At 39.5% G+C, this 72,089-nt stretch overlaps 1 protein-coding gene across 1 annotated transcript; it reads right to left on the reverse strand.

Moving 5' to 3' along the window:
- Positions 1–28,195: 28,195 nt before the first annotated feature.
- Positions 28,196–51,745, reverse strand: CNR1 (cannabinoid receptor 1). The gene is made up of 2 exons (XM_045867219.3): positions 51,016–51,745; positions 28,196–33,687 (listed from the first exon to the last, which is right to left on the reverse strand). Exon 2 carries the CDS (start codon positions 33,622–33,624, stop codon positions 32,206–32,208), a length of 1,419 nt encoding a protein of 472 aa, XP_045723175.1. The 5' UTR covers positions 33,625–33,687; positions 51,016–51,745; the 3' UTR covers positions 28,196–32,205.
- Between the last annotated feature and the right edge of the window lie 20,344 nt (positions 51,746–72,089).

A 72,089-nucleotide genomic window follows, 5' to 3' on the forward strand; every position in this document is an offset into this window, starting at 1 on the left:
TCACCCCACCTGATGGTTTCTGCTCATTCTTTCTGGACTTGCTGCAGCTTCAGTACCTTGACAAGGCTCTTGCCCTTGCTTTGAGAATCTCTTCCTCCTTACCTTCCAACACTCCCCTTCCCCACCTCAGATCCATCTGTGTCCCTCTTCCATTCCCTAAAACTTGGACTTTACATGAATCTCTCTCCAAGAGACTGATTCCTTCTCAAGAACTCAAAGTAGGATTGCTATGCAGATGGCTTTGAAATTTACATGCCTAGTTCTATCCTTTCTCTTGACTCCAGCCCTATACGTATAACTATTAAATATTTACACCTAGATGTCACATGATCACCCTAAACCAAATGTCAGTGCAAAGACATTTTCTCCAGAGTTAGTCCTTCCTGATGTCCTTGTATTTGGTAATAGCACAATATCTTGTATGTTTAAGACCCAGACCTCTGGTGTTTTTCCTTATTCTCCAGATGAGGTAGATTTTCCTCCCTGTGACATCTTTTCTATGAATACTTTTCTTTCTAGTCTCACTCATGTCTCCTAGTTCTTTCTTGATCTGTCAATAATCTATTTTTCTTTTAGTGCTAAATTCTCTGTACTCTAGGTACAATTTCTGCCCACTTTCTTTGCATGTTGTTACCAAACTAATTTTCGTGAAAGGCTTCCACTCAACTCTTCAAAACCCTTTTCTGTTGCCTCATTGCCAACAAAGTAGATCCCATACCCCTTAGTCTTACATTCAGAGTATCTTCACCAATGTAAGATTGCCTCACCCACATTTCCAGCCTTTTCTACTACTTCTTTCCGACATAAGCTCTATGCACCTGAAGTTTCTCTGCCCTTCACTTTTCAGAACTACCTTGCAGGGGCGGCTGTGTGACTCAGATGGTTAGGCGTCTGCCTTCGGCTCAGGTCATGATCCCAGGGTCCTGGGATCGAGCCCCGCATCGGGCTCCCCACTCTGCGGGAAGCCTGCTTCTCCCTCTCCCACTCTCCCTGCTTGTGTTCCCTCTCTTGCTGTGTCTCTCTCTGTCAAATAAATAAAATCTTAAAAAAAAAAAAAGAACTACCTTGCATACTCCTCACTGGTCCTTCCTTCTGAGAATGCCTCCCCTACATCCTTCTTTCCTTACCACCCCCTTGGTCCTACTTCTTCCAGGAATCCTTCCATAATTCCCCTAAGTGGAGTAGCCTCAGCCCCCATGGGTATCTTGGGGTATTGTTGTCTCTATTTCTTATGTTTTATTACACAGATGTCTCAATTTTTCCCTATACAGTCCCATTCATTATTTGTAGAAGTGTTTTCTTTCTTCCCAACTATACTATATGTTTATATTCCCTATGACACTTAAGATAGAATCTTTCACCTTTTTTTATCAAATAAGAACAGTCTCCTCTGTGTGTGTGTGTGTGTAAAGTAAGGGGAGAAGTTGCACAAGAGAATTCATTGAGATATGGGAAGAAAATACTGAAATTTTAATTTCTATTAATGCTTTCCACATTTATTTTAAATTTATATTTTGTGAATGTTTTATGAATACAATACTCATACATTCAACATTTAAATGCAGTACTCATTATAAAAATATACCTGACAGTTGTCTTACATTCACTAGAGTGTCTGATTCACTAGAAACAGACTCTGAAGTAGAGTTACATTTAGTAGGTCGACTGGGGAACTCTTGGAAGATACACTTGCCAGGAATGGAGGAGGTAGGACAGGGCACAGGGAGAATGTGACCTGCTACATGTTTGCAGCTGAGGTCTCAGCAGATCCTACTGTGAGCTCTAGAGCTGGGAAGGTTCTTCAGAGTTTTCTTGAATTAAGGTGAGGGGTCTGGGCATTCCTCCCTCCTCACTGGCCAGTTTTTAGGCATGGCCCACCCCCTGGGAGGAGAGTGACTTCAGCTGAGGGCAATGCCCAGTGAAGGATGCCGCTGTGACAATCAGCAATGCATATTTGCAGCAGCAGGGGATTATAAGCATTAGCCCTGAAAAGGGGATCTGAGGAGAGCACCACAGTATACCACAACGGCTCAGTCTGAGATTTCTCTCTCTTTCTCTCTCTTTAACTGATGGGAGTGCTATCAAAAACCTTTGGAGACACTTGGATCAAAGAAGGACTGAGGGAAAGCAGAGTAAGAACACTAACACTGCTTAAGGCCTCTCTGCTTTAGGCACTTTGCCAAGTATTTAACATACTCTTCTGCTGCATTTCAAAGCATAAAGAACAGAGAATAATAAGTGATTAACATCCTTCATGCATGTTTCATGCATGTTCCATGCTGCCAGGAAAGTGGACTATGCATTGAATTTGGTTTTTTAAAGATGGAGCTATATGAGTCACATGACAATAACTCAAGAATGAATAGTATTTAAAGAAGGACGGTACCCATTTCCATCAATGGCCACCTCCCAAGTTGTGAGGAGAGAATTCTACCCAATTATATTCCCTTTAATGCTCAGTAAAGGTATCATTCAACAAAGCTGGTATTTCCACTCTGTGGGGGGACAGATACTGAGCTGGAAAATGTTTTCCCTGAGAGTTTGTTTTGAACAATTATGGGATCCTTTCTTGCTAATGAATAATGTCTTTATCTCATATCTGCAATCTCTTCTAAAACTCTCAGAGACTGAGAACATTCACCTCCTCATCCTTTTCTCTCAGGTCCTTTTAACTTAGGTGGCTCTTCAATTCCTTTTCCAGCCCATATTTGAAGGAGACAGTGTAGCATTGTGGTGGGAGTTAAGACTCCAGAGTTGGGCAGATTCAGGTTTTTTTTTGTCCAGCTATATGCCTCCTGGGGCCAGGGACTGTCTTCCCGTTAGCACCAGTTTCCTACTTGTAAAAAGGAGAGAAGATTAATACCCATCTCACGAGTACTTTATTATTGGAGATCCGCTCTCATGGGGTTGTGGTAAAAATTCAAGAATAAAAACTATGTAAAGTTCTTAACCTAGTACCTGGATAATAGAATGTGCAAATTAAATATTGGCTATTTTTAAAATTTCTGATTTTTCTTTGTTTTTCTCACACTCTTTTCTATGTCTCTCCCTATGCCCCAGGAGACTGTGGCATTATGAAATCTCAGAGTAGAAGGGACCTAAAGGGTAACCAAGTTGTATTGCCCATCTCCATCATTAACTGCCTTTCCAGCACCTTTATCCTTTGCTCTCTGCTTCCCCCTCTCAGCGCCATTTTCCATAGCCTCCTCCTTTACCTACTCAGTTTGAGCATCAAATTACACCATGGATAGATTTCTGTTTCTTGCTACAAAGGCCAGCCCACTGTGAAGTACCAAGCCCTGGGAATGGCCACCTGTGAGAGGCCAGCCTGTTGCTTGTTGTCTAGTGCAGAGTGAAGCCCCAGCAGTGTCTGAATGCTGTGCTTAGAGCCGAGTCAGTGTTAATCCCAGTGAAATAATTCTTGATCACTGTGACTGCGTTTCCTAATACAGATACAACATGGGCTGGGTGGGGCCAGCTGAAAGGGAGCCATTTTACCCAATGCAAAGAGAAAGGGCTGGGGGGAACCACGTGAGCCAATAACTTTAAGGTGCCTTGCCACCCTGAAGCTATTGGTATAAAATTATTCAGGCTTTTTGAAGTCCTAATTATTGATTCCTTGTCTTGGTTGCTGACAACTGCTGAATTCCTTGCTCTACAAATACCAAGTTGCCTCTTTTTCACACTCAACTTCATGCTTTCATTTCTTTGTTCCCATTTTTTTTTCATTAAACAAATAGGCCAAATCTCCTCTCATGTTGCCCTTAGGCCAAGTGTCAAAGGAGGGCAAGTTCCTGCCTAAATCCCACAGCTCACATAATACACACACACACACACACACACACACACAGAGGGGGAGAAAGAGAGAAAGAGAGAGACAGAAAACAATCCTCAAATCATTAGGCCAAAAGCCTTATTATCCACTTGATCCTGGGGCCCTTCCCATCTGCCTGCATCTCTTTTCTATACCCCACTTGTCTTGCTTGTCTTACTGTTTTATATTTGGAGATCTATTCTTAGAGCCCATTCCAGGAAGACTCAGGGTCTATCCAAGTGCCAGATTCTTCCCAAGGTCTGTCAAAGCCCAGTTTCCAAGAGTCTGTGGGAGTTGCCCTTTTGATCCTCCCCAAGTGACAACAGCCCAGTGACACAGTGACAAGATTCTCCATCCTCTTGGTGCATTTATCAGAATCCCTGTCAGTTTCATTCAGGTGCTGGGCAAGAGGTAGAAAAATTCCATTGTGAAAAATAGCTGTTAACCAGTTCTCCCTGACCTCTTCTGGCCCCAACTCACCCCAGAACACAGTCCATACAGGTGCAGCATGCAGAACTGGTATATGCATCTGTCATTCTCCCAGAGGAGGTTTTCAGACCCTTTGAACCAGAAAACAATCATCTGTATCATTTTTTTTCTTTATATGGTAGCTTTCTCAAACATGCACTTCCGTGTAGCATGTATACCTTTTCATTTGTGGTCATTTTACCAGTATTCAGAACTATCATAATACACAGTTTTATAGCACCCTCCATCCAGGAATCTCATTGCACTTTATAAACAGTAGCTAATTGGAGAGAGACTGCTGAGTATTTATTTAATAATACAGTTGTATCTTCTGTTTTAACAAAATGTTCAGTTCTTTACTGTTTATTGTCAATGTAATTTCCTTCACATAATACAAATTAATGAGGAGAGAAAAAAGCAAATTTGTTTTTCATTAGTTACTAATTTAAGGATTTCCAAGCCGATTAATCAGAGTTCTTCCAGCCCATCCCCTCGGTTCCCATGCACTCAGCTGATCAACCATTTTTCTTCCTAAGAATCTCATTTGTAGTCAGTATTTGTTTTGAGTCCTTAACCTATACAATTTCCCATTTGCTTATCCATCTGCATCTTTCACAGGTGTCTTTCCCTCGCCCTCCCTCACAACCCACGTGCACATGACACAAGCATGTACACACTCTTCCTTTCTCATTTCTCGAAAAATTCCCTCTTCTGTATCATCTAGTCTCTCCAAGTTTTGCCTTTCTTTTTTCTTTTTTCCCTTTCCTTTTTTTTACTACCTTTGAATCTAACTCGGTGGCCTCAAGGGCTATATCTTTCAATTTGGAGTTATTTCCAAATACCCACACAGACAGAGATGATAGCTTTCTGCTGCTGGGGAGATTATTAGCTGCTCATACGACTTTATCACAGAATTTTTGTGTGTCTGACAGTTGCTTATAAAATTTATATTTTTCCTCAAGTTTTCGAACAGCGTGCCTATCATTGTCAGGTGTCTTCTCCTTTATTGGGCCCACAGGCAAAACCCAATTACTAATTGTGAAACAAACAGGTCTCCAGCGGAGAGAGACCCTCTCTCCTTTTATAGGAGCTTCCTGGCAGGGCTGTCTTTATGGTGTGTGACCTGTGGAGTTGTACAGAGTCCCATGCTTAAAAAGGCCCTGTGCCTGGTTTAATGCTTTGTTGTCACAAGCTTGAAGTTCCAAGGGGACCTGCATTTTCATTTTGCGCCAGGCATCACAGTTACGTAGTCAGTCCTATTTCCATGGTATTTGCTTCTTCCTTCAATTTGCAGGTCCTGGAACCCCATGTAAAGCCAGAGGGGTTGGGCTGGCCCTTTGGTGTTTATTATTATCAAGGAAGAGGCCGCAACAGGCTTCTCTCACCAGTAAGAACTTACCCCATCCCATTTACCTCCACTGAGAGAATCTCCTCTGAGTCTCCTAGATCATGTGGTGACTTTTACTCCAACACCTTCTTCTCCTCTTAGAACTCAGTTTTCCTCCTCCCAGGATTCCTTGTCTGAACTTTTTCTCATCCTCTTTCACCTTCATCATGAGGTGATTCATCCTAATCGGGTGACTGGGCGGGGGGGCGGATGACCCAACTCCATAATTCAATGGCAGAGATACTAAATCTGGTATCCAAGATCCTCTGGACCTGACGTCTGAGCTCAAATATTCAGCCTGGCCTGAAAAAGTCTTTCCTGATAGTAAAATACTATCTAAAAGGAACAACCACCAAGTGGTGGGCTGAGAGGAAAAGAAAGAAATGAGCACTTGGAAAGAAAGGGATGGGAGGACCATAAGAGAAGCAACAGGAATCAAAAAACAACTGGTCTAGGGAAGAGGTGCAGGTTCATCACTTATGAAGATATATGCAAACAAGATGCAAAATAAAGTGAAAGGGGACAGGGAAGGTCCCCCATGAGTATAAAACTGATTGAAATGTCAACTGTCATCTGTACGTAGGGGCCTATTGTGAAGGAAAAGCTGAGACTCTGCTGGAAAACAAATCTGACAAGAACTAGACCACGTCTTTCTCTTTTAGACATACACACACACACACACACCACCACGACAATGGCAATCATGACAATATTATTCTATTTTACCTGACTTGTTCCTTTAGGCAGCTGCTCTTAAAGATCAGGGGCTTTATCTTTTTTGCTTAGGCACTGCCGTTTGTCATAGTGTCTAGTACTTGGTGTGTATTTTCAAAATTCTAGCTCAATTTATGACCCTCCTGTTCAGTACTTAATGTGTTTTGCATTGACAATGACATTCAATGTAGATTCAATAGGATTTGAAGAGTAACAAGCATAGAACACACTCCTTAGACTCAAATTCCCATTTGGCTATTGCCAGCTCTGTAGTCTTGGACATAGGGCTAAACTTCTCTGTGCCTCAGTTGGTTCATGTATAGATGGGTTCTTGAGAGGATTAGATGAGTTAATATATTTAAAGCCCTTAGCATGCCTGGTACTAAGTACTCAATAAATGTCAGCTATTATGATTGTGGTTGACTTTCCTCTCTGCCTTGTGAGAAAGCAGAGCTGGACTGTGCAAAGTGTGTGGTGAGGCCCTGCTCTCTGGAGCTCCGGAGCCACATTTCCTGCTCTAGCCAAGGGCTAGAATCCTCCCAGAGTTCCAGAGCATTCTCACCTCTCATGGCAGGAAGAAGTCTTGATCTGAATGTACAGCTCAGGGTCTTCTTCCCTTTCCTTCACCTTCCAGGCAAAGGTGATATATCCCATGTTTATTTCCTGAAGAAATTTGCCAGAAAGACCACTCACATCCAGAGCAGACCACAGAAATATAGCTGTGCTGTATGGATAATGTTCTTTCCAGATATTGATAAAGCTCCTGCAATGGTGAATGAGACAGCTAGATGAGGATGATATATCGAATGTATAAGTAAGAACAAAACATATTACATTTGAGGAAAATCTCTCTGGGAAATCAGTGGGACCAAATAGTGGAAATACTAACATAATGGATAGGACTATAGCACCTGAAGAAAGGCAGTCACCTTTCTCTCCACATCTCTACAGCGCCTACAAAGCAACAACATCAAACCAATTACACAATAAAATATTTAGAACATATTTAGTTTAACCTGCAAACACAATGATAGACCTTGGCATTTTCCATTGCTTATAGTTTCTTTGTGGAAAGAATTCACCCCACTAGGTGACAGCTGTCCTTGATACTAAAATAACATTCAATCTTTCTTCTTTTTTTTCCAGATGCAAACGAGGGACATTTGTGACTTGCTTTCACAGTGTCTAAAGCACTTGGGTTTTTAATTGATTATTTTTTAGAACAGCCAAGCTTGCCATTGGAGAATTCTTTGAATTTTCAAACAAAGCCCAATGCCACAGAAACCCTGCAGAGTCCCCGAATAAAGCAATATTATACCCTGAAGAAAGCATTTGATTTCAGGAGCAGCCGTGCTAACATTCATCAACAACATCCTTCACTGCCCCCAGTAGATGCACGTAAGTGGACTCTTGGTGGACAAGATTGTCATGTTCTGCAACCTTCTACTTCTCTCTACACAAGTATCAAGTTCTCAGATTGCACGTACTGACCCGAGTCAGAGAGCCAAATTATCAGAAGGCAATAGCTCTGTACAGGAGCCAAAGGAGTAGAAAAATAGCCTTTATGTGCCAAGCTGGTTTCTTTAACACCTTCCATGTGAAAGATCTATGTAACAACATTGGGCAGATATGATGGCAAGAAAGAATCATCTAAGTCACCTTTGCTCCCTGAACACTGCATTGTCTACAGTTGAATTGCCAATTGCTTAATCTAAGCTTTTTGAGTGATTTTCACTGGTAAAAATAATAATGATGATAATGGGTTAAAAGAATAGCTTCCTATCCTAATATGTCTTCAGATCACAGCTGGGTGACCCTTTCATTTTGGTGCAGGAGCCCATAAGCATGAAGGGACAATTGAGATATAACATGCTAGAAGAATGTCTTTAATCCAACGTGCTGTGACACTAATGGAATACATCTCAGACATTGTAATATTAAACTATTTGCATTAACTCTCCCTGGTTGCTGGCAATCACACTGTGACAAGTGTCACCTTCAACAAGAAGATAACCTTAAACATTCCATTTTGGCACAAACATCTTTTACTAACAATAAGTAATCCCAGAAAAACAAGTGCTTCTACACAGATTTCCCTTGCATACACTGACCTAAGGTAAGGAGACGACAAAGGCTAACTAATTAACAAGATGTTTTGAAGCTAATACTCAAGAGTGCTTACCCTTCTGATTTCCATTTGTAAATATTTTCTTTTTGTTTGTAGTGGAGTTTGGAGCTAGTGAGACTTTTGATTGGCTTTAGTAGGATTTTTGGGGGGAGGGAGGGGGACAGAATTTCCCTCAATCTAGTGTGAGGATCTGACATTTGCTCTTAATTTATTCAAAATGTGAAATAAAATGTTTGGTGTAGGACTTATGTATACATTTGCACTATCAATTCTATCAGTATTTCATTGGTATTCAAAGACTAAAAGGGTTTGAGCTCTCTTCCTGTATGAAAGATGGGAATGGGGCCCTTTGAAATCCAGCTAACAGAGTATTTCTTATTGTCACTTGAGATCTGTGACAAAAAATTTCCAGAACATGCTTCCAAAGGGATTGTAATCAGGACCAACATAAACAGTCGGAGGCAACTCACTAAATGCAAACAAGTCTAAACAAAACAAAATAAAAAGCTAAGATGCAAAGCCAAACATTTCAGGAACCAAGAAGTTTCGGTGAGAGAAAAGATTTGAAGTAGAAGAAGATAGGTGACCCAAATGAATTCTCTTATTTAGGATTCTGATCCTTACTCTTGCTTTTTTTGGAGTACGTATGGCCCCTGGGCTGGGTGTATTGGAAGGGGTCAATTCCAAATGACCATGATTGTCTTCCATATGTAGGCTTTGTTATTTTTACATGGGACCCAAACATCTCAGAGCACACTGCATTTGGAGATAGTTTTCACCCCATGGAGAGCCTAGAGTACAATAATATGGGTCAACAAAGACAGACAAGGTACATATTTTTATAATAAGCATATAATTCTTCAGTAGATCCACAGGTCTTTAAATCATTCTCTTGTAGTTTAAATTTTACATATCTTCCTAATTTCCTCCATTCACTGGTAGAAGAATGATGTGTGAGCATAAAAGGATGGAGTTGAAACAGAAAGATGTATGGTGAAGATGAACATCTTCACTGTGATTAGGGAAGGGAGAATGATTCCTATGGACAAAGAATGTTTTGGGTAAATTTACAAGATTTGAGAGACAGCTTAGAAGACACCTGGGTTGGAAAGATTGTTTAGTGTATTTGAGAATGGTAGATATCTATAAAAATATTCAGGAGAATTAATGGATGTGGGAGAGAGGAGAGGAGCAAGGTTAAGATCCAAGAGAATAAACCCAGGGCTAGAGCCCACAAAAAGAGCAAGTTGGTGGTATTCTTAGGAATACCTGCTAAAAGGCTACCCTTGCCTTCACTAGGTATTGACTGAATCCTTGGACCTTACTATTAGGCTAAAACTAGAAGACCTGAGTTTATCAAACTGGTGAGACAACTTATTATCTATGAACACCTAGGTAAGTCTCTTTTTTATTTATTTATTTTTCATTTAAATTCAATTAGCCAATATATAGTACATCATTAGTTTCTGATGTAGTGTTCAATAATTTATTAGTTACGTATAACACCCAGTGCTCATTATATTATGTGCCCTTTTTAATGCCCATCACCCAGTTACCTCATCTCTCCACCCACCTCCCCTTCCACAACTCTCAGTTTGTTTCCCAGAGTCAAGAGTTTCTCATGGTTTTTCTCCCTCTCTGATTTTTTCCCTTTCAGTTTTCTCTCCCTTCCCCTATGATTCTCTGCACTATTTCTTATGTTCCACATATGAGTGAAACCATATGATAATTGTCTTTCTTCGATTGACTTATTTCACTTAGCATAACCTCCTCCAGTTCTATGATGTCGATGTAAATGTAGGTATTCATCCTTTCTGATGGCTGAGTAATATTCCATTGTATATATGAACCACATCTTATTTATCCATTCATCTGTTAAAGGACATTTCGGCTCCTTCCAGTTTGGCTATTGTGGACATTGCTGCTATGAACATTGGGGTGCATGTGCCCTTTCTTTTCAATACATCTGTATCTTTGGCATAAATACCCAATAGCACAATTGCTGGGTCATAGGGTAGCTCTATTTTTAACTTCTTGAGGAACCTCCATACTACTTTCCAGAGTGGCTGTACCAGTTTGCATTCCCACCAACAGTGTAAGAATGTTTGCCTTTCTCCACATCCTCCCCCACATTTGTTGTTTCCTGTCTTGTTATTTTTGGCCATTCTAACTGGTGTAAGGTGGTATCTCATTGTGGTTTTGATTTGTATTTCCCTGATGACAAGTGACGTGGAGGATTTTTTCATGTGTCTGTTAGCTATTTGGATGGTTTGTTTGGAGAAATGTCTGTTCATGTCTTCTGCCCATTTCTTGACTAGATTATTTGTTTTTTGGGTATTGAGTTTGAGAAGTTCTTTATAGGTCTTGGATACCAGCCCTTTGTCTGATATGTCATTTGCAAAAATCTTCTCCCATTCTGTGGGTTGTCTCTTTGTTTTGTTGACTGTTTCCTTTGCTGTGCAGAAGATTTTTATCTTGATCAAGTCCCAAAACTTCATTTTTGCTTTTATTTCCCTTGCCTTAAGAGACATGTCTTGCTGTGCCCAAGGTTGAAAAGGTTACTGCCTATGTTCTTCTCTAGGATTTTGATGGATTCCTGTCTCACATTGAGGTCTTTCATCCATTTTGAGCCTATTTTTGTGTATGGTGTAAGGAAATGGTCTAATTTCATTCTTCTGCATGTGGCTGTCCAGTTTTCCCCACACCATTTATTGAAGAGACTGTCTTTTTTCCATTGGATATTCTTTCCTGCTTTGTTGAAGATTAGTTGACCATAGAGGTGAGGGTCCATTTCTAGGGTCTCTATTCTGTTCCATTGATCTATGTGTCTGTTTTGTGCCAGTACCATGCTGTCTTGATGATTATAGCTTTGTAATATAGCTTGAAGTCAGGCACTGTGATGCCCCAAGTTTTGGTTTTCTTTTTCAACATTCCCCTGGTGAGTTGGGGTCTTTTCTGGTTCCCTACAAATTTTAGGATTCTTTGTTCCAGCTCTGTAAAAAAAGTTGATGGTATTTTGATAGGGATTGCTTTGAACGTATAGATTGCTCTAGGTAGTGGAGACATTTTAACAATATTTGTTCTTCCATTCCATGAGCATGGAATGTTTTTCCTTCTCTTCGTGTCTTCCTCCATTTCTTTCATAAGTGTTCTGTAGTTTTTAGAGTACAGATCCTTTGCCTTTTTGTTTAGGTTTATTCCTATCTTATGGTTTCTGGTGCAATTGTAAATGGGATCGATTCCTTAATTTCTCTTTCTTCAGTCACATTGTTAGTGTATAGAAATGCAACTGATTTCTGTGCATTGATTTTGTATCCTGCCACATTGCTGAATTCCTGTATGAGTTCTAGCAGTTGGGGGATGGAGTCTTCTAGGTTTTCCATATAAAGTATCATGTCATCTGTGAAGAGTGAGAGTTTGACTTCTTCTTTGCCAATTTGAATGCTTTTTATTTCTTTTTGTTGTCTGATTGCTGAGGCTAGGACTTCTAGTACTATGTTGAACAGTAGTGGTGAGAGTGGGCATCCCCAACTATTTCAATCTACAGAGTTACCTAGTGTGAGAGGGCCTACAACCTGGTTCATCTTTCCTGGGAGTTTTTAGATGGATCACATGAAAAAGGATATGAAAGCATTCTGAAAATCTGAAGTGGGACTTTTAACAACATGGAAGACTGAGAAGACAAGGATGCAAATTCAAGTACTGGAAAAAATATTTCTCTACCAGTTATTTAGTACATAGCTCAAAGAATGAAAAGCAAATCCAAAGTGACAGAAGTTAAGAGAGACCAGAGATTGGGGCCCAGAAACATACCTTTGAATCTGTGTGAGGCCGGACGGTGAAAAACAACTCTGTGCATAGAGCTTGAAGTCTTAAAAAGCTGCCCTATTTGTCAAGAGATCTAGAAAAATTTTTCCTACCAGCTCAGAAAGACAGAAATAAAGCTTACTATTTATCCAAGGCCTCAGGGGAAGGGGAAAGAGTTGCTTATGAGAAATTTAAAGCCACATGTGGGTTGTACCAAATGTAGATGTAGTCTGAATTTATTCTACTAGAGTGGTACAGAAAATTTAAACCATGAGATTAACATTAGAAACTGATCAAATGACTTGAAATCCCCAGTGAAAACACATCTGAAAGGACTCAAAAGTGTTTTATTTTTTTCTCCCACATTCAGAGCAATCAGGATCTCCAGGGAAAAATAGGCTCTGCGAAGATGAGTTCACAAATTAAAAAATTACAAACCACACGAGGAAATGAGTCACCATGAAGGAGAATCAAGACATAAAAACAAATGAAAACTATCTACCCGAGTCTTGAACATAATAAATTTTAGATGATGTAGATTTTGAAAGAATTAAATAGAACTTCTGGAAATGAAAATAGAGATTAAAATTTTTAATGCTAAAAAAGGATAAGTATTAGTATGAGGAGAGGTGAGATATCAAAAATAGATGTTTTTATTTTATACTGTAATGATAAATATTACAAGAATAAGGGAACTTTATGTAGTGTTTATTAATGTCTACTATGAAGATCTATATTAAGTTCTGAAGATACCAAAACCAGTTAAGATGCAGTCCTTGACCTTGCAGAGGTCTGACTCTGCCAAGAATACATTCTGTGGATCATGCCCACTGTCCAGCCATTTACCTGCTACTTAAATTAAAAAATTTAAAAAAAGCTTTCTTTTTTAATCAAAAGGGAGATTATTTGGCATTAGAAAAGAGTTAAAATTAGCATTACAGAAATTGAAAGGGAAATTAAAAGGGACCAAATTTCTCATTATTTGATTTAATTTTAAATAATACTGTTTCTATGTACCATCTAAAACCATGTCAGGGTCACCAGTGCTATATTTACCTTGCATTCTGAGAAACACTTGTTTAAATCTTTTTGTTTTTTATTATGTTATGTTAATCACCATACATCACATCATTAGTTTTTGATGTAGTGTTCCATGATTCATTGTTTGCGTGTAACATCCAGTGCTCCATTCAGTACGTGCCCTCTTTAATACCCATCACCAGGCTAACCCATCCCCCCACCCCCTCTAGAACCCTCAGTTTGTTTCTCAGAGTCCATAGTCTCTCATGGTTCGTCGCCTCCTCCGATTCCCCCCCTTCATTTTAGAGAAATATAACTCCCATTCTTATTAAGATAGGGTTTTGAAAAAGAGATGGAAGCAAAAAATAAAGTAATAAATATCTTGTCATTTATTCAGTCTACAAATAATTTGAGACACTGTGGAAGAATCTAGGGTTATTGTATGAACAAGAAGACTTCACTCCTTCCCTCAAGATAATTACATTCTAAATGGGAAGACAAATATTATAAAGAGGCAGAGAAATATTAAAATATTAAAAGGAGGCAGAAAAAAATGATTGTTGCAATTCCCAGCATCACCTGGGAACTTGTTATAAATATCATTTTTCAGATTCTATTCCAGACCTACTGAATTGAGAACTTTGTGAGTAGGTCCCAGCGATCTCTGTTTTAACAAATACTCCAGGTGATTCTGATGCAAGCTGAAGTTTGAGAATCCTTGCACAGGCTTTTATTACAAGTTTAATGGAGGGAGTTCTTTACAGCAGTTAAAAACACCCCAACAGCTCCTGGAATGGAGCCATTGAAAATTACTTGGCTCCAGGTACTCTTATGGTGCCTTCAGCTTTTCATGTTTTTTTCTGTGGACTAATTTAGGTTTAAAAGACCTTGTTTTTTAAATTGAATCTTGGTAAAATCTTAAGGAAGAAATCAATAGCTAATTATAGTCTGTTTGATTTCCCCTCTTCACTACCCTCAGGGGGATAGACTATGGGCCTTTGGCCTCCAGCAGGGGGCTCCATGATCATCCAAAGAGGCAAAGAGAGGTCCCTACCCAAAGACCAAGAGTGAGGGCCAGCCGTACACAAGGGCTGACTCTGCCAAGAATACATTCTGTGGATCATGCCCACCGTCCAGCCATTTACCTGCTACTTAAAATGCTTAAGTAGGGCGCCTGGGTGGCTCAGTTGGTTAAGCGACTGCCTTCAGCTCAGGTCATGATCCTGGAGTCTCTGGATGGAGTCCCGCATCGGGCTCCCTGCTCGGCAGGGAGTCTGCTTCTCCCTCTGGCCCTCCCCCCTCTCATGTGCTCTCTCTCATTCTCTCTCAAATAAATAAATAAAATCTTTAAAAAAAAAAAAAACTTTATAAAAAAAAATGCTTAAGTATTCAAAGTACTTAAAGTAAAATGCATAAAATACCTTCTAAGGAAAGTAGATTCAGTTAATTGCAGAGCCTTTAATTTTGTGATTGGGTGGGCATACAAATTGATACAATACGACCTGTGGCCTTCTTTTTGTCCCTCCTTCTGAGTAACACTCAACTTTTATCTTGAATATATGTTGAAGAAATATTTAATGAAGATTCATTAGAAGGGATGCCAAGGGGCACCTGGGTGGCTCAGTCTGTTAAGCATTGGACTCTTGGTTTCAGCTCAGGGTCCTGGGATCAAGCCCTGCATCTGCTTGAGGATTCGCTCCCTCTCCCTCTGCCCCTCCCCCACTCTCTAAATCAATCAATCAATCAATCAATCTTAAAAAAAAAAAAAAAAAAAAAAAAAGGATGCCAAATGGTTAGCCTGCCCAGGGCTACCACAGGTCCAGGTCAGGCAGATCAAATGGACAATTCTATGTCACAACTTGCTGATGGACAGACTGGTGATGTGTTCTTGGTCCATCTCTGGGACTGCCCACCGCAAAGGAAAGTCAAGCTGCTAACCTCACTGAAAGTTTAAGCAATAGTTTCCCATAAACACAGCATCTTTGAGGCTGAACCTAATCTAGAGGTAATTATCATCCCTAAAAGTTGTTTGTAAGGTTTTGTTTAACACTTGGACATCTTGTTATCTATGGTCATTGAGTAACAAGGTCAATCCATGCTGTTCCTGCAGAATAGCATTAACAGTGCTGATTTTAACTAGACATAATCACTATCTATAAAGGACAATGCAGGAATATCTTTGCCCCTTTGAATACACCCCTCTCTCTAATAATAGGGCCACTGAAAGCAATATTTGGTGACTTAGCATTGGGCCTGGGGAAGGGTAGAGAATGAGAAAGGAAGACGTATTCCTTCAATAAGAGTGTAGTACTTTTTTTACACTTCTACATTTCTATAGTGGAAGAAAATGCTTTATATCAAATATAAGAAGGGATCTCTTAGTGTTCTACACTGGGGACTGCAGTCATTTTGATGGGTGGGCAGAGGTGAAGGATTAGATTAAGCTCTAGGTCATTTTAAAATCAAGGGGTAGGGGTGGGGCTGCTTGTTGGGCAGCATTTGAATGTGGTCCTAAAGTAAATTCCCAAATGGAGACATTGACCTTTTCTTTAGATGAAGGACAAGGAAGTGACTGACAGCTGGAAAATCTTTTGTATGTATAGCCAGAATGTTGGAAACCAATATGGGATCCCTAACATTCTAATGTAAAGTCAGTAGCATGCCTGGAGTTTATTCTAGAACCAATCCATGATAAAAGTGCTCCCGATAACACTTTCCCATGAGGAGTGGAGGATTTCATAGGTCTGAGGTCCCCCTTGGTATTTGACCAAGATTAGACCATGTTGGGGGCAACAAGGGTAGGGGTTGTTTGCCGGAGAGCCAAGAAACACCCCATGATACAGTGGCACTCACTGAGGTAGAAGGCATCTATCTCAACAGATTTTTCAGTATGGGTAACTGGTTATTTAGGGGAACAGATATTGAAGATAATAAGGAAAGATGAGAATGATTAATTTTCAAGCTTCAAATGGTCAACTCATTGCCCTTTATGTATGGTTTCTTATGAGCTCTCAAAATGGTACAAATGGAGAAAACGAGGTAGAGAGATGTTAAATGACTTGCCCCAGGTACCACAAAGTGGTAGAGCTAGGTTGTGAACCCAGGCACTCTGATTCCAGAACCTCTACTCTTAAACAGCTAAATTGCCATAAACTTAGCTGTCTCTGAGTCTCTGGATTTATGGACAAGAGGACATACCAGCTTTTTGCAGTCAAACCTCCCACAGCTGGAAGATCCTCTGTATTCTAAACTTTGCACTTAACCTCAGTTATTCGGCAAGTTCAGATATGCCTGCGGTGAGTTTGAGGGAATTTTCGATGCGTTGGTTTAATTTGGAATAATTTCATTGGACTATATTTCTCCTCACTAGTCTATGCTTATTTTCTCCACCGTACCATCACTGCATGATTTAAAGAGGATATTACAGTGACTAGAACACTTTAATTCCCCAACCTTCTATGTATTTGTACATGACCTTAAAGCAAAGGAATTCTCAGGTGATTCTAGTATCTACATTGATAAATGGCAGTATCTACATCTGCAAATGGCAGGTAATGGCTATTGCCTGATGGGTTTTTAAAAAGCAATTTGTTTGTAAGTGACTTCTGACTTCTTGGGTCAAATAATTATATAAATTAGAACAGAAATGAAAGATTTGCCATAACACCAGTTATTACTGGGAAAAAGAAGAACGTGCCTTCAATAAGAACCATGGAGATCAAAGGGCAAATGCATTCAATTGAGTGAAACTAATAAATTATTGGAAAACACTTTCTAAGTAGAAGAAAATGTCACATACATGAACAACAGCATTATTACTAACTTTAAAAGAATACAGAACTTCTCACATTGTAGCCTATCAAAATCATCTTTCAACCATTTTTATTCAGAAACAATGACTTACTACAATGTTTATATAGGAACTAAAATTCCCAGGGCAGAATAAGCACTTATTTCATTGATGGAACTCTGGAAGCTTAAAAGGCATTAGACTGAGGTGGTGCAAGCAGCCTCTTGGCCTTCTCACAAATGAGATCAAGCCATTCCCAGGAGAATTACCAGAACAGATGTCTGATCTGAAGGGGAAGTTGACAATAGATCAGAATCTACATGGTAAGCATATATTATTTAAAGTTTAGGCTTTATATAGTATCATAGATTATAGGCTCTTCTCCCTAAGACCCAGAACCATATGGCTTTTAAATCTGACTAGTGACATCCTAACAATGATAAAGAAAAACCCTGTCGTTTCATATTCAGACAGATGCAGAATCGAAGACTTCTTGTTACCCTTTGGTTGTGCAAAGCCTTTCAACTCCCTCCAAATACTTCATGCTCCTAAAGTCCCTATCCTATAAAATTACCAAGTTAAATCTCAGCTTCTTTAAGTCAGACATTTCCAGCCAATGTGCCAGAAACAGGTTACAGGTGTGTTGAATGATTGTTGCTTTCCTCAGTCCGTAGGGGGCTGGGTAGGGTCTGAGAGCAGTGGTTTCCACGCATGAGCCGCTGTAGCAATTGACTCCAGTGTAATTAACACACAAATATTATTTTCCATGCATGAGGTGACATTTTTTTTAAGTTGTTGAAGAACTGTCCTGAGTGTGGCAGAAAGATGCTCTTATTCTGAGGCTATCTAAAACTGATTTAGAAACCTTCCGTAATAGTGCCCCAGTACCTAGTAAGTGAAGTAAAAGTGCTTATTTATTTTGTGCTATGGTGAGCACTGTGAATTGTGTAAGACTGTTGAATCACAGACCTGTACCTCTGAAACAAATAATACATTATATGTTAAAAAAAAAAAAAAGAAGAAGATAGTAGGAAGGGAGAAATGAAGGGGGGAAATTGGAGGGGGAGACGAACCTTGAGAGACTATGGACGCTGAGAAACAAACTGAGGGTTCTAGAGGGGAGGGGAGTGGGGGGATGGGTGAGCCTGGTGATGGTATAAAGAGGGCGCATACTGCATGGAGCACTGGGTATTATACGCAAACAATGAATCATGGAACACTACCTCAAAAACTAATGATGTAATGTATGGTGATTAACATAACATAATAAAATAAAATAAAAAATAAAATAATGGAAAAAAGTGCTTATTTAAAAAATACATACAATCGAAGCTATGATTTAAAAACACTTACACCAAGGTATGAATGACTGATAAGTTCAGTACAATATGAGGACATTTGCAATCTAATAAAGGATCTTGTTAATCCGAGCTCATTTCTAATCGAGAAACCACAGCTTCTCTTCCCCCTAGCAACCTCTCGTTGCCCCCAGCTATGGGGTCATCATCCTCCACCATTCCCTGCCTTGCAAACTAGTCCTGTACAGTGTGAAATGCACAGAATCAATATTGTTTCTTAGCAGGAAGTCTTGTGTCACTTATACTTCTCTATCCTAACACCTTTCCAAGTGACTTCATATCTCGCGGGGCTTGGTTAAAAAATAGTCATTTTTGGAGGGAGAAGTGAATGTTGATGAAAACTTAATAGATATTCTAAATCAAGGAATCATAGATCCATGACTGCAGAGGATTGCTTATGTACTATCAGTTATCACAGAGACACATAACCTCCTAAGGGCTTTGAGCTATTTTCCCAGCATAGGCAATAGATTTGCACACGTGTTTGTTGAATGAATAACATATAAATCAACAAATAATCAAATTCTGGTTGGTTCATGACAACTATCGTTAAGGAACAGAGTAAAACAATTTGGTCTTTGCATAGTGCTTTAGTCTGGCTAAAAAGTTAAAAAGAATGTAGCAATCAGCAATTATACCAAAACATCATAATGTGATATTTGAGAGCTGGGAATCATGGTACAATCCTGTTTTGGAAAGTCAAATGTACAAGTTTTTTGATCTATGTTCCCAAAATGAATTCCCAAGATTAGATCTAAAATTGGTACTGAATCAAATACTAGTATCAGTTACAGGGAGAAGTTTCAAGTGTGCCTCTAAATCTATGGAGAATCATCTGCTTTTTTTTTTTTTTTTTTTTTCCCTCAGTGCCTTCAGTTTTTTGCATATATGTGATCTCTGGAAAAAAACAACAACAACAATATGTATAGCAAAGAGTTTGACTTTATATATGAATTCTGTGCACAGATTAACCGCTCCTGAGTCACCCAGGAGGCTCTGGGGAGAGCTAGGTGGCACTGAATTTGATCAGAAAAGACAGAATCATATTTTTAAAAGAATTCTCCCAGCAGTGCAGCTACATAGCAGAGGTTTGCCACTTTTCTTTTCAGTGTTGGCTGCAAACACCACACTCCCAGCTGTCAGCACGCTTGGAGTGAGGTAAGGGAGGTGAAACAGAACAAAGGGATTGGGCCCTATTGGGTGCTGGTGGAAAGACCCAGGCCCATCTGACATTATTTGCACTGCCAACTCATTTCCTAAACTCTCCCCCAAATAAAACCTTCCGTGAAGACAGCACTTCCCAGGCTCAAGGTGTAGCTACAGCAGCGATGCCACTTAATCACGGTTCTAGCCCGTGGGCCCTAAAAAGAGGCAGGAGAGGACTGCTGGGGCCTCATACGTGGGCGGGGGGAAGAAGTACAGGGCGAATTCGCTGTTAAGTCAGGCCTCAAACCCCGCCTCGCATCCCTTCCACTGCAGAACGGAGCCTCGCTGAGTCACTGCAGCTTTAGGGAACCGCTCTGGGAGGAGGCAGCCCGATGCCCAGGGCCATTCTGGAGAACCGCAGGAGAGGGTCCAGGGTACCACGCTAGGCCGAGGTGCTCAGTCTTCTTGGCATCCAGTGGACACGGACAAATTCATTGCTAAATGGAAGCAAAATCCCCTCTGGCTTGCTTCTGCCTTGTTTATGGTCTTTCCCTTGTTATTTAGGAGCTAATTAGGCAGTCTGCCCAGTGTCTCTGCTCCCAAGCCGGGTGCTGCCTGCTCTCTGACCATTTGCCTGCCTGCTCTTTCTATCAGCAGACAGAGGTCAACGAGAGAAGGCATCAGACTTTAATAGGCCTCCTCTCCCACTTGTTAGCATCAATGGAAACATCTTTACAGAATGTTTCATATTTGGCTATGAGGATTTGGACATCCGGGGATTATTTATGGATTTCATTACTCACTTTATTCCAGTCACTATTACTGTGAAGAGCTGGGGCTTGCCTATATCCCGAACACAATTACAAATTTGTGGAGGGGTCTTCTGCCCTGAAGAACCAAGCATGTTCAGCTCATCAATCTATCCATGGCAAACAATGGTGGGTTACCGAATACAGAAGGATGCAAGAAGTGCGTGTGTGGAATTAGAAGGTACGAGGGTGGAAAAGTGTCAAACTGTAGGAACATCTCCCTCTGAACAATAGAGCTATATCTGAAAAGTTCTTATGAATAGATTTCTAAACAGTAGTTACATTTTAAATCCGCCAGAGGAGTTGACAACTCAAGGCACGCCCTGTTATGGGCTCTTTTCCAGGTGCAAAGTATTTTTGTGAGGAAATAATTCCCTCCCCATTCATCTTTTTTATGAATATGAATTTGAATATATCGAGTTGTCTTCAAACACCTGTGTAGCTAAGTCTGCCAGGATGGTTTTCATTGACTACCTGGTAGATGAACAGACTCATTCTCAAGCAGAGAAGTGCTTATTGTAAATTGGACATAGGTTTTTAATCGGCCACACCTGATTAGGTTCCTATACTTCTTGAACACTCTCCTCTGTATATAGGAGAAAAGCAAATGGGCCAATTCCATACAGCCAGGTTTAGAAGCTTCTGCTTTATGTAATGTTAAATCTATTGGTTATTGTGTTTATGTATATTTGGGTGTATTTGTTTTTATTTTAAGTCTCTAAATCTATTATCTTTGCAAGCACTTTAATCAGTAGCCTACCGAGTTTTCATTTAGATCCAACAAGTTGGAGTAAGCTCATTTTCATTTGTAAATTTCATACTCTTTTCTGCGGTTTATACCTCCTCTCCGCTCTTCTATCCCTAGACAAAAAGCTAGTGTTTTTAGTTCCCATTTTCCAGATGATTGCTCTGTCTCTGTCTTTGCTGTCATTTGTGCAGATGGCTTCAGAGTTCCAGAACAAACATATAGTGCCATGAAAAATAAGCCAAAAAAAATTGCAAGTGTTTGAGTATAGTAAAGCTGATTTTGCCTACAGTTTTCGTTTCTCTTGGCCCACTGCCTGACATCATTAGGTATACTCTGAATATTCTAGCCCTGGACACAAAGGCAGGAATTGCTTTTTTAGACTGGTTGCAGTATTTACTGTCTGAGATGATACCAGCAAGAAGAGACACATTAAGCCTTGCCAAGGTCCTTGGTTCATGACTGTTCCCTGGCTTTGAAATTCATTCTTACCCTTCCATCTAAGATGAGAAATCATATCTTGGTTACCCGCCTAATCCCCTTTAGAAGCAGACTTGGTTCTTCTTCACCCTTAAGAAGGCTAGCTGTGGGCACGCCTGGGTGGCTCAGTCGGTTAAGCGTCTGCCTTCTGCTCAGGTCATGATCCCAGGGTCCTATGATCGAGTCCCGCATCGGGCTCCCTGCTCCGCAGGGAGCCTGCTTCTCCCTCTGCCTCTGTCTCTTTCTCTGTCTCTCATGAATAAATAAATACAATCTTTAAAAAAAAAAAAAAAAAGAAGAAGAAGGCTAGCTGTGTGCCTTTTAGAAGAGGAGAGCCATAGAAGCTGATTCCATTGGTAGGCACTGCATTTTAACCATAACATTGTTTGTTTCTAGCTTCAAACTACCAAGGATAGTCTTTTAGCATGCTCACCAAACCTCAAGAATTTTCTGTTCTACTGCAAGCATCTCCTGAGGCCACCTTGTTAAAGAATTTAATTTCATAATCAGTTTCCCAGAATCAATATTTCTTTCCCTATTTCCCTTTGCTTGGACATAATGTGATTAGAACAAAGAGCTCTCATGCTTTGGGACTTATCAGAATTGTTGCTAAAGAAAACACTGTCCAACAGTCCTCTTCCCACATGTGAATTCTGCTATTCTCCTTCCAGTTGGGCATCACAATGGCCATGAGAGCTAGGGACCTCAACCAAGCAGGCTTGGAACTGGGGCTCTTGGGAAGCAAATGTGCCCCCATCTTCTTGAGGGGCCACTAGAAGGGGCAACTTGTACCGAGATCTACGTTGATCCATATCTGGTGTTGCAGGCATGTGTCCCATCTTGCTCAACTCTTCCTGGAGGCTCTTTGGGAGACAGTGGCATTTTGCAGTAGGTGTGACATATTCTGGGTCATTCAAAGAGATATTTGGATTTATCTAATTTCAGTGAATAGTGCTAAAATTCATAGGGGTTTTCCTTCTGTTAGGAAACAAAGGGCATTCTGTAAGGCTTTTCTCTGATTCCTCAGTCAGTGGGAAGAGATTAATATTTGAAAATATTTGCATCAGATGACCAAGTAAGACAAATTGCTCATAGCCACCCAGGCTAGAAAGATTGGGATTTAACAAGAGAAGCAATCAGAGGCTGAATTGAATGGCTAAAGGGTCTCTGTTCCTTCTAGAATAATCAGAGATTTGAATGAGGAACAAACCAGAAAAATTGTTGTAAAGAAAAAACTATGGCAAGCACCCCCCCACCTTAAAAAAACACACAATTTCTTCGTATAGATCTTGTGAATATATGTATGTTAGGATCTTTACAAAAACTGTGAAATAAGCAATTAATTTGGGAAAGCATTAATGCCAGAATATTTTAAAGCTTTACTCCCCTCCCCACAGCATAACTCAAAAACTGTTTTTAGTTTTTTTCCTTCCCTTTCTAAACTCAAATTCTTAATTGAAAAGCAGTCCATGTTATTCAATATGAATGAGATAATTACACTTGGGTCAGGTGTAGGGTTGGGTTGCTTTGGATGGTTTTAAAAGATTCTCCCCCTTAGTCCTTATCTATTTGTTCTGAAGGGTTTCTGTATCTCTTTGGGCAAACCAGGCAGAAGCAACAGCAATAATCTTATTTACAAAGGGGGCAGGAGGGCAGAGGGTTGGAGGCCTCAAGGGCTGATGTTCAATACCATCTCTGTCATCCTGAGATCAGAGGGTTTGCCCCAGCCCAGGTGAATAATGACCAGGAACTCTTTGTGACTGATGACTGCTCTGTTTCAGGAGCTAATTGATGTCCCTCAGTTGCTAGTGAATAATGCTCTTTCTAGCAGTGACTGTAATGTCATCAGGAAGGAAAATATGTGGCCAGCTAATGAGGAAACAGGATATGGAGCCCCCACCCCCACCGCGGTGCTCTACTGGGCCAAGCAGGAAGTGATACTCCTACATATGTATACAATGCTTTGTAAAAATCTCTTTGAGTAAGCAGAATTAGGGAAAAGGTTTCCTAAACGTTGACCTTTTTTGCCTAATATTATAAATCTGCTCAGGCCCCTGTAAATCATAGTGAAATGCATCAAGAAAAATAAATCTTTTGGTATTTATGGCCCTTGGTGATCTGGCCCCTGGTCCACATCCTCATTTCTCTCCTATGGGTACCAAGTCCTGGCCACATGAGATTATGTGTCATTCTCTGGACATATCATGCTCTCTTAAATCTCTCACCTGCCTCCCCCACCCTGCCATTATTTCTCTCCCTATAACATTCTTTATCTCCATCTTCTCTATAACATTTTTTGTCTTCCCTTTCCTCTTTTCCTGGATAGTTCCTACTTGGTCTTCAATAGTCAGCTTCAATATTCCATATTCCTAAGTCAGTTCCTTGTGCCCTTTCTGGTTTCCCACAGTGTCCTCTATTTTAGCATTGATTGCATTGCATTGAGATTACCTGTTTAAGTGTTCACCTTTTTTCATTAGATGTTAAGTAATTTGATGACTTACCATGAAGACACGGCATTTTAACCATAGCATTTTTGCTTGAATTGAACAGAATAAATGCACAGTACAATTTGCTAAATGGAAATTGCCTTGTAACTATCAATTCAGTAATGTAGTAACTAAGAGCAAATCTGAACTCTACCATTTAATGGTTGGGTGAACTTGTGCTGGTTACTATCTGTCAAATGGGAATCACAATACTTCACAGGCTGGTTAAGAGGTTTAATTGAGATGATGCATCTCATAATAAATGGGATAAATGCTAACGATGACTGTCGGTGCCAAGTAAAATATAGGTTCTCAGTAAATACTTTCTAACTTGTATTTTAAAATTTTAACAAGCCACATTTCATTGACTGGTAGAGCATTATTTCCTAGATGCCTTGTTCTATGTACAAGTTAAAAATAAAACAAAGGTTTTTTTTTTTAATTATTAAAATGAAAACTTTGTCCTAGGAAGTGAACAAAGGGCTGGGGAAATCACTGTTGTCAGTGGGATAAGGGATATATTTGTAGCACCCAGATCTGGGGATAATATAAATAAAATTTTCCTCAGCCACTGTTTCAGCTACCCAAAGTGAGTGCTGAATCTTTTTTTCTTTTTTCTTTTTTTTTTTATTCTTATGTTAATCCCCATACATTACATCATTAGTTTTAGATGAAGTGTTCCATGATTCATTGTTTGTGCATAACACCCAGTGCTCCATGCAGAATGTGCCCTCCTCAATACCCACCACCAGGCTAACCCATCCTCCCACCCCCCTCCCCTCCAGATCCCTGTTTGTTTTTCAGAGTCCATCATCTCTCATGGTTCATCTACCCCTCCGATTTCCCCTGCTTCATTCTTCCCCTCCCGCTACCTTCTTCTTCTTTTTTTTTTTTCTTAACATATATTGCATTATTTGTTTCAGAGGTACAGATCTGAGATTCAACAGTCTTGCACAATTCACAGCACTTACCAGAGCACATACCCTCCCCAGTGTCTATTACCCAGTTACCCCATCCCTCCCACCCCACCCCCCACTCCAGCAACCCTCAGTTTGTTTCCTACAATTAAGAATTCCTCATATCAGTGAGATCATATGATACATGTCTTTCTCTGTTTGACTTATTTCGTGAGCGCTGAATCTTACTAGGCAAGTAAAGAGCACAAATTTAATTTATTTTGACATCCAGAATAGATTTGATCAAGTTCTTGAATTGCTACCATCTGGAGAATGAAGGAAGGAAAATGCAAGTACTGGTTAGAGCCACACACCGCATCACATCCCATGCTCCCTTGCAATGTGGTGAGATGGAAAGATCCAGAATTTAGAACCAAAGGACCTGGGTTTGAGCTCCAGAGATTCAACTTACTACTAACTGCTGATGTGAGCTTGAGCAAGATACCTGACTTCCAGGTCCTACATGTGTGAAAATGTCCTGCAAAACAATAGAACTTTGGGCATTATTTTTACCATTCTGGTACATAATGGTGATGTTCTTCAACTTTGCATTTCCTAGAACATGGGAAGTTTGCAATAAATACTTGTGGACTATACGGCTTTAAATGAATAATGAATGAATGACTGGAGTCACTGTAGTTTAAGAAAAATACTATGGGCTTTGGAATCAAGAAGACCTGGGTTCTAACCCTGGCTATGTGGTATTTACTTCACGCAGCTTTTGTCTCACCTATATTATAAGGCTAATAGTATACATATCATAAAGTTGCTTGAGGACTAAATAATATATATATGATGTAATATATATAATAATATACGTGTATATATAAATAATATATATGTGTGTGTATATTTGTATTATATGTGTATACATATATAAAGTGGCAATGTAAAGCACTAGCACAATGTAGCTTCTTTATTCCTAATTATTAGCTAAAGGGCTAGTGTAGACATTAATTGAATAACTAAGATAAAATGAATGATCTGAACATGGACCAGTGCTAATACCTTACATTAGTATAGCCCTTCACGATTTTCAAAGCCCTTTTTCAAGACATCTGATATCATCTGATGATACTGATATTTTCAGAGCAGGCATTTTTACTGATGAGAAAACCAGATCATAGGTGGTAGCTTGTCCAAGGCCAAACAACTAGATAGCGACTGATCCAGAACTACATTGTGGGTCTAATAATTTCTTCTTCTCCAGTGTTCTTTCTAGCACAATAGCTGCCTCGTCAGTCAAAACTGGGTATCTTTGAGATTTGCTGAGATTCTGATGTTGATCAAAATGTTGTATACCAGATAAAGAACATTTGAACATTTTCAAATGGATCAGGTTTACCTAAGGATATTAAGAATTCTAATATTATTATTATGGTGGGATTTTTTTTTTTTGAGAGAGAGAGAGAGTGGGGGGAAGGGGCAGTGGGGTAGAGAGAGAGAGAGAGAACCCCAAGCAGGCTCTATGCGCAGTGCAGAGCCTGTCATGGGGCTCCATCCCACAACCCTGAGATCATGACCTGAGCAGAAACCAAGAGTCGAACACTTAACTGACGGCGCCACCCAGGCACCGCTCTAATATTATTATTCTTAACAACTGAAGGGCTACATAAGTCATCTGTTTCTTAGTGGTAAGAGAAAAGTTATTCATTTGCTCTACAAATGTTTGAACACCCATGTTCAAAGCAATGAACAAGCTGCTGCAGTCAACACTGGGGAGTCCCAGAATCTCATTTTTCTGTTAATCCAAGTCTACAGCTGTATTATTTTAATTGATCCTTCACCCCATTTCATTCCTTTCTGTCATTCTCTTTTCCTTTGGATATGTCACAGGGAAACATGTCTCTTATAATCCTATGTATTCATTCCTTAATATTACTGGAAACTTCTGAAGAACAGTAGCCCAATGACCTGTACTTCTAGATGTTCAGAGACTTATCCATTCTTCTTACTTCATCACCTCCTAAACTAATCAGATATGGACACTCCAAATTTCCCTCACCAGTATTCAGGGATAGGGAGTTGAAGAACAAAGATTATGTGTATTGTTCACTTTCTATGTTCCAGTATGGGGCCAAAAACTTCACATGTATCACCTTCAATCCAGGAGAAACTTTATAGAATATTCTAGAGGTAAGGGTGGAATTTTTCCAGCTGGAACCATCCAAGGGGGCACTGTGGAGCCTCTTGCATACCTCACATAGTTTTCTGTTTCTATATCGTTCTAAATGTATATTTCACTATCGATGGCACACATACTATTGATGGGGGATCAGTTTTGAGTTTTGCTACATGAAGATACTGAAATAAGTATCTTATTCCCATCAAGTTCCAATGTAATATTTAAAAACCAAGAACACATGTCATTTGCTTTTTTGTTAGAAGCATTCAGCTTATGCAGTTAACCACAGTGTTTATAAAATAGACAGAATGATAAATTTTTATTTTGTCATTAAAATAATAATCTATTTTCAAATATTTGCCAATTTATCATTTGAAAAATTTAAAACTTTCAAAATTAACTGCCAACATACCTTCAGATAATAATAATGTGTAAACTTCCACTATAATGCTTTTTTTTTACTTCATCGTAAGATTTCCAAACTATTTTTCTTCTTGTTTAATTAAAAATTATGTGTTTTATGAGTTATATTGAAAAGTAATTATCTCTCTCACATGGTTCAGAAAATGTGTTTATAAATTCCTCAGATTTATATATTTTGCTAAATCTGCTAAGTTCCAGTTTCATTACACATTGTGAATAGTACATTTGTTTTAATTTACTGCAAAATCACTAAACTATGATGCTTTAAAAAGGCATGGCAGGCTTTTGTTCTTTATTATATAAATGATGGCTTTATGCATGTTTTTCCTATGTTAAAAATGACTACATCAATTCAATCTGTCCTCATTTCTCAAAGTCTTAAGTGATTTTTGGGAACAAATCCGTTGTTCAACAATCTTTTAGAACTTTAATTCTGAGTGTTTTAATGTTAGACTGTGAAATAAGGCAGAATTCAAAGGCACTTTATGTTCTTCATGAGAATCTAGAATTTTTATTTGATTCCAGGTAATTTTGGACAATAGACATGATGGGATGTTTTCTCTTTGAGTAAATAACAATTTAATTGTATCACTGAAATAAAATATAGTGTGGGCTTAATACATTGTAAATATTAAGAAAGTACTACTTTGCTCTAGTAATTTAATGGTTGAAGCTACATTGAATAACAATCTTACTAGTAGCTGTGCACAAAGTATTCTACAGATTACTAACGAACATATTGCTGCGGTTGCAAGGGTGTTACCAGCTCAACGAACATCTAACGATACGATATTCTTCTAAGAGGAAAAGGAATAATGTTAGATTTACAGACAATAAAGAGTTATGTTTCCCAGTTGAAACATTGGAAATAAGAATCCAGATAATCTGGTATCTTGATTCATACTATCACAAGAACACGTTTCCTTTCTTGGGGACTCTGATCCCCAGCAAGCCTAGTACACTAAGTTTATGTGAAGATAGGTTTTAGGATGCCACAGCAATGTAAAGAAACTCTTCTATCTGAAAATTACTGATTTGTAGGCCACTGCTTAAACATCTGACTTTTTTAAAAACCTATTTACATACATTCAGCCCAAATCAGTAGATAAAATGTTTTGTCTATATTACAATAGGCATTGTTAACATTTCATCAGAAGGCCAATGCAAGACAATTGTTAATAGCCATTGCCTAGCATTTAGGAGATTTTAAAATATCATACAAATATACAGTTAGATTGTGAGAAATCTAATTTTGTGCATGATATTGGGGTGGTCTCTTTTACAGATGTGGAATGGCAGAAATGAACCAACAGGACAGTAACTAGAGTGCTACTCATCCAGGGCCTAATTCTCCTCTGGTGGTTGGGCCTAGTTCCTGCAACGTGGGTTTAGGCAGCCAAAATTCCTTGACACGTAATGCCAGATAGACTTGACTCGACGTGGTGGGGAGGCTTGGGAATCATCTGAAGTGTAGGCATATGTCTGCAGCTTCTCCCAGATCCGTGTTTCTTTTCCATAAATCTCACATATAATGGAAAATTCGAGGTTCTTGGAAACAGCCCTCCTTGTCTAAATAAAACTATTGGTGTAGCGCTGACAGATTCGTCACTACTCTGAAGAAATTGAACAGGTTAGGAATTTGGCCCTTTCTGAAGACATACATCATAGTGAAATGCACGGTCAGGACAAATATGTTACCTTCAGAGGAATGTAGGTAAGTCTGAAGTCAGACCTTGTAAAACTTATTGAAATTTAAAGTATATTTAAGTTAATGGGCCTAATTAAGGGACGAGGTAATGAATGATACTAATGAATGGTAATTCTAATAAGTATACTCATTAGGGAGAACATTTGAGTCTCTTGGGTTAGGAAATGATATTAAAAGCATCAAAGTGAATCAAGCTAATTGAAGTGTTTTAAAATGAAGGTAGTGTAACACACATGTGATGGTATTTCACAGATATTTCTTAGAATATCAATAAGCACCAAGTTTAGTGCTGTCAGCCCCATTGTCCCTTAATTTATTATATATGATTTAGATCTTGAAAGCACAACACACTATAAAATCTACATTGCATACACACAGATACAGTTTCAAAAATGAATCCTGGACTTTTTCTACAAATAACACGAAGTTCATCTTCACCAGGTCTTCAGAACTGTGAGAAGAGAGCTGGTAGTGCCTGGTGAGCTCTGAGACATGTGGATTAACATTCGGGATGATGTGGGACAAAAGAGTGGCCATTCTTTAGTGGAACCAGACCTTGGTGAGTTTTTGTAAATGATCTTTTCTTTTTCTCCTAAAGAGATCATATTCAGCCTCCAGCACCCTGAGCCCTCCCCTGCATATCACAGAGAGATAAAGTGAGGCAACCAGCAGGCAGATTTCAGCTGTATGTACAGACAGATAAATCCATCCCAGGTTGGCCCACGGGCCACATTCAGCTGCAGACCATACATTGCACAGAAGGACACTGGCCCAGTAGGCTGCTCATCTATCTAGAGAGCTAGAAATCACCAGATAAATGCTAGCTCTCCACTTTAACTCATGCTATGCAGGTCTCTGGGTCCTGTAGGAGCCATGCTTTATCTGTATAAGAAGACTATTTGTAGGTAAAATTTGTCAGGGTCAAGTGGCTTCTGAAGCAATATTAATGCTTACTGGGAAAAGGGCCTAATTCTGAGCACCCATGGCACCATGACGGAGTATGAGGCTGGGGCATAAGAAGAAAGTGAGCCATGCTCATCTTTATACCTCAGCAGATCTCGCTAACCAGGAGCAGAGGAGAGGCCTATTCCTTAGCCCAAACTTACCCAATCAAAGCCCAGTCCTGGGGTTGTCACCGAGGGCATCTGGGTGAAGCACAGAAGCAGCCGTATGTCATCAAAGCCTCAATCACAAGTGTGTCGGGTCCTCACTGCCTTTTTCTGTCTCACCCACTGTCTGCCTGGCCTCCTTAGCCATATGCACCAGACCGGGTAAGTCCTCCTTCAGCAAGCGGGGTCCAGTGCTGCTTAAACAGGGTCACACCACTCCACGCTCCACCGACAAATGTTACCACGGGGCCTTTCAGAACCACTTCCCTTTTGATGATTTACCTCCCCATGGACTTGGTCGACCTTAGGTGCTCAGAAACCAAGACACTCATTTCCCAACACTGACATGGTAAATGCAGACCTTCACCTGCATGTTTGTCGTTGATCATTCCTTGCTAGACACGGGTCTTATGAAATATCTAAAGATCAGTTTCATAGTACTTGACCCAATCCCTCAAGGGGGGAGGGGAGGAATTTTCTGAATGTTTATGGTCAGTATTTTTATCAATGAGCTTTCTGGAAGAACTTAATTTTAGAAACTGAATTCATGTGCAAGTGTGCAGCGAGTGGTACAATTTACACTTGGTCACAGTTTTCTCACTTTGTGACACGACTGTAACAGTTACAGGATAGAAACACACACACACATTTATATTCACACTCACACACGGTATAATTTTACTTCTTTTCAATTAAGAAAAAATGAAGACTCATTTGGCCACCCAGGCATGAAATCTACTGAAACCTGGAATATAAGAATGCAGTACTCTTCAAGTAAACAGTAATTGCACAGTGATAACAATATACATTAAGATTGACACATGCTGTCTTAAGAGGTCTAGTAATAGCTAAAGACTAAAGAAAAGTCAGAGATGTCAGCCATAAAAGTCAATATGCCTTCTCTCTTCCATTCTGATTGTAATCCATCACCCAACAGAACAGCCATAGTCCAGAAGATAATAAATGTCCATGTATGAAAATGCAGGGCTAACAAATTTTTAAGTGTCAATGAATTCTGCTCAATACTCTGGAGAGTCTTCAAATTCTTCTTGTTGTGTTAACAGAAAAATAAACCTTTATGGTTATCTGAGTGTCAAATTTAAATTGATTGGAAAAAATATTAAGGTTTCTAAAGTCACGGGCAATAATTTTTTAAAAAGTGGTCTCACTGGTGTATATCTGCTGCTTGTGTCCCATTGTTCTCATGAAAGTCTACCTTTCAGTTTTGCTGAACTAGACAAATATAAATAACACACAGTAAACACTGATACACATCTCACATGACATGATACATTTTACAAAAGAGCTCTACTTTAGTACTGTAACTTGTAAAAATGGACATCTCTGATACTTATGGACAAATACATTTCACATTATAATGAGAGTTGTGGTTACAAAGGCATTACTCATTTGATGGTGTTTTCCTACGGGTCCTTAGAATTCCGACCATGTAGCCGCAGGTGTCTCTCCTATTTCGCTGAGACTTTGAAGAAGCTTCGGTCACATCAGCAGCAGGCTTTCTTCACTGTAAACCCCCGAAGAACTGAGTTTCAGTACACTATCGAAACGCTAGAGAACTGATAACCGATCCTGGTAACAATCACCTTTCACTGAGCATGGTCAACTTAAAAAAATATAACCGATGAGACGACAGACTCTTCTAGATTTTAAGCTTTAAAAAAAAAAAAAAGAAATGAATTTCTTTTCCTGTGCCGCCAGGAAGGCGTCCGGCTCACAGAGCCTCGGCAGACGTGTCTGTGGACACAGACATGGTCACCTTGGCAATCTTGACCGTGCTCTTGATGCAGCTCTCTGCGGCCCTGTGAACGCTGGCCGCGTTGTTGGCGTGTTTGTGCAGGCAGTCTGAGTCCCCCATGCTGTTATCTAGAGGCTGTGCGGTGCCTTCACACGAGGGAAACATACTCCGGAAAGCATGTCTCAGGTCCTTGCTCCTCAGAGCGTAGATGATGGGGTTCACGGTGGAATTCAGCAGGCAGAGCATACTGCAGAACGCAAATACCGTCTTAATCAGCTTGTTCATCTTCCCAAAGACGTCATACACCATAATCGCAAGCAGAGGGCCCCAGCAGATGATTAAAACCACAAGGATCAGAACCAGGGTCTTGGCCAGCCGAATGTCCATGCGGGCTTGGTCGGGCCGCGTCACCTGCACCTTGCCGTCCTCTGACGTGTGGATGATGATGCTCTTCTGGGTGCCACGCTGAATCATGCGGACCGCGTGGCTGTGAGCCTTCCAGAGAATATACATGTATGCATACACGATAAACAGCAGCAGAACGCTGGTGACCCCGATCCAGAACATCAGGTAGGTTTCGTCAATGAGTGGGAAGATGTCTGAGCAAACGGACTGCAGTTTCTTGCAGTTCCAGCCCAGGAGAGGCAGCACGGCAATCACGATCGCTATGGTCCACATCAGGCAAAATGCCACCACGGCCTTGGGCCTGGTGACGATCCTCTTATAAGCCAGGGGCCTGTGAATAGATATGTACCTGTCAATGGCAGTGAGGAACAGGCTGCCTACGGAGGCTGTGAAGGAGGCAGTGACCCCACCCAGTTTGAAGAGAAACACATTGGGGCTATCTTTGCGGTGGAACACGTGGAAGTCAACAAAGCTGTAGACAAAAATGACGCTCCCCAGGAGGTCGGCCACTGCCAGGCTGCCGATGAAGTGGTAAGAGGGCCGGCAGCGGAGGCTGCGGGAGTGGAGGATGACACACAGCACCAGCAGGTTCTCCAGGACCGTGAAGGTGCCCAGCGTGAGGGACAAGACGGCGATGGCCAGCTGCTGGCTGGGGTTCAGAATCATGAAGCACTCCATGTCCATGAAATTCTCCCCACACTGGATGTTCTCCTCATTCTCCTTGTAGGATGAAAGGGACTTGTTGTAAAACTCGGTAATGTTCACCTGGTCTGCCGGGACTAACTGGGCATTGTCTCCTGCAGTCATCTTTTCTTGGAAGGGACTTCCCCGAAAGGAAGTTAAAGGAAATTTCTGTGGGAAGTACCCTAATTTGGATGCCATGTCACCTTTGATGTCTTCGTACTGAATGTCATTGGAGCCCACGTAGAGGAGGTCTGTTGTGATGGTGCGGAAGGTGGTATCGGCAAGGCCATCTAGGATGGACTTCATAACCTCCGTCTTGGATTAGGCCAAACTCAAAAGGACTGAGAAAGAGACCCGCAGCAGGGAATCCTAACAGGAGGGAAAACAAAAAAGCTCAATGGTGAGAAGACGGGGAGAATAATAATAATTTTTTAAAAAACTGACTGTAAACATCCTAAATGTGTACCATCATGTTATTCCATTCCTGTCTCTGGGCCTAGATAAAATCCTTGTCACATTCCGTCAACAAAATGAGTCAGTCATTCCGAGAAAACCACCCAAAGTTGGCAATGTGGAGGCGCCCACTAGAAACACACTTCTTTCATTATTTAAGCTGTCTGGATTTAAGGCACCGTGTGATCCTGCGCAGACCTCCAGGGTCTGACAGTCAAGCGGAAGGAAGTGTGTCTTGGGCGCACCTCACAGTTGCCTTAGGAAGTGTCTACCACCTGGCTTCTACGTCACAGACACACAGCGTCCTAATGCTGGTGGGGACCGGGGGGAGCAACATGTCCCACAACTTCTGCTCTTGAAGACTTTATCACCTTGTCACACAGGTAAGACTGAATGTACAGCACAACCAAAGAACGAGGTGGTGTGTAATCAGGGACTGTGTCGTGCGGCCTGTGTGCTGAGTGTGAAGGGGGAGGAAGAGACTTCTGAAAACCAGAGGAACAGATGACCACAGGGGAAGAGCTGGATGCTGGCCTGTCTCCATCAGGCAAGTTTCTCCCCCCAGAGGAGACATTTGGACCAATACACTGCTGAGGTGAACTTTGAAAATGTCTACACCAAACAAGAAAAATGTCACGAAGGGCAAACTTGCACTGAGGCTCTTGGGAAGACCAAGATCCTGAGCACTGGGAAGCAGTGATGATGGAGAGCGTTTCCTGACAGTGTCCCCCATGAGTGGTGCGGTGACCCAAGCACACTGGGAGACAGGAAGCAGGTCTCGATGGTGTATCACCTAGGCTTCCATGTAGATGGCACCGGAAATAAGGATGACTGAGAAAAGGGGGCCAAATTTTAAGGGCTCTTCAATTCTAAGATAAGCAATTTGGTGTTTGTTTCAAAATAAACAGCCAGGGAATTGATTTTACTATTTATAAATGTCTGTTTAAAACGCAGCTGTTAGGCACTTTAGCTTATAAAGATATTAGAATTACTGAGTGGTACCTATAATAATTTTAAAATAATCATAAAAACCAACATTTTATTTCCTAATTGTATTTTTCTTTTTTTAATATATCACACTGTGAGGGGGGGGTAGTTATTAATCTTGGAACAAATGAAAATGTTCTGAGTTCTCCTGCTAAAATACAAAGATCCTACCTATCTGAAGTCATGATTCATTTATTCATCCATTCAACAAACTACAGAGCGCCCAGTATGTGCCAGGCACCATGGTAGGTAGGCACAAGGGGTTACACACCAACGGTATCAGGCAAGAGTCCCTAGCACATGAAGTACACAGTGTGGCAGAGGACAGCTGACCCCGTAATTAGGATGAAGTGTGGTGACAGCTATGACTGGAGATATACCAGATGATGTTGGGAGCAGCCAAACTAGGGGGGTTGAAGGAGGCTTCCCCAAGGAAAGGATGTTGATGCCGAGCGTATGTAGGATTAGTGAGTGGAGACAAAACGTGGAGGCAAAGAAAAAAAATGTAAATTAATACCTTAAGTATCACAAAGTGTTTTTTTTTTTTCTTTCTTGTTTATTTAGTAACCTGGAATAGGGACAAGGTGCTAAATGTGGCCCACCTTCCGACATCCTGCCATCCCTGGGTCCAGGCTGTCTCCTGAGTCAACTCCACTCTCTGCACACTTACATTTGCTAAACAACTCCATCTACATATGAAAATTTTCGCCCATCATTTGAGGGACACAGAAAATAGCCACAATTTGTGAGAGAGCTGTTAATGGTCCTGGCATATCCTCATATCTCACTTTGACCTCTCAATTCCCACCCGTACTCAAACACAGCTCTCACTGGCCCTGGAAGACATGCTGCTCTTTGGATCACACCTGCACACCTTCCTCCTTCCCTCTGAGCCTTCCCCTGTCTGAAATACGCATTTCCAAGATCACTGTTCCATTGATCTTTCAGGGCCTGGTGCCAGTTTTTCCCTCTATTACAGGCTTCATAGTATCATTTAATCATGAGCTTACATATTTACTTTCATAACTAGAAAGTGGTTTCCAAGCACAGGAATGGTGTCTTTTTCTCTTCTGTGTTTCACCAGCCTGAAAACATGACAGCAGACAAGAAAGAGAGGGCTGGTCTCCCTTAGAAATGGTCACATAAACCTAATAGGTGGCAGCTGAATTTTATTAACTGGTGCATAAAAGCAGTGATTTAATAATATTTATTTGCCTTTTCTAAAAATTAGAGGAGAGAAAGGTAATTAATTCAATGGATATATGGCCTGAAAACCAAAACTTGAGCCCAACATTTCCTACTGGGAGCCAGGCCAGGACCTAAGTCCTCTTATTTCAAGTAACTAACTTGCCCTTCACATCTCCCAATTAAAAACTAACTTATTTGAAATTTTGATCATTTATATGCATATATTACATTCAAATGATTCCAAATTCAAAAGGAACAGAAGGATGTACAGCAAAGTCAGTCTCCCATCCCCATGTCCCAACCATCCAGTTTTCCTCGCCAGTGGCAAGAAGGTCCTTTCTAGAGATATTCCATGTATACTCGAGCAAATATATAAATTCATTCTTTACTTTCTTTTTAACAAATACTAATATACCATAGGTACTGTTCTGCACCTTGCTTTTCCATTTAAAAGTATACATGAAGACAGTTCCACGTTGGTCCACAAAACCTCCCTCCATTTAGCAGGTGCCTTAAGTGTCTGTTAGATGAATGCGACCAGGCTCCTTCTGATGCAGGTTTAGGTTGTTTATCATCTCTTGCTGTTACAAAGAGTGCTGTAGTAAATTAGCTCCAGTCCTGTCTTTTTTCACATTTCTTATGGAATTATGAATAATCGTATTCGTTGTCCAATCTCATACTTTGAACTTACCCTGGACGCCTCTTCTTTCTTGGCTTCTATAATCAAGCAGACCACAAAGTCTTGCTGATTTTCCCTTTTTATGCACTTACGGAGAGCTTATTATCCCGAACCTCTCATGTCTATCGAATTGTTTATTTTTCCCAATGGCCCTATGAGGTGGGTGCCACTATTATCCCCATTTCATAGATGAAAGGCACAGAGAGGGTAAGGAATTCGCCATTCACATAGCTAGTAGGTGGTCAAGCCAGAACAAGCCCAGATGTTCTGGTGCTAGAGCCATGCCGTCTAATAAAAATGTAATAGGAGCCACACCTGCAGTTTTAAAGTTTCCACTACCTAGGTAAAAAGAAAAAGGTAAAAGGTGAAATGACTCTTAATAATATATTTTATTTAACCCAATGTACCCCAAATATTATTACTTCAACATGTGGTACTAGCCACATTTGAAGTTCTTAATAGCCACATGCTGCTGGTGGCTACCATACTGGACGGTACAGGTCCAGAGCTGCTTTTAACCTGAATGAACCATCATCCCTTTAACCTGAGCCAGGGATGCTACTATCTCCCTCCTTTTCCCCACTGATTCTAACCAGTCAAAACACTAGTAATGAAGAAAACATTGAATTAGGAGTCAGCAGACCAAATTACTGTGAGACTTGTACTTGGGCAAGGAGTTGTCTCTAAGCCTCAGCATTTCATCTGCAAAATGGGGATGAGGGATGATGATGTTGCCTAAGTCATACAATTGTTCTAAAAATTAAATGAAAAAAAAAAAAGCAGACAACACACTTAACATAGTGTCTGGCACAAAATTTAAGTCTTTAGTAAATATTAATTATCAATCAGCACTTAGTACTGTGACTCTTGCCATATATTATTTCAAGAGAGTGCATTGCCTTATTAGATCATAGGCTGCTTATTCAATTTTTATTTCTCTCAGCACTTAAAGCATGAAAGAAATAGAAGATGCACAAACTCCATGAGGTGCTTATTTATAATCCCCATTTCACAGATAAGGAAATGGAGGTCATTAGATGTTAATGTAAATTGTCCAGAAGATGAAGAGTTTGTAGCTGAACCCGTGTCTCTCAGACTCCCGAATTTTTGCTCTTGGACTTTATGCACTGTTTTAGGAATTAACGGTAACTAGAATAAAGCCATTTTGCTTTCTGTATTATATTCAAGTCTTCTAGCTTCTTACAGACTCAAGTTAAGGCATTTTGTCAATAGTAATTAAGACCAGCTCCTACTAAATCACTATTTCCTATCCCAGCCCATCTAGGTAAATCTGCCTACTGGCATGGCCTCAAGAATTAAAATTTTAGTATCTGGAAGAGCTATCAAGCTTCTTCAGTGAAGACAAAGTATCACAGACCTTTTTTCAGTAATGCAAACCATGTGCCTGTGATTTACTCTATATTAAGATCACCACATATGTGATCACAATTTCCCACTTTAATGCAACCAAGCACTTTCATTAAAACAAACTAACTTGTTAAATCTGAGCCAGAGCATGGTATGGTTATGAAATATAGACTAATTTCTGTCCAATATCAGCCAACTTTAATTAAGGCATACAGTTTTAAGGTATACATGGATTTTGTGCAGTTCAAGGATTTTAGTAATGTCAAAGTACCACTGTGCACAGGCTATTTTAACAGTTAATGGGATCATGGCGGGAAAGCGGTCCTCTGCATTTTAGTAATTCTTTCCTTTATTTCTACATTTGGATTATTACAGTAATTTTCACCTGATTATTTTTTGCATTGAGAGTTTTCTTTGAGAGTTCATTAGTAATACAGTTTAGGCTTTGGGGGATGCAGCTGCCATTAATTTTGTTTTTGTTTGCTACTGGGAAAATCATAATTGGAAATTTCTAGCAACATGCGTAGATGCACCTATTAAAAAAGCATTTGGTTTTTATTACTGTTATAGTAAAACAATGATTGAATGACATTTAAGGGGATTTTCCTAGAATTTCCTAGAATTCTGTTTTTGTTTGTTTTTTGTTTTTTTTTTAAGATTTATTTATTTATTTATTTGAGACAGAGAGAATGAGAGAGACAGAGAGCACATGAGAGGGGGGAGGGTCAGAGGGAGAAGCAGGCTCCCTGCCGAGCAGGGAGCCCGATGCGGGACTCGATCCCGGGACTCCAGGATCATGACCTGAGCCGAAGGCAGTCGCTTAACCAACTGAGTCACCCAGGCGCCCTAGAATTCTGTTTTTAAAAATATAGCCAACTTATGCTATTTTATAATCAATTATAAAATTGATTTTATAAAAATAAAAATATTTTAATGTGTTGAATCTATTATTTAAAAAAAAGTTCAAGTTTTTAGAATGACATTACCTATTCTGTTTGTCCATCTCACTAAATGCACACTTGTTTCTCCATTTACTACCCCTAAACTTATATATACTGGCAGACTATGGTATCACATCAAAGAAATGGTCTGGGTACATCAGCAGCATGAAACATTCTAAAGTCTACCGAGAGTCTACATCTTTGTTTCTGTAATCATTGAGGGTATAAAATATCCATGCTCTGATTAGGGTGAGCATTGAGTAATAAAACAAGACTTCAAATAAAGTTTTTTCTATATCAATATAATTAATAGCTGGTTATTTTAGTCTTTACTACCCTACTGAAGACCTTCTTTGTTTTAGAGAGACATTTCAATAATTAAGATATTTATCACTGCTGTACTGGAGTCAAAAATCCTTGCAGTTCTGGACTGTGCAACATCTCGGGGTATCCCTGCAGGAGGTCATGTCTAGTTGGGCATAAAACCCTTTAGAAGCATCAGAAGGACCAGCACTCCTGAATAGTTACAGACTGTCTCAGCCCCCCAGGCTCCTTCTCTAATATCGTAAGTGTAGAAATGTTTTAAGGACACAATGCCAAGCTCATAGTTTCTATGTTGATAGGAGTCCAGGATATCAAATGCAGGAGTCCCAGGCCCTTGCTTAAATGAACCTTGTTGTTTTCCCTTATTTCTTTGTTGGCTTTGTGTTGTTCTGCTCAGTTAGCTTCATAAAAGAGCCTTGTGAAGGGTTCAAGGGAATGAAGGTGCCAGTGGATGTATTTATTATTTTCCATTCACTTCTGGGAACAAGTCTGGTTTCTACTAATTTGATCAAGAAAAAGTAACTTGATAATGTATTTCTCTAAAGTTAGTAGGAAAATTTTAGTTGACCCTTATAATTGCATTATGTCTAAGACATGTCCTCAATATACATGGCAGATCTCATGGGCCAACACCATAATTCAATGAATGATGCTTCTGCTATGGTTGAATGGGCAACTGAGTCTTTTCTAACTCTTACATAATCATCAGAGTTTTGGAATTATTAAAGTAGTTTGGTCACTTTTTGCATTATCTTCTATACCAAAGACAAGTAAAGGATTGACTTAATTATCCTGATAATTCAGGCAAAAATACATAATCCTTCTTCCTTGTATTAATGTCAGTTCCTTTTCCCATATATAAAAGAAAATTCCATTATGTAGGTAATGCTCGGTTGTTTCTCAAAGCTTTAGCTTTTCATATATTTTGTAATGTGGAATAGAAGTTATTAAATGCACCATTTTCCTCTGGTCTTTGTTAGTAAGAAAATACATTTCATGAAAATATATCAATTAATATGAACTAAATCGACATTGAGGGACTTATAAGGCTATATTTCTGTTCAAATTTAGTATGCCCAATTATTTAACATTTAAAAGCTTACTAAAATTTAAAGAATTTTAGGGCTTAAAAATGATGGCTTTAAAACTACATCAGATTAAACATTCACCATTAGGTGATGATGCCATAAGAAGAACCTATCAAAAAGGCAATGATACAAATGAAATGATTTGTTGACTTTTATAACCAATTCCAGTTATTCATTTACCATTTAATTTTGTTGTATTGTTTTGATGTTTCTTCTTACTGAGCACCCTTCTCTCTCTTTTGTTTTAGAGAGCTAACTTTTCCACATACCTGTGAAGAGAGGAATCAAGCATAATTGATGCGGCCTTCCCTTAAAAAAGACCATGCAAAATTTTCAGCTCAGTAGAAGCCACGGTCCATACACAAAATACTCTCTAAGCCTGTCTTTATCATGTATGTGAAGTTTGGTCATTGAAAGCCAGCCCATAAAATATGTAGAACCCAGTAGATAGGTTACCTGACCGTTCATTGCCAAGGACAGCAGTAGTTTAAAGTGTGCCACATGTTGTCCGGCGATGCAGATACCTTTCCATTTCTTCCTTCACCTTTCAGTGAAGGAGTACATTCTCTTTGAAGCCAAAAACATACAAATGAAGCCCAGTGAAAAATCAAGGCTTGTTTCTCTAGGTTCAAGTCTCAGAGTGATTGGGTGATTTGGGTGATTAAATAAATGCACAACAGAAAGAATTCCAATTCCCCAATATTTTAACAAGAAACATCAGGATACTTACGTGCTAAGAATATAGATTATTTTTTAAAAATACTTACATGCATTAGGTGCTATCACAATCCCCATTCTACATATGGGCAAACTGAGGCTTAGAGATGTGTAACTATTGGAGCAGAGCTAGAACTCAACCCAGGGCTGCATAACTCGAAGTCCCTGCTCTTAATCTTGAGGTCCAGGAACGATATAATAAGACACTCTTCTTTGTTGCTAAGGGCGAAGAATTGATTTTGGGGAAAGGAAGTAATAAGCAGTACCTGATCATTCTACATAGCAAACAACTAAAATCTGAAGGAAGGATCTGTGGACAGCAAAAATATTGCCCATAGTGCTTGCAAATCATCCTTGCCCCATGGTCTTCAGGGACAAAGTATGATAATTAACTATAAGCTATACATCCTAACCCTGGATTAGCACCTTATTTTCAGTGACTGTTGGCAAATAAAACAAAATCTACCTTGTCTTTGCCGTTATTTTTTTAATTAGATTTTTTCCCCTTCATTTAGTCAATTGTAAGGACTGTGGACGGTAATGACAGTTTATACCAGCGGGGAATGGAGAGGACACCTTCTTTAGGCCTGAAAGGGGCACAGTGTTGTTAGTAAACAAGCTTGAAGCTTTCACTCCCGTATGAAGAAATTCAAACTCACTTGAAATCACTCAATTTGTCACCATGAGCAGTGTGGTTTTGTTAGGCCCAGACGGAAGATGATTCTCCACGGCCAGTTCCTAAGATGCTGGCTGGAATCAAGGCAGAAGAACTTCTGTAAACCTTTGTAAGGCTCCAACAAGGGAGTGCTTGTGACAGAGTCCTGATGCCCAAAGAGCACAAAGCTGTGTTACTACAACAACGTGGCTGATGGATACAAAGTTATAGGCCTTCACGTGCTTCATGTACTGCATTTTTATTGGGCACATACTCTGTGCCTAGCACTGTAGACCTTAAACACATAACCATGTATTATACCTGCGTAATGGATATGGGTCAGGGAAGCAAGAGAAATGACCGTCCATCTCACCCCACTCTGTTTAATAAAGGCCACCCATCTGTCCTTCTCCTCCCACAGATGACAGAATCGAATAGGATATGAAAACATGTCATAGGCATATGATACTGCATCACCCAACAGCCATTGGGTTGTGTAGCCCAGTAATTGGGTTGTGTAATCCCCTTCCTATATATGCTTTGAGTCTTCCTCCCAGGAGAGAGGGTGGGCACTGCTGAGTCATCCTGTGGTAGTCTTTCTTGCATCTAAACCCTTCAAATCGTGAACACCTTGAGAGGAGGGACCTGTCTTACATGCCTCGCGTGTCCTCTGCCTGGCACAGTGCCTGGCACGGGGTAGGAGCTCAATACCTGTTTATTAAATGAACGCTGGTGTGCATCGGCAATATGGCAGATCTATCTTAGCAGAATGGCGTTTAACTATGGATGGTTTTCCTTGGCATAAAGTCCATTGGTTTTTAGGGAATTAAAACTGAGTTTTAGTCTCAAACAAACATTCACCTGCAAAAAAAAGCAACTGCCCAAATGTAAAGGTTACAGAAAACCATCAACAATTATTCATCCCAGGATCTTTTATCTCATTGTTAAACGGAAGTTATATTGATGGCAAGTGGAAGCTTGAGGCAAAGACCAAGGATGTATTTTTTATTCTGATCCTTGTTGAGCCTGGGTGTGTGTTATGAACCTCCCTCTGTAGCCACACAGCAATGATAAACAAAGGGATTTTTGTGACACGCACAACCTTGAATGAATCCTGATTACATGCTGCTGATAGACCTTTAAAGACAATATATAAAGTTATGATTATAATGAAGTTTTTCCTTCCCTCGAATGCCTGTTACTATGCATTAATCTTTCCCAAAGGGCTTTCTCCACGTGCAAGTGTGTTTGCAAAACCACTTGTCAAGAGAAGTTATGTGAAAATTCAACCACTAGATGGAGTGGCTTCTATAAGCCCTCAGGAATCAATTTGTTATTCTATTCAGTGGACATAGTTCTTGCTTTGGTTGAACAACTTCTCCTCCTGCTACGACATTTTATGTATTTTACAACCAAATTAATTAAAACATAAATAAGAAAATATGTTATGCAGGGTTAAAATGGGTTATTATTACTGTCTACAAAAACTAAATTTTTAATTGCTTTTCTGGGGCAAAGGGGCATTGAGAAAATTTAATATATTGATAAAATTAATTGTGAATATTTTGGGAAGTCTGCCTCAAGAAAGTAATTAAGGATGAGTAAAGGAAAGTAGCTCTACTGGAAACAAATAATATGTTTATGCCAAGAGATGCTAAAAGTAAGATGGGAATATCTCAGGAGCCCAAAATCAATTCTAATAACAAACTCAACTCATTTCTATTTTATGAAACATTTGGCTTTCCGAGTTTCAAATACGAAATCACCAACACAGGCCATAATTCTCGGATGAAAAAGAACGGAAAATTATTTATCATTACAGGGGCTACAATGGAATATTTCACAAGAGAAGTGAATATTTGTTCAAATACTCATACAAATCAAGGATATGGTAGCTTTCTAAATAATTCCATTTCCTTCCTATCACTTTCTTACTGGAATAATTTTAAATAAATTTTTATTGTATAAATCCAGGATTCCTTCAAACACGATTTTATAAATTAGGTACTTATGTGCCATCTCCTTTAGTTGAAATGTTAAAAAAAAAATTTCAGTGTGTACTAACATGCAAGATACAAACATAAAAATATGCTTTCAAGATGCAAATAATTATATATAAACAGAACTGGAAGAACTAGGTTTCAGTAAAAGTGAAAAATGTGCTTTGGAAATGTAGTTTCAATTAAGATGTAAGTGTGTAAATTGGCTGCAAGTATAGGATTTTGATGTCACTGAAACCATGAGGTGGTTCTGTATGTACTTGTTCAAGGTCAGCTAGGATTTGTGTGGTGCAATTTTGTGATTATGAACAGAGCTGAGGAACTACGAGTATTCAGGAAAAAGTGACGTGAAGATAAAGAATTAGGAAATAAGAAGGGTGAGAACAGGCTGGACGTCCAGTGTACATACATCTCAAAGAATTGTCTGAGACGTCACACAGCGGTCTGCGAGTGCATGCGGAGTGATCTTCTAGGCCAGTGGTTCCCAAGGGGTGATCTCCCAACCAGTCGTATCTGCGTGACCTGGGAACTTATGAAAACTGCAAATTCTCAGGTTCACGTCAGACCTACGGAGTCAGAAACTTTGGGGTTTGGAGCCCAGGTGTGTTGTCACGAGGCCCTCCAGGAGATTCTAACACACTCTAAAGTTTATGGAGGCCTATGAGAAAGACTAAATGGGTGGGTGGGGGGATAAAAATTAACCTTTAGGAATTGAGGATAGGAAGAAAGAATATTCTGTGAGTGCAGATTTTTAGATCATTGAAATGGATTGCTAAGGGAGCCTGCTGATGATAAAGTAGTCTCCCAAAGAAGATGTTTAAAACCAAGGTATTTCTATGTGACCGAAATAGAATGTGGTCTAGCCTGAAAATAAACATAACATAACGAGTGGGGAACCTCTTAAGGTTTTTTCAGTCTACAATCCCGGGCTTCTCTGCACTTTTTCAGCAAATTCACAGTTATATTTTTGACCAAGAGACAAAACTGGCTTCGAGATATAATGTGTACTTATCCTGCATGCAGACATAAATTAAGAACTCCACACACCATTTTCTCCTAATTCTATTTACAAAGTCTATGCAAAGCTTTCCAGGCCAGCTAGCCATTCCTTTCAATGCTACTGCGAAGGGACCCATGATGACTGAGAATAAAAGAATGGGAAACCAGTAATAGTAGTTAACATTCAGCTTATTTTTTTAAGCTGGAAGTGTTTCTGTTTCTGTTCGTCTCTTCCTCAAGCTGTAAAACAATGTGTCACAGGATATGCACCCAGAAAACAACAAACTAAAATGGAAATTTTGCAGTAGGCCCAAGTAATGCAGATCCGCTGCAAATTAACTGACAGAATTAAGTTATGCAATTCATACTGCTTATAGCTGGCATATATCTTGCAAAAATACCTAAAAGTTATAGATATATGGAAATGTATCCCAAAGTACTTAAATGTCTGACTTTGGGCAGAATGTTTCCTCTCTAATTATTTCATCAATAAAAATGGATCAGAGATTACGTATACTTAGTTTCCTAGATGAGGACTACAATCATCCAAAGGTTTTACCTTTTCTGGTTGTTGTTTGTAAGAAGTTTGATGTAATTTCCAAAACTACTTGTCTATCTTCCAGAGTCAAATTCCCATATAGGCAAAGACACAGAATTCTCCGGACAATCTTTTACTTACTTTGCTTATGCATCAAATTGTTCAGCTTTCCTTCTTCCCCACATACATACTGCTTGCTCACCACAACTTGTACAAATGCTAGAGAAAACATTTACAAATTCTGGTAGCAGTGCATTGAAATGAGTTGGAAATCTGGTCCATTTAACAAGCCACACTGGAATAAACCAAAATACACAGATCATAGTGGCATTAAATTAAGTCTCTTTTCTAAAGAATAAATCGGGCTGATTACTTTTAAATATAGCTGAGTTAAAAGCAAACAAGACGGACAAAGGCATACTGCGTATGGTATTGGTTCACTTGCTATATTAAAAACATCTGTTTAGCCTCTTGGCCAACAGAAATCAATGTTATAAAATTTCCTAGACGAATATCCAGGAGAAATTTGTTTTTAAAAAATCACACTGGAATTTATTACCAATTTAAATGTAAAACTCCTTGTAACTTAACTCAATTTATAGAACTCATATTCCAATTTTCTTCTGTAAATAGATGGTCTAAAAGAACAGATGAAGAAATAATGAGGAAAGAAGGGAACCCTCCCATTTAAACATAAACTTTGAAAAACATTATTTCCTAATTATATTTTATTTTAATTATATTTAAATATACTACTGACATACACAGTTTGTGAAAGCATTTGCCAGTATATTCAACTACCACAACAGATTGCCTGGCACATCTTTGAAAAATGCCTCTGCTTTTCTTTAAAAAGCAATAGCATGGAATTTGCTAGTAGGAATAAAAAAAAATACATATTACATTGTCAAATTTAGGAAACTATACTGCACTTTATCTCCTGAAGTCAAAAACAAATTTTAAATGCTTTTCAGAGTTGATAATGATGGTAAGGAGTCAAGCCAAAGATATCAAATTTCTACTCAATGAATCCAAACTCTACACAATTAAGAATCCAAACTCGAGGGGAAAAATACGAATTAGATAATAAAATATTGTGCTCTTAGGGAAAAATGATTTACCGTCTGTGTTAGGAGAAAAGGGAACTTAAATCCTTTGTTGCGTTCAAAAGATGAAAAATCTACCTTAAGAAGCTCATTCAAAACTACAGAATATAATGCAATAATAGCACAATAGGTTAAAAAAAAAGAGTTGGCTAAGCATTATCAAGTCCCATCTAACTAGTCTCAACTCACATATTCCAAAACAAAAGAAAGCAAAACAAACAAAGCAACATTTTGAAAGCTTTCCTAAAGTGCAGGTGTGAACATTTCTCCAGCTGGGGCTACAGCAGAATTTCTAGTATTTCAGAACAACAGCTAGGACTCTGCCAGGCCCATTTGCTCAGGTTTGGTGAGTAAACAATTCTTCCTTCGGAAACCCATACAAGCACAGCAATGAACCTCGTGCTCACTACATTATGAAATTAAGGTTCATTTAAATGAACCTTTAAATGAGAGGGTATCCAGAAGTTATCTGTTAATAATCCATACGGGAAATACTTCAAATATATGGGAAATATCAATGAAAACTAGCTCAAGAATATATTTGTAATGGCAACTGTGCTAGAAAAACTATTATAATGAAGGGTACTTTACTTTCCACGAGGCACCCTTTCAGTGAAGAAATAGGACCCAGGAAAGATTTTAGTAAATATTTTCTGTTAAGAACTAGAGGTAATCACAGATTACTTTATGTAATGGCTTTGACCTATTATCACTGATAGGTCATAAACATACCCCTCACCCACGCAGGCCTGTTCGAGAGCGGGGTTCCTCCAACATCAAACTTGTTGAGTAGGACCAAGAGAGGGACCGGAAAACCACTAGAAACAACCTTCCCCTTCCCCCTCACATATTTCTTATAGTTTTAACTTATTTGTGATGGCACTATAATGTGCTGTATATTTCACAGATACTGATATTAATATGCATCCTGTGATAGAGAAATAACCTTGTATTTTTTTCTCCCAACTTTCTTTCCAAAAATAATAAACAACTAGCAGGATTGGTGACAACTGTATTAAACACATCAATCAGTGTTGATGAGAAAACTATAATCAAACGTAGCTATGCCCGTCCTATCATCTTTGCAAGGTTCTTATGACACGTGAGACAGGAACAGATTTCCACTACCCTGGAAAATCAGAACAGCCTTGTTTAATGCAAGGTGGATACTTCTTTTGCCTTGAGTCTTCTGTGTCCATCTGCACAGCTGCCTTGAATTTGGACATTTCCCCAAGTTTGTAGTATTTATTTAAAATCTGAATTATATATTCAGATATATAAAGACAATGGGTCTAAATATTTATGTCAGCCATGATACACATCTATGAAGAAGTTTGTTCATATATGTATACAAGTGTGTTTATATATCCCAAACATCTAAAATTGTACAGTATATAATTTGATGTTATATATTTTCTGGGTGACATTTATTCTTTCTTTTAGTCCAGAACATATCTGGGAGTAGTCTGAGTTGATTTATAATGTGTTATATAGTTACCCCATTCTAATCTAAGCAGATACAGATCAGTGAATTAAATGATTATCAAAAACATTAAATAACAATTCAGTGGCAACGTGTTGTATCCCCCAAGCCCTCAGAAACAACGTTCATGCAGTTATAATCGAAAGTGAATATCGCTATGAGAGAAGAACTAAGAAAGCGCTGGAGATGGGGGGGGGGTCATGAAGTTAAAATTTTGCCAATACAAAGTATATCAATTGGTTTTGATTTCCTCTTATTCTTTAGCTTCTCTACCCATCTTCAGTCAAGAAAAGAAAAACCAGCAGAGCTTGCAGTCCCTCAAAATATAGATAGGCAATACGTAAGCTTGGCCCCAGCAGTTTTTCAAACAATGTTGGGTCCAGGTCTTTTCAGAGGCAAAAGCAGAATTATAAATAATTTAAACCCAAAGGCTGGTTTCCCTCTAACTAATTTGTCAGTTCAATTAGAAAATGATGAACACTAAAACAGAAGAGACAGATTACACTGGTGAAGACACAGCATCCTTTTTTTTCCTGGAACGAAAGCTCTCATCTGTGTTCTTCAGGCAACTGAGCTAACATAATTACCCCAAGAATAACAGTCAGCAACCTCAAGGACAGGCTCCATCTGACTAACCAAATTCAAGATGCTATAACCAAATCTCGTTTCACTCATCACATGTTGTTAGGTATCTCCAAATTCAATTTATTACTTTTTTTTTTTTTTTTTTGCAGCATTCCTGGAGAGCTAATTATGGGAAATAATCCCTTCTCTTATTAGGCCAACTGTTTTCTGGGAAGAAACATTTGGTAAGCATGGTGATCTATAAACTGCTATTATAAGTTCCATTTCATCATAGTTTTTTCTTCAACAGCCAAGTATTCCAATTCTACTTCCAAACACTAATATGCAAGACAACCAAGGAGCCTGTCTAAATTTCCTGGTGGTTCATGTTAATTTTGAGTCAAAGCAAAGTAGAATATCACAAGATTGTTTGGAAAGAGTTTTTCAGGCTTTTGCTTTGGTAATTAATAAGCTGACACTGCATACTAAATACTCATCAACACAATCAATGGGGCTGCTTCTTTCCTGAGAAAATAGGTAGACCAAATCCAGGAGTTTTCTTTTGGAATAGACTGTAATATGCCACAGATAGAGTGGTTCTTCCAGAGAAATTTCATTCCCAGCAGTTTCATCTTGGTAACATTTAACAATTTCACTATTTTAACATTTTGAAATGCCAAAAAGAACACACTGATCCCGCAGCTCGGCTTATTAGAGAGGAACGATCTCACACGCGACAGGGAGGCATGGAGTCCACTGGGAAAAGGGTAACAGAAAAAGACAGAAAACAGTGGATAACAAACAAAGCCGAGCTCTACTCCAACGTGAAATCAGATTTTCACCAAAATGTAAAACTTTACACACCAAATTAAATAATATCATCTATGGTTTATTTCAGGGACTAGGCATAACGTTCTTTTCATAGGCATCTATATCGAAGCTATCTATTAAAATGGGGGGGGTGTGAATATCTAATTTGCCTTCCTAACAATGAGTATGCAAGCATAGTAATTTTATTTTTGAAAGGTCAGAACTGAGCATTTTCTCCCTGTGGCATCACTTTACCCCCACAGAGACTTAGGAACACAATGAGACCTTTGCCCATCAGACACTTGATACATACCTCAGCCAGGATTGCTCCTTGCCTGGAGTGGGAGACATCTTTGGAACAAAAAGAATCTGTTTACAGTAAGTTCTCTTGGTAACCTAAAATGGATTAGTTTTTTAAAAACCACGTCCATCCTCTTGCCTCTTGCCCAGCAACTGCTATTGTGCCTACAAGTAACCTCTTGTAGTATGCAACATTTAAAAATCTGGAGGTGTGTGGATGCTGTTCATCTATGGATATAATCAGAAAATTATTTGTCTCACTTAAGAAACTATGCATGGCCTTTTATTTTGATAAAATTGCTTTTAACTGAGTTAGAGATGGGGAGGGGCAGAGGGGGGGAAGGGACAGAGAAAAATCAATCAGTGTATCTTCCCTTGCAAACTGTCAGTAGGGTAGCATTAGAAAAGCAACACTTTAAATCAGATAAAGTCCTATGGGAACCTTAAAGGTTAGTTGCTCTGAGCTTCTCAGTATTCTGCAAAATAGATTGATGGCAGTGGTCACCCCCCTGACAACTCAATGTTCACTGAGTTTATGCTAAGAAATTGCATTTCCCCCATTGTTGAAAAGATATTAATTCGGTAATAAAAAATGAGAAGTTAGGGGACCCACAGAGAGATCTTTCAACACCTTTAAAACCAGTAAATCTGTTCTAATCTCTTATTAAATGCCCAAGGATGCTTAATGTATCAAGAAGCAACAACAAAGACAAGACTAGCACTTAATTTGAAGGTAAATAAAAAAGATGGGAGGCAAAATGATTAACGGATTACTATTTTTTTTCTCATTTGTTCAATTTAAAACTAAAATTAGAAGCATGCATGTTGCTTTCAAACTTTCAAATGACCAAACGACAGTTTCTCGTGTCTGTCACTGCAAACATTTGCACTGGCGAGGAGATCCATTTATGATTGTGAGCCTTACCGAGAAATATCTTTCAAAAACACAGCAACTTTTTTCATCTAATGGCTAGTTCTGGATTAAATGGTTCCATCAACATTCAAATTTAGATGTTAAACGTACATTTACTTTTCCTCTAAAAGAGTGGCTCCTGCAGCTATATTTTCTACACCAAAAGTTTATTATTTGACATACATTTCTTTATATGACATTTAATATTTTAGACAGTTTCTAGGTTTGGTGCAGAGATCGATGTATTTGGGAACACTTAGTTGCTGATATGGTTTATAGACATTCAGCACCAACTCAAGCGCCTATTTTTTTCAAACATGCACAATTACACGTTTTCTACAAACACACATCAGTGTACCCAGGGGTGCCCACACATTCAATAAGTAGTAAATGGTAGAAACCTCCAGAAGTAGCACAGACCACAGTTTACATGCTGGGGCTATACAGCTAAGTAAACATCGACGCACGATTCGCTCACACGGAATAAGAACTCCACGAAGGACACTTGGGGACTACACTGGTCAGTACCCGAGGGGGCGGGAGGCGGAAAAAGTATTTCCAAACGCAACCCTGCCAGGTCTTACCCTTCGCATCCCCCGGTCCTCGGGGAGAAGCTCCCTCGGCACCTCTTGCCCAGCGCAGGGGCTGCTTCTCTGCTAGAACGAAACGTTCCGCCCGACTCTACGGAGCTCTGCCGAGAGCCGAGGCGCCCCGCCCGGGCCAGGGGAAGGCACTGGCGCCGCGGGAGCCAAGAAGAGGCGGAGGCGGAAAAGAAGTGCAGGAGGAAGGGGTGGCCGAGGGATTAGCCGGAGGGAGGCGGCGCCGGCGCGGGGATGCGGGCGAGGCGAGGCGAGGCGGGGCGGGGTGGGGTGGGGTGGAGCGGGCTGTGCCTCCGTCCGTCGGTCAGTAAGTCAGTCGGTCCACGCTGCCCGCGCGCCGGCGTCCCCTGCCTCCAGCGCCCGCCCGCCCGCGACAGCGACCGGGACTGGCGACCCCTCCGCTCCCGCCGCCCGCGAGCCTCGCCCCTTCCCCGGGCTCTTCAGTGGGTCCTCCCGCGAGCCTCGCCCCTTCCCCGGGCTCTTCAGTGGGTCCTCCCGCTCGCCCCGCCTGGCTCGGCGTGGGGCCGCAGATCTCCGCCAGCACTGGCGCCCGTCGTCTCGCCACGCTCGTGCGGTCCCTGCCTCTGCCTCCGCGGGCGCTCTGTCTCTGGCTCCCTCTCGCTCCAGTCCCATTTATGAAGCGCGGTCCCATCACGTGCTAATGAGCCTTTGTCCTGCCCTGGCAGCGGCGGCGGCACAGACCCCACCGAGGGAACTGCGCGGGGAGGGACCCGCGCACCGCGCAGCGCGGCACCCGTGGCTTCAAACTTTGCTGGCGCGGGGGACATGCCGTGGCGCAGGCCCTGGGGCCGGAGGGGACAAGCCTCTCCGGCCCGCGTCACCTACTTCTCTTCCTCCTCCTCCTCCTGCGCCGTCGCCGCCGCGGTCCCGGGGGCTCCCACTGCCAGGACCTGGCTTTCCTCCCGGATACCCTCACACCCGGGCCGAGCCAAGAAGGGGCTCGTGCCTGCGCCGCCCCCGACCTCGGGGCCATTAATCACGCGCGCCCCGGCTGCGCGCAGCGCCAACACCTTGCGCGGGGGTCACGTCTGGGGCAGCTGGCTGAGCGGGAAGGGAGAGGGGAGCAGGAGGCGAGAGGCCGAGGCGCGCCGGGCCGGGGGTGCCGCCACCGGCCGTTCAGCTTGCCCCAGGACGCCCCCGGGCAATTGCGGCGGGCAATAGTGAGCCAGGCCCGGAGGCGGGCGAAGCGTTGGAACCTCGCTGCGCAGCCCCCGAGCAGTTTGCTACCTGGCGGTGGCCACGCCACCACCTGTCCTCCGCCCTCGGGGCACCCGCTGGTTTCGCACTGGGCGCCTTCTGCAGCCCCCGCCGCCCCCGCCCGACGCGGACCACTCGGGCGCGCCCCACCCGCGCGCCCCGGCTACAAGCAGCTGGGCTCCGTAGGCGGCTGGTTCTGCGCCTTGCTGTCCCGCGCGCCCCCTCCCCAGCCGCCGGGGGACCCAGCTCCTCGCACCTCCCGCACGAGGAGGACGCCCCCCTCCAGGGCCAGGCGGGAGGCGCATGGGGGCTCGGGGACAGCCGCCGCAGACGCCTGGGGAACGGCGGTGCGCCCGGTGGCCGCGACAGGAATTAGGGTACATGCTCGTTAATTGGTTCCACTATCAGCCGCCGTCTGCCTCCCGTGTGCACGGATCAAACCTTAATTGGTCTTTACATTTATCATGGTGAATTGCGAACCTACAAACAAGCCCTAGTCGCTGCTTCAGCAGAAAAGGCGCTCCCCCTCCCTCCGGGGCCCAGGCAGAGTTGCGGCGGCGGCGGCGCTGGGGGTTGTTTAGACATCTTTATCTCTCGTGAGTTGGGTCGAGGGAGAACTGCACGGTTTCCACCTGATGGAGGGAGCCACGTCACTCCGGGCCCCAGGAACCCTGCCGAAGGCACTTGGTTCGCTTCCCAGCCCTCCTTTCCGCGGTTGCCTCAGCGTTCATTTTATCACACCTCGCCAGGGATCCAGCAAATTCCGCCCCAGTCCTCATTCCGCACGCCCTCCCGTAGCGACCTCCACATTCCTCTCCCCCAGGCCAGAGCCCAACAGCACTCGTAACATCTGGGCCCCATATTTGGACTACGTGGGAAGAATCCGGAAAAACCAGCCTCAGAAGGAAGAGGGGAAATTGGTGGGGAGGAAGCCGGAGGGTGGTGAGTCCAGAACCCTGGGGCAGTAAGTGCCTTTTGGAAACATCAGGCCAGTCATAGGTTTCCTACAGAGTGCTAGTTCAGTCTTCGAAAATCTCCCCAGATCGCTTCAGGTTAGAAATATTATTTCCCATTTCCCCACCAGGGAATAGCCATTTAAGAATCCACAGCTGAAATGATCGATTTCTAGTAGGTGGGTAGATGGAATAGGTTATAAACGAAGATCTGACGGACCCATCTATAGATGGAAGAATAACTGACATGTGGGTAGATGTGGGATGAGCACTGGGCATTGAACCGGATGCTTGGTGCAGGCTCTACCCACAGCAGAGGAAAGCATCTTCAGCCTGCCTCCACTGGGGAGACAGCTTCATCTAAAGATGTAAAAGGCGGGGTAGGGAGGCTTCAGCATCTGTTGATTCTTTTTTCTTTTAGGGGTCATGGTGGTTAGATTTTTACCTTCACCTACACCCTTGGCAGGAGGACATAGTCACAGTTTTGCCCTCCTTGTGACTCCCAGACTCTAATTTCCCAAGTGAGTTGGTGACTTGACACCAACTTCAAAGTGTGGCCACTTTCATGTAGCCTAGGTTCAAAGGATTGCTAGCCATTAAAAGAAAGGATGTAGGTAGGTCTTCTTGCTATGATGAGCACATCTTTCAGGCGACAGGAAAACTGGAGGCTTTCCAGCAACACGATTTCACATGGGCACTGCCACTCTTCCCTGCAGGCTGGTGATCTGGGCTCTTGGGGTGGTCCAAGTATTTAGGATCCCTCCCATCCACAATTCCGACACACCCCAGGGGTACCCCTGATAGGACATTCTCCCACTCATCAACATACCCCTTGGTGTTCAATATCAAATCTAAAGGTGGAAATCATTTGCAACCTACGAAAGGTACTCCATGGAAATGTCGTATCTCAACTTATTCACACCAACTTTTGCTTTTTCATAAAAATGAACAATCTAATTACTTTAAGGGTCTCTGAGTCATCCTGAATCTCTTTTGGTTGATGGTGGATTTTTTTTTCACTGAATTCTATGAAATTCCAAACAGAAACCTGGGATCCAAATAGCTTGAAGTCTATTTGTTGAGTGACTGGCTGAAGTGCCCTGTGGACAGAGCCAATCATTAAGAGTCTAATCAAGTAGTGACTCCAGCAGCTATAACTATTTCGCCTGTGATTCTGTTGTTGTTCAGGGCTGGGCGAGGGCTGGAGCCTGACAGCTGGTGAATTGTACTGACTTTCCATTTAGAGCTCAAGGATAATGCTCAGTAATGGAGTCAAAATTTGACTTGTGACCTGGCATTTTATCACCACATGTGAAAGCTTTGTTGAAACTGAGAGAGTTATTTTGTTGTTTGAAAAATGCAGTTCTTGTGGGCATGCTTGAACATGTTTAAAATTTAAAGTCTGTCCTGGGCCCATCAGGATGTTAGACAACGCCCCCCCGCCACTGCCGCCCCCAGTCAAAGGGCTGCTATACTTTTCCTTCAGAGCTGGAAGAGGAGCAGACAGCAAACAGTGTGAAAGCAAGATGCTTTTTAGAGGCTCGGAGTTCACCCAATGCAAGGATCACCTCTAAATGGGAGGAAATGACTTGGTTTCCACACGTGGTTGGCCAGCCACTGTACTCCTGAGAGAGTCAGCGAGAGGGACAGATGCAAGCTATCAGCATCCCTATTAAGAACATCATGCGGAAGCACACGTACATTCAACACAAGACATTGGGTGCTTCTTGGTCACCACAAACCCAGGTTGAATTTGAACCCACGACCGTCTGGGGAAAGAGTATGGCAGCCCTTTAATGAGCATTACTGGTCCCTGCACTGCTACATGTGAGGCTGTCTCGTTTTTTAGTTCTTTATCCTTTTAAAATTAGAACAGGGCTATGATGAGCCAATTTACTGCCGTTCTGTGTAATTTAGGTTATTCACTCAGTGAAACGTAGAGGATGAGAGCGCAGTTAAGGCTGCGTATTTCAACTTCAGAGAGAGATCTCAATTTATTTCTGCCAAAACGTTAATAGTTTTACTGGACATAGAACATTAGAGAAGCATGCCCTGCCTCCCTGAGATAGCTGTTGATCCTAAAGGAGCTGTACTTCGAGGTTTCTTTTCTTTTTTTTTTTTTTTACTTATGGTTGGCCATGCCTCTCTCTCCCACTCCCCACAGGAGTGGTCTGTTGGGACTGAGGAGTAATGATTTCCTGGTTTGGGAACTGGTGAAGCAAAAACATCACTCTCTCTCAGTTTTGAGAGCTCTATCCAAGTTTGACCCTCATGTTTTCTTTGGTATTTTCAGTGTGACGCTCACACCACAGGGCTGGAATGCTCGCTGATTAAAGACATTTTGGGAATGATATTATGACGGCACGATTTCGTTCTAATTCGGAGCCTTGCTTTAGAGTTCGACAGCTATTATTGGCTCTCCTCTGAAGCATTAAAACATTTTGTTTTTCAGTGCTAGATGGGAATTTGCTTCCTCATTCCCAGTCTAAAGGGTAAGTGTCAGCAAGCTGCGGATGGACACGGCTGGGGCTCTGTCATCCCAGGCTTGAGATCTGAAATGCTTGCTCATAAGATGCTCTACCAGTGATGCAGGTAACCTATAGAACCTCCTGCACCAGTTCTGCATGTTTAGCAAGAGCTACAAGCTGGAGATGAAAAATGACATTCTTTTTAACTCCACCATCAAAAATGAAATCTGGTCTAGGTGGAGAAGCTGGTTGCCAGGGTAGGGAATGAATAGGTGAAGAAGGAAGGACGATAGGCTTCCTTGACCTTGGGGAACACTGTGTTATGTCAGGCACAAAGAAAATCACTGCCGCTTCTCCGTGATCTTCCCATATAACTAAACACATGCTCATTAGGGCGGTTTTTGTCACCTTCTCACCTTCTTTCATTAAACCCCACTCTTTAACAGCCCAGCTGAGCAGCAGCAAAGAAGGCTGAGAAATGACAGGAAGGCATTTTTCCTTTGTTCATATGTTTTGTTTTGTTTTTCATCACCAAGCGGAGGATCGGTAATGAGGAGATGGATCATCCTTTCATTTCAAACCATATGAGGAGTATGTGCTAACAGATAATAAACAAACATATAGTGCAAATAAAGGGAGTGAGAAAACAGGTTAATAAAGCTTTTGTTCCCCCCTTGATTAAACTCTTGCAAAATAGCCATCAAAACTCCATAATTAAAAAGGCTACCAACAGTCTTTGTCTAAATATTTCACTTTTTTGAAAAATCGGGCAAGCAGCAGTATGAGAATGTCAAAATATGGTAAATAATGAAAAAAAAATAGTACTAAAAGACAGGTACTTCTTAAATAGTCACTTGGCCTGCCTTCTGAGTGAATTCTCTTCCTGGTGTCCTTCATGGTTTTCTCAACTTCAGGTAGGAGCTTAAGAAGGAAAATGTCTACCTATCTCCGGTTACAAGGATTCAATGAAATAATAAACACAGAACCCCCAGCCTGGTGCCTGGAACTTTGGCTCTCTGTAATTGAGAGTTGTTTTTCTTTCTCAGGCCACTACTGCTACATTGTAGCTGGGTTTGTATTAAATATCTGGATAGGATGGCAGTTTGGTCAGAGGATCTTTCTTTTTTTTTTTTTGAGGATCTTTCATTCTTAAAGCAGAGGGCAGGCGGCTCCTTTGTAAACTAAGTACACACATTTTGCAGGTTTCTTGGGGCTCAGCTGTGACTTCTTTGCTGTGGCTCCCATTCTAAACAGATGCCCTGGATTATCTGCTTTACACAGGAGTCTGGATGTACTGATACCTCGAGAAGTCCGCATTATCTGCTCCCTGCAGTTCACCAGCTTTTTCCTTGAAATGCCGCTGCCAGTAAAAATGAGAATTGGCAAAAGCCAATGGGGTATATGATTAGTCTGTGGGTTTGTTGCCTTATCTGTTGTATCCAAAACATGTTAAAGAAACAAGGGCAGCTCAGACTTTACTGTTTCGACAGCAGTAAAGGATTGAAAGTATCATAGTTTTCGAATTCGTGTCTGAAGAACCATCGATTTAGACAGGACATAGGTGAGATTTGGGAGCAGAACATCAGCTATGGTACTGATGACCCAGGCTATAACTTACCATTTCTAGACCGTACTTTTCTATGCTGTGGGATGGGAATAACACTAATCTGTCTAACTTTTTATACAGTCTTTCAGAATGTCTAATAAGATAATGAAGGTAGAAATACCTTGGAAAACTTCAAGAAAAATTCAATGAAGGATTTTATTACCATTAATAATTTATCTGGTGTAATGGTCCACTGATTTCTCAGTTGTATCAAATTACATGGAATATTTTAAATATTCTCCTCATTTCAAGAGAGAAAAATACAATAAATAAATAAATAAATAAATAAATAAATAAATAAATAAATAAATAAATTATGAATCTTAGAGCTTTGAAGGCATTGACTTTGTATCCAAGGCCCAGGGAAGAGCATGTAGTGTGCTAATAACCAAGTTGAAGACTCCTAAGCAAGAATACTGGACGTATGTAATGGATGATTATGGGTATTGAAAGGAATTTCAGTTTGTGGCCTGAGGGGATGTCTCTCTAAGCTGGTAGAAGGGCTAATCCACCTGTGGTTTTTACTACTACATGCAACAAATTGTTGCCCACTGAGGGTGACTTTTTCAACTCAAGGGGACACAGTTTACTCATACATAAAAATCTGGAAAATGTGCTATTTACTACTTCTTTAAAAATATCATTTCCCTTGGGGCACCTGGGTGGTTGAGCGTCTGACTCTTGGTTTTAGCTCAGGTCATGATCTCAGGGTCCTGGGATCGAGCCCCACATCGGGCTCTGTGCTCAGCGTGGAGTCTGCTTGAGATTCTCTCTCCCTGTCCTTCTACCCCTCCCCCTGCTCTTTCTGTCTCTAAAATAAATAAATAAAATCTTTAAAAAACTTTAAATAAGTTCAGTTCTGAAATTTTCTATCATGATCTGTTATAAGGAGCATCCTAATGTCAAGACCACACCTCCAATTGGCTGAAATATTCTCTCCTTCATCACCTTCTGGAGGAAGGCTTTCTTTTCCCTTTCTCTTGTTTTTTCTCCCTTTAATAGATGTTTTTGTTAATAAGGAACCCATTGGGTGGGTGGATGGGAAATACAGAAAAAGGAAAGAAAAAAGAAACAGGAGGAAAGAAAATAAAAAAGATTTCTCCAGGATATCTGTATCTCCTAGTGTCCCTTAAATACTAAAAATGAGAAGCTTGAGACAATATATGAAATTTGTTGTCTGATACTTTACCTACTACGAAGCTCATCCTTCGTAAGCAGGCCCCAGGGTCTGACTTTGGAGAATTCCTGTCTGTAAGGGTAGCTCCCTACTAATTCATTCTGCTCTAAAAGACCTCAGAGAAATGAACTGGTTTAGGAATAACCCTGAAAGAGCACATTGAGACAAAGTGTGGATATTTAATTTTATTTGATTAAAAAATGATTCAAAGATAATACAACATCAAGATGACATTTTTTACTGACATCACAATAATACATTGGGGCTAATGTGTTCAACTGTTTGAGTCACTGAAGCAAACCATAGGTTCAACACTCAAGTTGATCATTTCATTCTCAGCCTTTATTATTTTTGAGTAAAAATAGCACTTAAAAACTACTGTTTTGGGTTTTTTTAAAAGATTTTATTTATTTATTTGACAGAGAGAGAGATAGCGAGAGCAGTAACACAAGCAGGGGGAATGGGAGAGGGAGAAGCAGGCTTCTTGCCGAGCAGGGAGCCCGATGTGGGACTCGATCCCAGGACCCTGGGATCATGACCTGAGCTGAAGGCAGACGCTTAACGACTGAGCCACCCAGGCGCCCTAAAAACTACTGTTTTAATAAAACTAAAACATGTTCGTCATAATGAAAAACTATGTGATAAAAAGTAAAAAGTCAAAGTCTCTTCCTCCTACCCCCATCTCTCAACTCTTTACCCAGAGGGATTTGCTGTTAAGAATGATATATATCCTATTACACATTGTTTGTATGTATAATTGGTTAAGAGAATTAAAGGACAAATCCCCAGAAATGGAATTTTGGAGTGAAAGTTTTGTGTATTTCAAACACTGACAGAAAATGACAGTTGCATACTGAACCCTTTATTTTATTTTATTAAAGATTTATTTTATTTATCTTAAAGAGAGAGAAAGCATGAGCAGGAGGGGCATAGGGAGAGGGAGAGAAGGAGAGAGAAAGAGAATCTCAAGCAGACTCCACACCGAGTGTGGAGCCTGATAACGGGGTGCAGTCTCTCAACCCTGATTTTGTAAACCTGAGATCACGGCCCTGAGATCACAACCTGAGCTAAAACCAAGAGTTGGATGCTCAACCGACTGCACCACCCTGGCACTCCATACTGAGTCCTTTAAATGGACATGATCAAGCCATATAAACACATGGCTGGAGTGAAGTGAAAACCCAGTCTAGCCCCATCTCCAAGACAGCCCTGGGCTAGCTCAAAGATCGTAAACAAGTACTGCCCTCCAGGATCTTTGGAAATTGTTGGAGAAGGGGTATTCTGTTGTCACCACCGTTAGGAGGGTAGAATAAGAGGCTGGGATGTTAGACATGCTGCAATTCACAGGGCAGTCTCACACAATCAAAACCTGTCCTGTGTCTCATACAATTTACAAACGTTTCGGTGGCCATTCATGTGAGTGAAGAGCCTTTATTATTCTAGGCCCAGAGCCTAACTACCTTTTTTATGCGTAAGTCCATCCAAAGTTCTTTGTTGTTTTTTTCTTTGTCATGTTTTTAATACACATTGAATTTTCCAGGAATACAACCACCATGTAAATTGAGAGCGAAACATTTTGAAAAATTGCATCACTATAGCATTTATGTCCTAAATCAACGTATCTTTGTTGGTCTCTCTGTATAACTAGTGCATTCACAGTACTCCTGTGTCTAATCTAACTATGGCACCACTATCCCAAGCTTATACAGAATGATATATATGTATATTACATAAATTGCTTCCTTTCAGTTCTTTTTTATATTTTATTTAGGGTTTGATGTTAGGTTTTCTTCAAAAAGTAGGTGTGTAGTAAATTATATTATTTACGAATTTTATTTCACTTTAGTTAAGGTTATAGTACAAAATATTTGTTATCAAAAAAAGGTACTTGTGTCTGAGAAGGGTGAAACCCACCGTTCTAAGGAACATTCATGCTTCCTGATTGAGATGGGTCATGCTGGCTTGCTTGGCTTCCAGTTCTCAGACTATACTCTGTGCTTGTCAGGCTCTGGGATCCTTTCTTCACCACCCAGGCCCCTGAATCTACAGGTAGAGTGTTATTCCAATCTTACACAGCCATTCCAGAGAACCAGTCCAGTCAGAGCAATTTTGTCTAGTGTTCACCAGAGGGAACGGCAATTTGTGGATGAAAGTTCTTCTCTCTATTCCCAGGAGAAAGCAGATGGGTTAACCTAGAGACAATGAAGCACACTGATGAGAAATAAAAACATGAAGATACTCATTTCCCTGAGGCCTGCCAAGTATCTAGAGAATGTGGATCATCGGTCACCTAGGGGACAAGAAGCTACATGGGTCGGTAACAATTCTCACCGCTACTGCAAGTAGGTCTGCAGTCAGATCTTCACATACAAGCAGAGAACATTGTTGTTGCTACAATTCCTATTTTCAATGGGAATACCGCCATAGACCCTTTTTTCTTATTATAAAAGTAGCAAATGCCTTTTATAAAAATGTAGAGTGTAGAAAAGCATGAATAATAAAACTAAAAGTACTTAAAATCTCATTACCCAGAAATTATGATTAATATTTGGTGTGTATTTATCCAAATGGGTTACTCTATCCATATACATAATTATGTATGTGTATTTTACAAGTGTGGGTAATATACAATCTGATTTCACTTTAAAAATACATCCTGCATATTCATATAATTGTATGTGTCAGTGCTACTAATGCTACTGTTTGTTTTTTCCTTTACTGTTTCTTAAAGTCCATCTCATGCTAATTGTTGAATCATTATTTAACCATGATTTTCTTCTAATTTCTCTAATAGCACATTTTTAGTGCAGAGAAAATTCCTTTTGATTTGCTACACTCCACCAGAACATAAGCTTTCATATGATGGTAGGAATCCTATAACCTCAAAGCCTAGAATAGAACTTGCTAAGTTGATGCTCAATAAAAGTAAATAGATTAGGGCGCCTGGGTGGCTCAGTTGGTTAAGCGACTGCCTTCGGCTCAGGTCATGATCCTGGAGTCCCGGGATCGAGTCCCGCATCGGGCTCCCTGCTCGGCGGGGAGTCTGCTTCTCCCTCTCCCGCTCCCCCCTCTTGTGCTCTCTCTCTCTCTCACTCTCTCTCTCAAATAAATAAAATCTTTAAAAAAAAAAGTAAATAGGTTAATATATGTATCCATCTACACCCTCAAATATAAGATATTACATGTATTATATAGGAACATAAGGAAATGTTTTTTTCTTTTATCTCATATAAGAAAAGATTTTGGGGGGCCCTGAACAAATTCATATTTTATGGAACTAGTTAGGATTCCATCAGAGAAAGATAAAAAGCATGATGTGGAAAGGAGACTGGACATTCAGGGTGGCAGCACCTTGGATCCTATGGGCTGTAATCTGGCCCTTAGCTCTGCATGATAAGAAACATCATCTTGTCATTGTGTCCTTTGATCTAGATCTTCTAACAGATGCTGTCTTATGATAACCAAACTCACAAGAGACTGATGTACATAAGCTGACATGGTGATGAAGGGTGAGTGCTGCACACCTGTGATTCTTCTCATCAGCACAAACTCTTTCAGTGCATAGAAAGTTAAATTACCATTAGAAGGTAGCTGGTAGACATGGGAACGAGAAGGCAGGTTGATGACCTTACCAGCAGCTATCATGAAGCTGTCATGAAACTAACCCGTCTCCATCACAAGGACCTACTGAGGGAGTGGAGAAGCCCTGTCAGCTACTCAGGGCACCCCTCTCCTGAGCCACAGTGACAGAATCGGTCCTCCGGTAGTCACCCCACATGTAGGTAACAGAAAAAGACTATATATAAGTAAATTATGAAACATTAATAAAATGAAGACTCATGAACATAATTATCCAACTTAAGAATCAGTAAATTTCTAATATTTTAAAAAATGTATATATACACTCCTCTCCTGTCCCATACACTATCTCCCCTATCAGAGTAACTGACCTCCTAAGATTTGTATGATCGTGCCTTGCTTTTTTTTTTAAATAAATTTTATCACATATTGATCACCAAAATACCGTTTTTAGTGTTTATAAAAATGATGTTGTACTGTAGATTGCTTATTTCACTTAGCATTTTGTAGATAAGATTCATTCAGGTGTTTTTTTTTTTTTATTAGCTGTATTTATTTTCACTTCTAAATGGTCTTTGTGTGACTATACGCAGGATGCTTGTTGCTATAAGCAATCTTGTGGCTGTCTCTAGATCAGAGACATGAGTTTCTAATGGATAAACATGCCTACGAATGGAAATGCTGGGTTATAATGTGTGGGCATATGTGACTCAGGTTTGTAATGCGTTATTTCTAAAAATGCCTGTACACTTTATTCTTCTGTCTTCAGTGGAGAATACTTCTGCTTGCTTCCCATCACCATCAAAACTCTGTGTTATCAGACTTTCTGTTTTTTTTTCTAATTTACTAAGTATAAAGTTGTATCTCATTTTGAGGCAAAACTGTCTGGGCTTGGTGTTTCCTATGTAGGAAGATTTTAAACTACTGCTTCAGATTCTTCAGTGGTTACAGACATTTCTAGCTTTCTCTTCTTCCTGTAGGTTGGTTAAGTTGTATTCTTACAGGAATTTGTCAATATCAAACAAATTACCAAATATATTGGCATAAACTTTCCATACACTCTATCTTTTAAATTTCTAGCACATTTGTATAATGCCTGTTATTTCCTAGCATTATTTATTTATGCCTGATTTTTTTTTTCCTTGATCATTCCTGCAAGAAGTTCATTTGAGAGCTATTCAGAGGCCAGGAATTTTTAGAAATTCCACAAAGAGCATCCATGTGCCGAATCACTGACATTTGCTTTGGTGCAGTTATTTTTATCCAAGAATTTTCAACTGGTCAACCAAATTATTATTACACAATATGCTTGTGCTACGAACAGAAAACCTGTTATATTTTTGTTTGTTCTTCCTCTTTTTTCCTTTCTTCTTTCTCTTCCTTTTTCTTCTTCACTTTTTGATATAAAAGAAATCACTTGTATAAAATCACTTTGGGATTTTATAATTGTGAAAGAAATATGGAACATAGAAAAAATTCTGGGGTGTAAAATGAAAAATCAAAATCTTCCTTCTTGTCCCAGACCCACTATCTCTAGAAACAATCATTTGTTGTCTTCTGTTTCCCTTTAAAGACATATTATACATATAGATGTATCATCTTATTTTTAGACAATCTTAATCATATTATTAATGTGATTCTTCACCATGCTTTTTATTTAATAACATATAGAGATTTTTCCTTATCAGCAACTGTAACTTTATTTTTGTGTCTATCTAAGTAATTTCATTAATGTCTGCTCTTATCTGTATTATCTGTTCCTATCTACTTGACTTTATGTTTTTCAGTTTTTTAAAGTAGATGCTTAACTTCTTAATTTTCAGTCTTTTGTTTCTAAAATAAGCCTTTAAAGCTATACAGGTCTTTTGAAATACACATTCAGTGTATCCCATAGGTATTGATTTATTGTATTTTCATTTTTTATTATTTCCATGTGTTTTAAAATAAATTTACATTGTTTCTTTTTTTGCACTGTGAATTTTTAGAACGTTGTTTCCTTACCAAATACCTGTATGAAGATTTTTTTACAGTGATCTTTTTGTTATGGATATCTAACTTAATTGCACTGTGGTCAGAGAATATGATTATGTGATGCAAATTCTTTGAAATTTGCTAAAACTTGTCTTGTGGCTGAGAACATACTTGTCATTTGTAAATGTAATAAATGATGGGTGCATTGTATTGCATAAGTCCAAGAGACCACGCTTGTTAATTTTGTTGTCCAAATTTTCCATAGCTTTACTAATTTTTTTTCAGCTTGCCTTATTAATAATTGAGAAGGATGTGTTGAAATTTTCCACTATGATGATAGATATATCAATTTTTCCTACAGTTCTCTAAATTTTAAAAAAATTGCTTTATTGTGGTCAGAACCTTAACATGAAATGTACCCTGCTAATAGATTTTTTCAGTGCACAATACAGTATTTATTGTTAACTACAGGCCCAGTGTTATACCGCAGATCTCTAGAACTTATTCATCTTACATAACTAAAACTTTATACCTATTGGTTAGCAACTCCCTATTTCTCCTTCCTTCTGGGCTCCTGGCAACCACCTTTCCCCTCTCTGCTTCTATTAGTTTCACTATTTTAGATACCTCATGTAAATGGAATCATGCAGTATTTGTCCTTCTGTGACTAGTTTATTTCACTCACATAATATCCTCCAGGTTTATTCATGTTGTCCAATATGGCAGGATTTCCTTCTTTTTTAAGGCTGAATAATATTACATTATTATATATATATATATATATGACATTCTTTTTGTCTATTCATCTATCAATGGACATTGAGGTTGCTTCAGTGATACTACAATGAACATAGGAGTCCTGCTACCTCTTTGGGATCCTTATTTCAATTCTTTTGGATAAATACCCAGAAGTGGATGGCTGGATCATATGATAGTTCTATTTTTAATTTTTTGAGGACCTTTCTCACACAATTTTCCATAGTAGCTATACCATTTTTCATTTTTCATTCCAACCAACAATATATAAGGATTCCAATTTTTCACATTCTTGCCAATGCTTGTTGTCTTTTTTTTTTTTTAATAATAGCTACCAACAGGTGTGAGGTGATATCTCATTGTGGTTTCAGTTTGCATTTCCCTCATGATTAGTGACTTGGAGCATCTTTACATATAACTGATGGCCATTTGTATGTCTTCTCTTGAGATTTGTCTATTTAGGTCCTTAGCTCATTTTTTAATACTTTTTTTGTTGAATTGTAGGAGTTCCTTACATATTTTGCACATTAACCCCTGGTTAGATATATGGCATGTAAATATTTTCTTCTATTCTGCAAGTTGCCTTTTCACTCTGTCAATTATTTCCTTTGCTGTGCAGAAGTTTTTCAATTTGTAGTTGCACTTGTCTCTTTTTGCTTTGGTTGTATGTGTTTTTGATGCCATATCCATGAAATCATTGCCAAGACCAATGTCATGAAGTTTTTCCCTACATTTTCTTATAGTAGTTTTACAGTTTCAGATCTTACATTTAAGCTTATAATCCATTTTGAGTTGACTTCTGTGTCTGATGTAAAGTAAGGGTCCAGTTTCATTCTTTTGCATGTCAGTATCCAGTTCCCAACATCATTTGTTGAAGAAACTATCCTTTCTCATTGTGTATTCTTCACAGTCTTGTTGAAATTAGTTGACTGTATATATGTGGATTTATTTCTGGACTCTTCGTTTTGTTCCCATTGGTCTTTAGGTCTGCCTTTATGCCAGTAAATACTGTTTTAATTACTGGAACTTTGTAATCAGGAAATGTGTTGACTTCAGCTTTCTTCTTCTTATAATTGTTTTGGTTATTTGGGGTTCTTTTTGGTTCCATGTGAATTTTAGAATTGGTTTTTCTATTTCTGTAAAAATGCCATTGGAATTTTGATAAGGATTACATTGAATCTATAGATCATTTTGGGTAGTATGGACATTTTAACAATATTGTCTTCCAATCAGTGTACATGAGACGTCTTTCCATTTGTGTCTTCTTTAATTCCTTCCATCATGTTTTGTAGTTTTCATTATATAAGTCTTTCACCTCCTTAGTTAAGTTTATTCCTAAGTATTTTATTCTTTTTGATGCTATTGTAAATGGGGTTGTTTCCCTATTTTCCTTTTCAGATAATTCACTGTTACTATATAGAAATGCACCTGATTTTTGTCTGTTGATTTTGAATCCTGCAATTTTACTGAAATTGTTTATTACTTCTAACTGTGTGTGTGTGTGTAATCTTTAGGGGACCTATATGTAAAATCATGTCATCTGCAAACAGGGACAATTTTACTTCTTCCTTTCCAATTTGGATGCATTTTTTTTCTTGCCTAATTGCCATGGGTAAGACATCCAGTACTATGTTGAATAGAAGTGTTGAGAGTGGGAAACGTTGCCACATTCCTGTAATTAGAAGAAAAGCTTTCAGTTTTTCACCATTTAATATGAAGTTAGCTGTGGGCTTTTCATATATGGACTTTATTGTGTTGAGGTAATTTCCTTTTACTCCTAGTTTGTGAAAATTTGTATCATGAAAGAGTGTTGAATTTTATCAAACATTTTTTCTGAGATGCTCATGTGATTTTTTTTTTCCTTTATCTCTTAATATGGTTTATCACATTAATTGCTTTTTGTATGATGAACCAGGCTTGCTTTCCAGAGATAAATCCTGTTTGGTCAATGTGTATGATCCTTTCACTGTGTTGTTGAATTCAGTTTGCTAATATTTTGTTGAAGATTTTTGTATCTATATTCATCAGGAATGTTGGCCTATAGCTTTCTTTTCCTGTAGTATTTTTATCTGGCTTTGGTATTGGGGTAGTTCTGACCTTAAAAAGTAATTTTGAGAGTATTCCTTCCTCTTCAATTTTTGGAAGAGTTTGAAAAGGATAGGTGTTAATTCTTCTTTAAATGTTTGGTAAAATTCACCAGTAAGCCACCTAGTTTGAGGCTTGTCTTTGTTGGGGGATTTGTGATTACTTATTCAATCTCCTTGCTATTGGTCTGTTCAGGCTTCCCAGTTCTTCTTGATTATGCCTTGGCAGGCCATATATTTCTAGGAATTTATCCATTTCCTCTAGGTTATTCAGTTAGCTGGCATATAATTGTTCATTGTAGTTTCTTATGATCTTTTTTGTTTCTGTGGCATCTGTTGTAATGTCTCCTCTTTCATTTCTGACTTTATTTATTTGAATCTTCTTTTTTTCCTGGTCTAATTAGAGGTTCATCAATTTTATTTATCTTTTCAAAATGCCAACTCCTACTTCCATTGATTTAAGAATATTTTTGCTCTGTATTTGATTTATTTCTGTTCTAATCTTTATTATTCCCTTCCTTCTGCTCACTTTAGGTTTAGTTTGTTCTTTTTATCTAGTTCCCTGACATGTGTAGTTTTGTTGTGTATTTGAGATCTTTCTACTTTTAATGTAGGAATTTATTGCTCTAAACTTCCTTTACAACTGTTTATGTTGCATCCCCAAAGTTTTGAAATGTTATGTTTTTGTTTTCACTTGTCTCAAGGTATTTTCTAATTTCAGTTTTGATTTCTTCTTTGACCCATTGGCTATTCAAAAGCATATTGTTTAATTTGCACATATTTGTCAATTTTCCAGTGTTCCTTCTACTATTGATTTCTAGTTTCATTTTATTATGGTCAGAAAAGGTACTTGGTATGATTTCAGTCTTCTTAAATTTGTTACCATTTGTTTTGTGACCTAACACGTATCTATCCTGGAGAATGTTCAATAGGCACCTGGGAAGAATGTATATTCTGCTATTATTGGGTGGAATGTTCTGTATATGTCTGTTAGGTCCATTTGGGATATGGTGTTGGTCAAGTTCACTGTTTATTTGTTAATTTTCTGTCTGGTTGTTCTCTCCATTATCAAAAGTGGGGTATTAAAGTCTCCTACTTCATTATTATATTGCTTTCTATTTCTCCCTTCAGATCTGTCAATGTTTGCTTTATACATGTTAGGTGTATGATATTGGGTACAATTTGTTCATAATTGTTATATTTTTCTGGTGAATTGACCCTTTTATCATTATATCATGTCCTTCTTTATCTCTTGTGACAATTTTTGACTTGAAGTCTATTTTGTCTGATGTAAGTATAGCCACCCTGGCTCTCTTTTGGCTACCATTTACATAGAATATTTTTTCCATCTCTCCACTTGCAGCTTATTTGTGTCCTTAAATATAAAGTGAGTCTCTTTTAAATAGCATATAGTTGGATCTTGTTTTTTTAAATCCACTCAGCCATTCTACGTCTTTAGTCATAAGCAGCAGCCTTTTTCGGAAATCACGCACACCACTCTAACATCTATTCTTAAATTAACAAAGTCTAAAGTTAATTCATTTCTTACTATCATCTTGACAAATACATAGACGTTAGAACAATTTATACTTAGAACATAGACTTAGAACACTACTCCCTTTGAATTTATATGCAGTTTTTATCAATTTTATATGATTTTTACCTCCACAAATTAGCATAATTATTAGTATCATTTTATACAGACATTAGTTTATATATACCAAAATATTTACTGATTTATTTGCCTACTATTTCTTCTTGAATCTCAGACCTTTCTGGTAATATTTTCTTTGTCCTGAAATGCACCTTCATTTAGACTTTTACTTAGACTGAGTTCAAACCCTGGAGTTGTTCTTTACTAGCTGTGTGACCTTGGACCTTAACCTCTCTGTAAAATGTGGATGATAGTGCCTACCACATAGAATTATTCTGAGGATGAATTAGCTAATAAGTATAAGGAATCTGGCATATAGTGAATGCTATTTAAGTGTTAAGTATATTTTTAAAGTTTAAAAGTTCCTTTACTGAAAGTCTGCTAGTGATAACTTTCTCAGTTTTTGTTTGTCTGGAAATATATTTATTTCATTTTCATTTTTGAAAGACAGTTTTCTTGAAAGATAATTTAGTTGAGTATACAATTCACTTTAAAGGTAAATTACACAGTCACTGGCTTCCATTATTACTATTAAGAAGGGTGCTTTGTCTAGTTGTCATTCTCTTTTAAATGGTTTATCGTATTTATCTCTTCTCTCAGGTTACTTTTAAGACTATCGTCTATTTTTCTTTGATATTTGTGTTAGTCAGAGTTCTCCAGAGAATGCAGAACCATATATATATATATATATATATATATATATATATATATATATATATACAAAATAGGAATTGGCTCACATGATTATGGAGGCTGAGAAGTCCCACAATCTGCCATCTGCAAGCTGGAGAATCAGGAAATCTAGTGGTGTAATTCAGTCTGAGTCCAAAAACCTGAGAACCAGGGGGTGGAGGGTGGTGATGATATAAGTCCTGGTCCAAATTTGAAGGCTCACCAAACAGGAGCACAAATGTCTGAGGGCAGAAGAGAATAGATGTCCCAGCTCAAACAGAGAGTGTGATTAGCCCTTCCTCCACCTTTTTGATCTGTTCAGGTCCTCAATGGATTGGATGATGTCCAACTACCCTGAGGAGGGCCATCTGCTTTACTTAGTCCATGAATTCAAATAGTAATTTCTTCAGGAAACATCCTCACAGATATACTCAGAAATAATGTTTTTACCAGTTATCTGGACATACTTTAACCCGTTAAGTTGACACATAAAATTAATCATCACAATATGCTACACTTTCATTACAATGCTTCTAAGTATAGGTTTATTTATTTATTTATTTATCAATCATGACTTCTCTTTTTGTGGATTCATGTCTTTCATCAAATCTGGAAGTTTCTCCAACATTCTCACTTCAAATATTGCCTGTTTTCTATAACTTCTGTTCTCTCTCTCTCTGTGAGATTCTGATTGTATTCAAGTTAGACTTCCTATTCTAGCCTCCAAGTCTCTTAACTTCCCTTTTGTATTTTCTCACTCCTTGTTTCTCTGAGCTGCATTCTGGGTAATCTGCACTGATCTACATTTGTGTTCACTCATGTTCCCTTTAGCTGTGTCTAACTGAATGTTTTGCCCTTTCAAATTTGTGGTTTTAATTATAATTTCCATTTCTCTGCATTGTATTTTGTTCTTTAAGTGTACCTGGATTTCAGGACAGTCTCTTGTTCTTTGCTCATTTTGTATTCCACTTCCACTACTTAAACATATCAATTATAATTATTTTATATTTGTTATCTAATCATTCTAATATCTGAAGTTTTCGATGGTTGATCATCTTTTATGCATTTTGTTTGCTAACTTTTACTCATTGTACTTTGTTTCCTGTGGTTTGGGAACTTTTAATGGGGAGCTTGTATTTGGTAGAACTTAATCTGAAGAATCTCACAGAGAGAGAGAGAGAACAGACGTCATAGAAAACAGGCAATATTTGAAGCGAGAATGTTGGAGAAACTTGCAGATTTGATAAAAGACATAATTCCACAAAAAGAAAAGGCATGATTGATAAATAAATAAATAAATCCATACCTAGAGGCATTGTAATGGAAGTGTAGCATATTGTGATGATTAATTTTATGTGTTAACTTAACGGGTTAAATTATGTCCAGATAACCAGTAAAAATATTATTTCTGAGTATATCTGTGAGGATGTTTCCTGAAGAAATTACCATTTGAATTCATTGACTAAATGAAGCAGATGGCCTTCCTCAATGTGGTTAGGGGAAGCTGCTGATTTAGATCTACTTAATCCTCTTCTAAGGTCCTGGCTTCATATGGAAATCTTGGGTGCTGCCTTCTCAACTCACAGGATGTCAAAGTCTCAGTCTTCAGATATAAATATATATCCTCATGTATAAATGTATATGTAATATACACGTATATATGTATGCATGTGTTTTCCTTCAACCTATGCTATGTAACTGATGCTTTTTGTAGTTTTATGTATGGAAGGAGAGTGTAAGTGCAAGATGTAATTGGTTTACTATACAATGTGCTAACCATAGCTTAGGCTTTCATAATTTCAGAATGAATTTAACTTGTGTTAAATTACACAATTAAAATTTTATTCAGTTGCGCTTTAAATAGTTTTCAGTCTCTTATTCTCTTAAGATGATTTATTACTGTTCACTGACTTTCATTTTGCATAGTGTCAAAATCCTTTCTCCAAAATATTGACTATCTATAGTATTTCAAGAAGACCTTGAAATTTTAAAAAAAGAATTAAGAAATCTGTAATCATCACTAACATGTTGGCTCCATCCACCAGAATTCAAGTTCTTTAAGTGCAGGGTTCTGTATGTTTTGTTCATCTTTTTCATCCCAGCACCTAGAATAGTACCTAATATATTCTCAATAACATTTATTAAATTAATGAATTAATACATTCTATAAAGAGTTAATTCCTTATTTTGAGATTATAGAGAGATATGCCAGATGTAACTCATTTCACCATACAACTACACATAAGTTTCAAAGGTCAGAAACATTTTTGTACAACTCTTCTTGTTTAACCCTAGTCTACTAATCTAATGGTCATAAAGGACTAGTATTCTGCTGGATCACTGTTACAGAGGAATGTGTCACAGAGTTATGCATGTTTTTCTAAATGAGTATAGTCTAGGAATCATGAAATCCCTCTTATGGCATTTCATTCTTGATACTGGTTTTATTTATTTATTTGTTTGTTTGTTTGTTTTTCGTCTCTGTATTGCAAATCAAATCTGCTGCTCTTGGGTCTCTTCTAAAGCGATGTGAAAAATGGACTGTTGCTTCTGCTTGCTGACATTGATAATATTGCAATGTTATGGCAATTCATTCTTGATACTGGTTTTATTTATTTATTTGTTTGTTTGTTTTTCATCTCTGTATTGCAAATCAAATCTGCTGCTCTTGGGTCTCTTCTAAAGCGATGTGAAAAATGGACTGTTGCTTCTGCTTGCTGACATTGATAATATTGCAATGTCCTGGGGTTTTGGTCCATTAGCTTTGTCACCTGGGTTCAAGATTGCTCTGCCTTAGAGTGTGTCAGGCAATTCTTGGTCAGCCTATGTTATAACTGGTACTTTTTGCAGTTGTATGTATGCAAGGAGATGGCGAGTAGCAGTAGAATGATAGCTTGATAATGTTCTGGCCTGCTCTGCTT

This window comes from Mirounga angustirostris, unplaced genomic scaffold (genome assembly GCF_029215605.1).
Source record: "Mirounga angustirostris isolate CCGP_5_RB_7025 unplaced genomic scaffold, mMirAng1.0.hap1 SCAF_8, whole genome shotgun sequence".
Lineage (NCBI taxonomy): Eukaryota > Metazoa > Chordata > Mammalia > Carnivora > Phocidae > Mirounga > Mirounga angustirostris.

Coding starts and splice junctions, on each gene's coding strand:
- CNR1 (XM_045867219.3), bottom strand. CDS start 33,624: ATGAAGTCCATCCTAGATGGCCTTGCCGATACCACCTTCCGCACCATC.